This window comes from Spinacia oleracea, chromosome 5 (genome assembly GCF_020520425.1).
Source record: "Spinacia oleracea cultivar Varoflay chromosome 5, BTI_SOV_V1, whole genome shotgun sequence".
Taxonomy (NCBI): domain Eukaryota; kingdom Viridiplantae; phylum Streptophyta; class Magnoliopsida; order Caryophyllales; family Amaranthaceae; genus Spinacia; species Spinacia oleracea.
Window position 1 is genome coordinate 118550254 of NC_079491.1, and position 72089 is coordinate 118622342.

General features: G+C 36.7%; 3 protein-coding genes and 2 long non-coding RNA genes across 6 annotated transcripts; 3 read left to right on the top strand and 2 right to left on the bottom strand.

Annotated features, from left to right (window-relative positions):
• Positions 1 to 21126: 21126 nt before the first annotated feature.
• LOC110802074 (uncharacterized) lies at positions 21127 to 35006 on the top strand. Its single transcript, XM_022007496.2, has 9 exons — positions 21127 to 21381; positions 21567 to 21593; positions 23115 to 23194; positions 24548 to 24620; positions 24832 to 24889; positions 29834 to 29885; positions 29973 to 29997; positions 30085 to 30176; positions 34602 to 35006. Exons 1-9 carry the CDS (start codon positions 21286 to 21288, stop codon positions 34666 to 34668), a joined length of 570 nt encoding a protein of 189 aa, XP_021863188.1. The 5' UTR covers positions 21127 to 21285; the 3' UTR covers positions 34669 to 35006.
• A 225-nt stretch (positions 35007 to 35231) lies between these two features.
• Positions 35232 to 40049, bottom strand: LOC110802071 (probable protein phosphatase 2C 27). The gene is made up of 4 exons (XM_022007492.2): positions 39285 to 40049; positions 37342 to 37536; positions 36352 to 36557; positions 35232 to 36198 (listed from the first exon to the last, which is right to left on the bottom strand). Exons 1-4 carry the CDS (start codon positions 39516 to 39518, stop codon positions 35643 to 35645), a joined length of 1191 nt encoding a protein of 396 aa, XP_021863184.1. The 5' UTR covers positions 39519 to 40049; the 3' UTR covers positions 35232 to 35642.
• Positions 40050 to 44774: 4725 nt separating this feature from the next.
• On the top strand, positions 44775 to 49351 carry LOC110802075 (uncharacterized). Its single transcript, XR_002537066.2, has 4 exons — positions 44775 to 44927; positions 45172 to 45217; positions 48482 to 48583; positions 48673 to 49351. It is a non-coding gene; the product is annotated as an uncharacterized lncRNA (long non-coding RNA).
• Positions 49352 to 52187: 2836 nt separating this feature from the next.
• Positions 52188 to 56688, bottom strand: LOC130460982 (uncharacterized). 2 transcript variants are annotated; one of them, XR_008921246.1, is made up of 4 exons: positions 56517 to 56688; positions 56220 to 56338; positions 55893 to 56088; positions 52188 to 52408 (listed from the first exon to the last, which is right to left on the bottom strand). It is a non-coding gene; the product is annotated as an uncharacterized lncRNA (long non-coding RNA). The 2 variants fall into 2 exon arrangements; XR_008921245.1 differs by having other exon boundaries at positions 56220 to 56688.
• Positions 56689 to 62289: 5601 nt separating this feature from the next.
• Positions 62290 to 63221, top strand: LOC110802070 (uncharacterized). The gene has a single exon (XM_022007491.2). The coding sequence runs from the start codon at positions 62407 to 62409 to the stop codon at positions 62974 to 62976; it is 570 nt and encodes a 189-aa protein (XP_021863183.1). The 5' UTR covers positions 62290 to 62406; the 3' UTR covers positions 62977 to 63221.
• Positions 63222 to 72089: the final 8868 nt, after the last annotated feature.

Here is a 72089-nt window from a genome sequence, read left to right on the forward strand (position 1 = left end):
TCTCAAACACTGCGGATTTCAGGAATCCGAATCTGACTAAGAAAACAGCCCAGACCCTATTTTCAACGCCTGGCTCTGGGCGCCGAAATCTTCGGCGCCCAGGCCTGGGCGCTGGAATTACCTGGGTACGTGTTTTTTCCTAATTCTTTGTGGATTAGAGCTCTGCAATTCTATCTTTCCACAAACTCTTTTCTATAAATATAGACCAAGTTCGACATGAAATTACAACACACAATTCATATTCTGAGTATTGACTCCAACCCCTAGCCTAAGCCTTACGCTGCGAAATTGTTCACGCGTTCTGTCGCAATCGATCCATAAATCGAACAGAACGTATCCTGTCCCATAATTTGAGATTCGTTAAATAAAAAGGAGAAATAGCAAAGTCAAAGTGGTTAGTTTTCTGAGAACCGTGACGCACCTCTCAAGGGTGCGTCGTAATGTGTCCCTTTTCTATGATTTAATTGCTTTCCTCGCCCTTTTATGAACTGTTAAACTAACTAAATCTGATTGTTCGATCACGCTTAATAAATATGATATTTTTGGGAAATTTTATTATCATGCTAGGTCCCTTAAAACAATCTAAATCAGATAATCGCGCTCGATCTAGTACTATATGTTGCATATTGATAAAATCAACTCATATTAGTTTAATAGTTAATTAACGCATGTCCCTTCAATTATTTATGCTGAGCTAGTAAGGATATCCTGCCTCTGGAGTTATCGAAGAGCGAGTACTCCTCTCGGTAGTTACAGTCCCCCGAACCCTCAATCTTTACCCTGCGGGTGTACGTTGAGCGATCCCCACCACCAGGGATCACAAGGGAACCTACGACCGTCGTGGTCAAACATAATTGCACTCCCTTTATGTCACGATAACCGGGTTTTGTCAGTTTTTCTCATTGTCGTTAAAAACTGAATGGCGACTCCTATATTACTAGTCAATTGGGTGTAAACTCACAGGAAATCCAATTACACTTGATTTGACAAAAAGAAGCGTCACACCCACGAGGGACGAGGTCACGCATTAGCCTCGTGCTTTTTCGACCCCCTCACAGTGGCGACTCCACTGGGGATAGTGAAGGAAATACTCGTGCTTGTAGGTAATCAATATAGCCGAAGGGTGAAACGATCCTACCCCGCGTTTACTTCCCCATCAAGTTGGGACGACCTGAAAATCAGCATATTAATGTGAACGGCCAGAACAGCATAACGAATCTCGACTCCCTCGGGAGTTGGGACTAAGGATACATTTTTTCGCCAATAGGGGGGTGCATACGCCGCGCATGTTGCCCACTCGGTACTTGTGCAGGTAGTACACCTATCCCGAACCCAATCGCTCGCTCATTAGGTCCCTCTCGCCTGCATGCCCCCTTGGCTTGCACTTGCGGGTTGGCCTCTTGAGCGAAATTCGTCTGTTGAAGACACTACCTCGACCGGGGCATGTGTTGGATCTACGATAGAAGCGGTACCAAACCAAGCGCAAATAACTACCCATAGATGCCTATCATAAACTACATGACATGTTATTATCGCCTCATGATGAATGTTAGTTATGTGTAGCGAAATATGTGATTGTGTGTGACAAACTATCCCAGAAAACCAACGACCTTAAAAATTGCCCAAACATTCATAGACTAATTTGCCAAAGAGTTATACCGAAATACGTGTTCCGCAAACCCGAATGATCGCCACAAAAATAAGTGACGCTCGGGATGGCCTGTAACGAATCCCACAAACATTGCACAACGCGTAAAGGACGTTATTAGGCAAGCACGCAAATAAAAGTCGCATAAACAGAAGTAGACGCAAACAAAAAAACGAGAACCAGCCAGGGACACATTTTCAACGCCCCTAGCTGGGCGCCAGAATTTCTCACGCCCCTCGCTGGGCGCTGAAGTTGCTGCTTGGCCTTCTGGCCAGGCGCAGCAGCCTCGGTGCTCGCGCAAAAGGAAAATACGTAGCACAAAAAAAATGTTCGTAAAAAGAATTGCTACGAGGGCGTAAGAAAAGCACTCGATTTCAAAAGCGACTCGTAAAAAATTAATAACTCTTTGCGTCGTTGTTAGGCCTCCTACGACGACAATGCTCGGCACTAAAAACCGAACATGCTAACAATTATGAATGTCACACGGGCAAGTGTTTCGAAAATCCAAAAAATGACCAAAAGAAAAAAAACTAAAAAGTGTACCAACAAAAGAAAGAGTGAAAAACCAATAGAGAGAGTCGAAGTCTAGACTAAGTAATGCTTGAAACTTTGGGAACCTAAACTTTATCTTATCTTATGCCTAGGACTGGTCCTGCCACTTGGTGCCGATCAGGGAATCAACGGTTAGTGCGTCGCGAAGATACATCGCCAACATCAGGTTTAGTGACTCCAAGCTCCATCCGTCATCCCTCATTTCAAGGATCTCCGCTTCCCCAACCTCGATTCGCACCTTCAAAGATGTCCATCGAAGATTTGCGAGACCAGATGGTCCAAATGACCCAACTTATGGGCCAATTGAAAATGGAAAATGAAGCTTTAGCGGCTGCACAAGCCAAAAATGACCTCGATAACGAGAAGAGGATTGAGAAAATGGTCCTACAGCAAACCATGGGGAGAAAATACTTCTCCCTCGATCCTGAACCTTTTCCTGGCAAACTACCAGAAAAGTTCAGTTCATCTGACTTACCAAAGTTCAAGGCCACGGACAATCCCCGTGATCATCTACTAAGCTTTGTGAATGCCATGAACTTGAAAGGCGTGGACAAGTCCATGTATTTACCTGCTTTTCCTTTGTCCTTGGAACTTGTGCCGCTCAAATGGTACTATCACTAGGACCCTAAGCTCTTCCCCACTTGGGAAGACTTTGTCAATGTCTTCATCAAGCAATACTCGTCGAACATGGATTTCCAAGTCACCATGCGCGAGCTGGAAGTTCTCTCCCAAAAGAAAAATGAGGGTTTCACAACCTACTTTGCTAGATGGAGGGACCAGGCGGCCCAGCTAATCAATAGGCCTCCCGAAACAGAATTGGTCCAAAAATTCATTGACAACCTGGACCCGGCTTACAGACAACACCTTAGGTACCTGGGACTTGACACCTTCAAAAGAGTTTATGATGTGGGAATAAAGATCGAGGACGACCTCGCCAAAACCATACAAAGCAAACCCACATATAAAAACAACACCTATAATCGGGGTAACACATCCTAAGCCCAAGAAGTCCATGCTGTAGAAGAGACTCCCGCCCGAAGAAGCCCTGGAAGATGGTTCCGAGACCGAAAGTTTGCCCCACTCGGGTCGACTTTGGTACAAGCCTTTGAAAGATTAACCAATCAAGGAAAGTTGAAACCTATAGGCCCCACCCGTGATCCTCCTGTCAAAAGAAAATATTGGGTCGAAGGTACTTACTGCAAATTCCATCAAGGAAATGGGCATGACACTGAAAACTGCTGGAACCTAAAGAATACCATCCAGGACATGATAGAGGATGAAGTGATACCTCTCCCTAACGTTGGCAAACCCAACAACAACAAGAGCCCACTCGGCTCTTGTCACATCTCTCTCGACCAACCAGAAAATGAGAACTTCGATCCTACGGTGTACATTACACCTCAAGGTGCAACACTCGCTATGGTCCCCATGGATCGAATCGAGAGAGAAGTGTGCGGTGTGTGGGATGATGATGCTGAAGATATCTACCTATCTCAAGTGTCAGGCCAGGACCTCTTTACTGAAACTTGGCCCGGGTATGCTCTCATCGACACCGCCACTCAAGAACCCGAAGTCGACAACCTCACCAGATCAGGAAGAATATACCAGCCTGACATTCGCCCACCTCCTATGGACGATATCCCAGTCAGACAAGCTCCTGAGAATGGACGGCACACCACCGTCGCAGAAGTCATTGAAAATCCTCTTTTGAAACAATTGAAAAGAACCAAGGCCGAAATTACCATCTGGGATCTCATGTGTACCTCAAAAGAACATCACGAAAAGCTTATTCGCTCACTTGACCTCATCTTAGTGCCTACAGATATCACACCTGACTCATTGGTTAACCACGTCACGAGAGATGCTGGAGAAAAGGCCATAGTTTTCACTGACAAATATTTACCCAGAGAGGGGGGGTGCCCATAACAAAGCCCTCTATCTAGTAGTTGGATGAAAAGGGAAAAACATCCCCCTAGCGCTCGTAGATAACGGTTCGGCGGTTAACGTTTGCCCGTTGCGAACCGCCCATTGCTTGGGACTAGGAAGCGATGACTTCCAAACCTCCACACAAGGGGTACGAGCCTATAATAACTCCCGAAGGCCTATGTTGGGAAAAATTAACCTTACCATACAAACCGGGCTTGTGGCACGCACCACGGAGTTTCAAATAATCGACATCAAGCCCACTTTCAACCTCCTATTAGGGCGACCTTGGCTCCATGACTTAGGAGGTGTGGCTTCTACCCTGCACCAAATGGTTAAACTTAACCATAACGGGGTAATACTAGAAATCCGCGCCCCTCCTCTCGACATCAGTTGTACTATGGTTGGAACGGCCGAAACTGCAGACGACCTTTATGGGTTTCAAATGGAAGAAGCAATCCAGTTCATTGAAGACTATGATCCAGCATTCCTAGACCCGCATGCATCCCGGGTCATCCCTAGAATGCTGCTAGCTCAAGGTTATTTCCCAGGAACCCCAATGGGCATAAGGAAGAAGGAATGCACATTCCATCCTTTACCCAACAAATCTACTCCCTTTGGCTTAGGCTATGAACCAACGGAGGAAGATATTGATGACCGCCTGTCTGGGCTACGCCTTAACAAAGCCAAACAAACCACCCTCCTTCCCCCGTATCAAAGAACCCTTAACGGGATGTTCGTTTGAGAAGGAGAAGAACACCCATGCTGTGATTTCCCTGAACCCTTCGTTCAGGATGGCTTGCTAAAACCCGGATTTGAAATTTTCCATGACTGCCACACCTTGGGTGAGGCACCCCACCTCACCAAGACTAAAACAGCTGAAATATTGGACAATCAGGCTCTATGGACATTGTTTAACGAATCGAGGCCTATGGAGAACGAGACTGTCATGACTACCCTAGCTTTACAAGATGAAGGTTTCGATCCAACCCGGTTAATCTCTCCTGCATCAACACTAGAAGAGATCGAGAACGGATGGGTGAAGACATATCAGTGGGTCAATGCAAAAGGAATAGAATTCAAGATGAGTACCGGTGAAGGACCGAAGTTTTATGAGACTAAACCCCAGGCTTGAGCCACATAGAGCACCATTAGTAAAAAGCGCCTAGTAGTTCTTTAGATTGGTAGAAAAAATAATAGAGACTTTAGATGGTCCTAAGGCCCCTTAGAATATAGGTCAGTTTTATTTCAGTGTGTTTTCCTTACTTCCCAAATCAATAAAGGCGTAATATTTCTCCTAAAATTTTATTCTAACACTAAATAAGCACCAAATGTACTTGCAAAATACAAAGATACAGAGGCGGCCCACTCTAGGCCCAACAAACAAAGCCCACTCGGTTTTGAAATAGTGCCACGGGAGCCAATTCCCAAAACCCACCAAATAAACCGCACCATCCCATTCATATCCCCAAAACATAAAAGTCAACCAGTGTAACCATAAAAATCAACCCATACAACCCAAAGAAGTCAAAGGAAATCAAAATCCAAAACGAAAGAAAATTTTGCTTAAAAGGGGAATTAATAAAATATAACCCCCACCAATCCTTCAAAAACGACACGCACCTCAACCCACCTCAAAAGCCTACACAAAGATCTTCATAACTTCCGCACCCTAACTCCGTTTTCAAAACTGTTTCGAGTCACGAATAGAAAAAATTAATCCGGACAAAAATGCATTTCACGCTAACAGTCAAAAAAGCCTCCAAAATAGCCTCCAAAATAGCCTCAAAATCGACTTTAAATACGAGCAAAAATCAAGGCACAAAAAAGAAATAAATGCAAGAACATGTGAAGCAAAGCGTCAAAAACGACCGCCAGAAATCATTTTCAGCGCCCAGGGCTGGGCGCCGAAATTTCTGACGCCCCAGCCTGGGCGTTGAAACTCTCTGCCTGCCAAAATTTTCTTTTCAGAAGTGCTCGTCATTTTATCCGCACACAACGAAAAAATAACAAACACTTGGGGGGTACAGTACGTATCCAAATAGGCTTACCAAAAATATAGCCATACAAATTAGTCGAATTTCATTTTTACGCGACTTATGGAAAGAAACGGCAGATGAAAATAATGATAATACTTCACTCATTTGACCGATTAAGTAATATGCTTCCACCTCAGGGCATATCTACCGAAATCCGGCATACTAGAACTTATTCTAAGCTAGAACTACGCGCGACCTGATTCTGACAAGATACGTAGGCAATCCTTACCAAGGATTCGGTCCAATAAAAAAAAACACATATTCTTTGTGCAAAGTGTTAGACACATAAAAACATAAAAAAGGAGGAGAAACAAAAAATGAAAATGAAAAAACAAAAATACGCCTTTATTGAAAAATAATAGGAAGGAAAACAAAGTGCTAAGAATAAAAAACAAACACAACTGAAATAAATAAAGGGCACCTATACCCTAGCAAGAACTACACTACTCTAGTTCTTCCGGATCATCAAATAAATTCTTGTAGAGGGCAATGTTCGCAGGATCCACCCCCACAGCCTTCTGCGCTGCCCCAATATCAATCTCCATAAGAACCGGCTCCTGGACACTAACTTCCAAAGATGTCAAGGCTTCAGAAATATTTTCAGTTAAAGCCCGCTCAGCCTCAAGGGCACAGACAATGGTGGGAGAAGGATTATTATCATCAACTAGACGAGCCACTGTTTCTACAGGCGGTTGAGCCTTCCTAACCCATACATTGTTCCGGCGACGATCTCCGCAAGAGCTTGCATTTCTTTTAACAACAGCAGGCCCCTTCATGTTAGGCATCTTTTTAGGCCTGAAACTGGAACGGGGAGGAACTTCCTTTCGCTTTCGATCAGGACGAGCTTTCACAGTCTTAATACTATAGGTACGAGGTTTGGCAGAATCAGGACCCTCATACTTAACACGAATACGAGGTATCAAAAGCTCAGCCGGCTCCCCATTTCGAGCCTCGGTCCTCACATCTTTATCATCGGAGCTCATCCACAACTTGTAGTTTTCAGAAAGACCCACAAAGCCATTTGTAGCTACGGCCCAACGCGGGAGACCATCATAATACTTAGCCCACGCTAGAACCCGTGCTTGTGAAAAGGCCGCTACCTTAGGTGGTACCGTATCAGAAAAAGGGATAGTCTGCCTTAAACCATATTGACGCATGACTCGGTAAGGGAAAATATAAATGAGACGAGATAGCCCCAACAAAGAAACATAAACCGATACATCAGAACCCCCTGTCATAGTAGTCAAACCCCACCATGGTACCACCCACTTAATAGAACAAATGCCATAAGTAAAAAAGGAGGTCCATTCGGCCTCGTCCTGGCCTTGGTGCAAGTATTTTCGGTTACCCAAGGTTATAGGGCGATAATGTTTAGGATCGGCAGGAGCTTCCAAAATTCTAAGCCGTTCCACGAGCCAAATCTGCAAAAAACGGGCACGATCAAAAAAATAATAAAAGAAAACGGTTCATGGTGCGCAGTTTCAACGCCCAGGACCAGGCGCCGAAAATTCCAGCGCCCAGCCCTGGGCGCTGAAACTCGTTGTGTACGCAAAAAAAACGTGTATACGTGCGCAAGGAAAAATCGATTACCTGCAGTAATAGGGGGCTTCCCTTAAAATGTTCAGATTTGGCATCCCTCTTCAGCTCATCCGCACTCAGCAAAGTCTCGGCAACAACCAACGGCATAATAGAATAGCAACTTTCCATCTGGCTAATCAAGGGGATCAACCTCATGTCACCAAACGCGCCATTGTTATTCGACAGCAAATAGTGATTCAACAAGCAAAATACAAGGGCTCGAATATTCAATTTCTGTTTGGTCATATTCTTACTAGGCCTAAAGTGATGTTTTACAAGTTTTACTAAGTTAACCTTGTCACCTACAACAATTTCAGCAAACATGTTATCATCTAGCCCTAGGAAAGCCCCTATGGTTGTTTTACCCTCTTCAATAGTGCTAGGGGTAGCAGGAGTAGCATTAGTAGGATAACCAAGGATCGCAGCAAATTCATCTGGCAAATGACATATTTCGTTGCCCCGAAAGGCAAAACATGATGATCGGAGTCCCAAAAGCTTAGGGCAGCATGCAGAAAGTTATAATCAATATTAATTTGTTGTAAGCCTAAAAGTGCCTCTAAGTGGTATTCTTTTAACAAAGCGTTTTCTGTGGGAGTAAGGGCCCGTAGTCAACGCTTAACAGTCCGTTGGAGTGAGAAAGTAGGGATCGACATGGCAAAAGAAATGAGTAATTAAAACACAGCAAAAAAGAGAGAAAGAAATTGAGAGTGGTGGAAAATAGGGACGTATCTAGCCCCTATATATAGCTGAACGCACCCAGTGACATCCTGATCCCATTCGGAAACGTGTTAGGAAATCCGAAAGTCAAATATCACTAGGAAAAGACTTCCAGCACCCACGGCTGGGCGCCGAAATGTTTAACGCCTAGCCTTGGGCGCCGGAAATGCAGCCCAAGGCCCAGATTTCACAAAACACGGAACAGAAAAGGACTTAAAACCGTGTTGCTAAACACGAGGCCCTATTGCAAGTAGGGTCAAGCCAAAAAGCACCTTTAGCTCCCAAATCAGCAAAAATAAACATTAAAACTTGGTCAAAACTTAGACTTGTCTCAGAAAAATGCTTATGTACACTTTTCAAATCAAAATAAATGTCATGGTCATTCTTCGAAACACCAAAAAATGTGTGTCGTTAAGTCGTTGGTTTCCCAAATAAAAAATGTTTGTCTGTCAAAGGATTAATCCGGGCCAAGCTAAAACCGGATGTCGCCTGAAAACTGAAGTCGCACTCCACGGCTTCGCTAAAGTAGCACACTACTATAAAAGGTCGCTCGCACATACGAGCATGACCCCAAACATGATTACGAGATGCGAAAAACGACCGACGAGCCCCAGTGCTTGGGGGCTCGCGAAAAAATATACTCCAACAAGGAGCGCACAATCAAAATCATATTCCCGGACTACGCCATACACCATCTCATGTTTGGATGTCTCAAAAAAATAAAACCAGTTTTCGACCTCAAGACAAAGGTCGCCGTTGATACTTGTACGTGGTCCTCTTATCAAAGACCCAAGTGGTGGCAAAATCGATCCATAAGACTAGCTCAAAACCACGAAAGAAGATGACCACAAAACAATGATCCGTCTAAGCACGTTGTCACCCCACATTTAGGTTACAACTAAATCCGAGCATCCCTCGAAAGAATTCGCTCCTGCAAGAATGAATAAGAAAAGAAATTCTCAAAGAAATCACAAGAACAAATGAAATAGGGACTTGCCCACCTCAATCGGGCAAGATCGCGCCACGAACCGCGCGAATTCCAAATCAAGAAAAAAAAACGAATTCAGGGACGTCCACCCTCAGCGGACAGGGCTCGCCCACCTTCAGCGGGCGGGGTCTGCGTCACTAGCCGCGCAGGTCCTCAGTTTTCGAAAAATAGAATCTTCAAAAACAAAATGAAATAGGCTCGCGATCTTTAGCCGGCGGGGTCTACTTCACTAACCGCGTAGGTCCTTATTTTCAAAAACATCAAAAAATAGATTCGTCCACTTCTATCGGACGGGGTGTCCACCCTTAGCGGACAGGCTCGCCATCTTTAGCCGGCGGGGTCTGCGTCACTAACCGCGCAGGTCCTTAGTCGCTGCAGCGATAACTTTATTTGGTTTTCCGTTTTTCCCAAAAACAATGTGAGTAGCCTTTGGTTTTCCGTTTTTCCCAAAAAACGATGTGAGTAGCCTTTGGTTTTCCGTTTTTCCCAAAAACGATGTGAGTAGCCTTTGGTTTTCCGTTTTTCCCAAAAACGATGTGAGTAGCTTTGGTTTTCCGTTTTTCCAAAAAAGAGCGATGTGAGTAGTTTTTCCTTTTTTCCAAAAATTAAAGTATTGGTTTTCTGTTTTTTCCAAAAAAGAACGATGTGCTAGATTTTCCTTCGTTTTACGTCCCATAAAAACAAGGGGGTTTTCTTGTTTAGCTAACCCTAAAAATGAGAATCTTTAAAAACATTTTTACCTCGTGATTGGGCTTGGCCAGGCCCAATTACACTTTACAGCTTTGATTTCGAAAACATCTGTAGCTACTCCCAATGACAAAGTGAGGGAGTTTCTACGCACCTTTAGATCCTTCCAATGACAAAGTGAGGAAGTTTCTATACTATCAGTTGACAAATCCCAATGACACGTGAGGGATATGTCGACACTTCAAAGTGATGACCCTTAAGTCAAATGTTATCACTCGGGGGCTCGTGAGACCCTCGCAAAAAACAGGTCACCCTGGCTTGTGTGACGCACTCCGTCTAAAACTTTGACCATCGTCTTACTCCAAGACTCAGTCAAAGTGGGGGCTAACTGTAGACACCTACTTTTGTCCCCATTCCCGAAAGGGAAGGTTCGATGATGAAAACATAAATCTCCACTTGACAACGCATCTCCTATAAAAATAACGAATCTCAATCACCCCTCTCGTTTCACCCGAAACTTGCTATTTATAGAAACCTGCTATTTATGGAAACCTTCTAAAAATAGTGACTGCCGTAAAGGGTAGCTTCTAAAAGTGGCAAGTCATAAAAGATAGAAACCTGTCAGAATTAGGTATTGCACTCCAACATAAATCCTAAATGAGATAGAAAACTGCGAGAATCCTATTCCTAATATGATTCGGAAATAAGAGTTACGTATTAATTAAAATCCTAACGAGCCTAGAGTTCGTAACGGGCCCAGACGCATTCCGTCATGAAATTGATACGCACTAAAAGACTCGATTAAGTCTCAAACACTACGGATTTCAGGAATCCGAATCTGACTAAGAAAACAGCCCAGACCCTATTTTCAAAGCCTGGCTCTGGGCGCCGAAATCTTCGGCGCCCAGGCCTGGGCGCTGGAATTACCTGGGTACGTGTTTTTTCCTAATTCTTTGTGGATTAGAGCTCTGCAATTCTATCTTTCCACAAACTCTTTTCTATAAATATAGCCCAAGTTCGACGTGAAATTACAACACACAATTCATATTCTGAGTATTGACTCCAACCCCTAGCCTAAGCCTTACGCTGCGAATTTGTTCACGCGTTCTGTCGCAATCGATCCATAAATCGAACAGAACGTATCCTGTCCCATAATTTGAGATTCGTTAAATAAAAAGGAGAAATGGCAAAGTCAAAGTGGTTAGTTTTCTGAGAATCGTGACGCACCTCTCAAGGGTGCGTCGTAATGTGTCACTTTTCTATGATTTAATTGCTTTCCTCGCCCTTTTATGAACTGTTAAACTAACTAAATCTTATTGTTCGATCACGCTTAATAAATATGATATTTTTGGGAAATTGGATTATCATGCTAGGTCCCTTAAAACAATCTAAATCAGATAATCGCGCTCGATCTAGTACTATATGTTGCATATTGATAAAATCAACTCATATTAGTTTAATAGTTAACGCATGTCCCTTCAATTATTTATGATGAGCTAGTAAGGATATCCTGCCTCTGGAGTTATCGAAGAGCGAGTACTCCTCTCGGTAGTTACAGTCCCCCGAACCCTCAATCTCTACCCTGCGGGTGTACGTTGAGCGATCCCCACCACCAGGGATCACAAGGGAACCTACGGCCGTCGTGGTCAAACATTATTGCACTCCCTTTATGTCACGATAACCGGGTTTTGTCAGTTTTTCTCATTGTCGTTAAAAACTGAATGGCGACTCCTATATTACTAGTCAATTGGGTGTAAACTCACAGGAAATCCAATTACACTTGATTTGACAAAAAGAAGCGTCACACCCACGAGGGACGAGGTCACGCATTAGCCTCGTGCTTTTTCGACCCCCTCACAATCATCTAGTTGAAACTTAATATTCAACATAAAATGGTAAGAACCTTGTTGGAGTGACATTGGACATGTCTAACAAAGTATAAAAGTCAACACTAGAAATTCAATTCTTAAGACTATAAGAAAGGGTACAAGAAATAGGAAAACAAAGGAACAAATGAAAGGAATTTACAATTCCGTTTCTACCTATAAGTTAATGTTTAAAGAGCAGTGACCTAGCAATCAAACTTCCTTGGTACCATATACCGCTTGAGGTTCTTACTTCGGTAATAACTCAAACAATGGAAGATAGGATACACTAATGACCTACAAGTGGGAAATGAAGCATGGCAATGCTACATTAGTTGTAGGGTCATCTGGTTTGTTTTAAGTCCTTTCAAGGCTGGAACTTAATGGCTATTTCGTTCCATAATCAGCATACCTAAAATTCTGTTTTCAAACACAGAAAGACTCACATTCAAGAAAAGCGAAAACAATGTTTGTTTGTTTATTTGAATGAAATGGTCATTTACGGGTTGAGTCAATATGCTTGATTAAAACAAACAACAAGGAAGGGAATCGCTTTGATTGATTTCTTGCGACAGCTTTTTTAACAATAAAAACTTTACTAGGTTCAAATCAACCCCTTGATTTGAGTTCCACTAATCTTTGGCATTGTTGCTTAGACCATATCAACAAGTTAACATTCAAAAGCTCTATTTTGATGGACTTTTGAAAGTTGATTGATTTCTAGATCAATTCAAGACAAGCTAGTCTTACTTGTTGAAAGTAACAAAAGATATGAACTATTGTTAGAACGCCTAGACGATAGAGTTCAAAGCTAAAGAAAGGGTTTATGACTTTATTATTTCACACAGATTTGAGTGAATATAGGTTTATTTACTCAATGTGATATAAGTTTGAATCTGTTTGGCTAGTTCAAAGATTCAGAAGTATAAATCCCATTTGGTAAGAAATCATAAAGATCTAGGATAGATCATGTTAATGATTGCTTGAGACCAAAAATGATCATCAATGATTGTGTGTTGTAATTTCACAATCTAGCTCCATGAGATATGGCATATCTAAGTGGAATGATCGAAGTCAATTAGTACTTGATTCGATCAATGATGAATCATAAAGACTTTTCCTATAATTTCTAAAACAAAATGCTCAACTACCACCAAACTAAACCAAATTCGTCAAAGCTATTGAAAAGTAATTTCAGAATATCTTTTCATAATTATATATCTAAAGAGTTGCTAAACTCAGTGGGAGCTTCGTGTTTGTTATTCAACAAACTAAGGCCCAAGTATAGATATATGTTTCATTGTAATTTATTCAAATGAGACACAAGGGTATTATTTCTACCACGAATTTTTGAGAACATAATGTTTGTTTGCTCGAAATGATGTCCTTTTGGAGATTCGTTTCCAAAATGACAAGTGGGAGAAAATGGACCTCGAAAGTCTTCGAGGCGAACAACAAACATAAACGGACATTCCGGAGGATTTTTGAAGTTCTTTAGAAAATCCGAACACGTATTCTTTAAGGACTTTAGAAGTGGCTTTAAAGAATAGACATCTCTTAGAAGACTTTACAAGTGCTTCAAGGAGAACAGAATATTCAAAGGACTTTCAAGTGGCTATTGATATTCTATTGTTTGATGTTCTATACCCGAGTAGGCATAGAGTTCAAGTCACTGAAACTATGAGATTCTTCTATTAGATAGTGAAGAAACATAGAGTTCAGGTCAATGAAACTATGAGATTCTTCTATTAGATAGTGAAGAAACCTACAACTTGTAGTCAAACTATTATCATATAGATTAATGAGTTTGTGACCTGTAAGAAAGCTATGACGAAACCCAGATTCCCTAAAATGGTTAGAGGCCATATATAGACTCAAATTTTTTAAATGGTTAGAGGCCATAAAACATACTCAAGGTTTTGATGACAAAATTGAAATTTTGTTGATTTGCAATAATAGTTTCACACCTATTGGTTGCAAGTTTGTTTTAAGGATAAAAACCATCAAACTTGAAATTGTGTTCACACACAAAGCTAGATTAGTTGCTAAAGGTTACAAGCAAATTCACGATGTGGATTGTGTTGAAACCTCATGCATAATCATAATGCTTAAGTCTATAAATTCAAGCAATGATTGCATATTGGTACATATGGCAATTGGATGACAAAACATCTTCCTCAGTCAAATGTTGGAAGAAATTATGTACATGGCATATCATAGGATTTATGGATCCAAATAAATACTTGAAAAGGAAAGCTAGCTTATGAAATCTAAGTACAGATTTAAGCAAGCAAATTGGGAATTAAAACTATATTTTAGTGAAGCTAATAAGTATTTTAGTTTCATAAAATATACATGATTCTTATAGATATATAAGAAGTTTAGTGGGAGTACATAAAACTTAATTGATCCTATGTGTATCACACACATATCTCTCTATTGTGAAATGACATTCAAATGCTAATGACTTAGATTTGAAATTATTCATCAATGATGGACCATGGCGAAACTTAGTACATATTGGGTATTAAGAACTATTTACAAAGATCTTATAATGTTGTTTTGGATTAAGTAATGGCATTTACTAAATCAAACACGAAAGACTCCATTGGAGACATTCGACCCATATGAATAAATCTAAGTAAAGGATGTTTGAACTATGTATAAGCATTTACTAAGTTAAACATCAAAGAGTCTAAATGAGATTCTTAAACCTATATTATATGTCAAAGAATTTAGCTGGATTCAGTATCTACTGAAATTGAATGAGCTAAAGTTACATCAATAGAATTCAATTGAAAATAACTCTGCAAAAGAATTTATCATGTATGATATAATATAAGGATCGCCAAAATGTATCGAATGGCTTTAGGCATGACGAACACATACCAATCTTTATTGATCTAAGTGAAAATCAACTAGATTGAGATCAAGAAAAACTTATGGTACTTGAAAAGGTACATAGGAATAGTTCTTGATTCAAGGAAGTAAAGATATGCTAAATATTGATGCTACACGCATAAACACTGGCAAAGGATCAAGCAAGATCCCTTTGGAGTTAACCATTGGCAAGAACGAGCTATATGCATTGTGTTTTGAAATGGCAACATGGATTGGAGACCATGAGTTGTTGCGTGAAAATTAAAATAATAATTTCTATGTTCTGAGATACAGATGGAAAGTCTTCCACATATCTATAAACTGCTTGGATAAGCGAATCCAAACAAAGCATCACTAGCAACCTATACAGTGGAAGTAAAAGTAATTATTGCCTAAGAAGCAATGAAACAGGGTTGTTTAAGAGTTCTTCACTGAACTTGGGTGGATCACATGTCTGCTGATGGTTCTTCATTACAAAATGCGTAGAACCACTATCGAAGTAAGAAAGACTAGATCACATAATAAACAAACTCAAAAGATCTTATCATCATATCTCGAAGAACATTCGATGAAAATGATATTAAGATTGGCAAAGCATGATAACTAAACCTATGCAACAAGTGAGAAGCAACACTCACGTTGTTGAAGGAAATAATGCCCTTGGTCCAAGTATGCATTCAATGTTAAGTCTAATAAATGCGGTTCAGTATTAATTAACAAGTTAATAATTCAGTGAGATCAAGTGAGCTGAATGCCTAGCTAGAGGCCGCTTCAGTTCAAGTGGAATTAATGATATTAATCCACAGCTTACTCTTGACTGAACCCGTAGGGTCACATAAATAGTACGTAAACGGATCAAGTGTTTAATGGCATTAAATACTCCATCTATGGATATTCGGAATCGACGGATCTTGGTTTCAGTGGGAGCTGAGATCGTCACAAGCAAGAAATGAATACTCCGGAAACGATGATATTGCCGGAAACGGAAATATGGATCGTATCGGAAATATAAATATTATCCAAGTCGTAGATGTTGCCGGAAACAGAAACATGGTACGTATCGGAAAATATTAACGGAAATGGAAATATTGCCGGAATCGGAAATATTGCCGGAAACGGAAATATTGTCAGAATCGGAAATATTATCGGAATCGGAAAATAATTCCGGAAACGGAAATATTAAATATTTGTTCGAAACGGAAATTAAATTCCGGAATCGGAAATATTAAATATTGTTCGTATCGGAAATGAATTCCGGAACCGGGAATTTAATCGGAAGCGTATCGTACGAATTAGCATCGGACGAGGCCTGCCGGACGAAGGCCCAGCACGAAGCTGGGCCATCGCCCAGCAAGCAAGACGCACGCCAACGCGCACAGCCCATGGCAGCGTCACGCCCACCGCATGGCAGGCCCAGCGCGCCAAGGCGTGGCTGCGTAGCGTGGGCCAAGCGCACGCACGCGTGGGCGCCCTCGTGGCTCCGTGCGTGTGTGTGTTTGTGTCCATGCACAATTCCTAAATCTATTAGGATTTGGTGTATGATTAAATTTCTATTCCTAAAAGGATTATTTAATTAATTAGAGTCCTTGTAGGATTCTAAGTTTAATTAAATCGTATCCTACTAGGATTCCAATTCCCTTTCCAAACCTCTATAAATAAGGGCCTAGGGTCATAATTTATAGATACAATTGAAGTATTCTAAAGGTAAGATTTTGAAGAAAAATCAGCTATACACTTGCACCTAAATAGCCGAAATTCCTAAGCAACCTTAAGGGCGATTCTAGTTGGTCAAGCTTAAGGCGGATCCGGACGTGCTGTGGACTATCTACGGAGGGACGACACTTGGAGTCCTAAAGACTTGTTCTTGTTCGGTTCGGGCGCAGCTAGGGAGGGCACGCAACAAAGTGTATGCATCTAAACTATGCTAAATGATTATGTGTAAATAATATGCTTTCCTGGCTTTATGGTTTTTCCGCATGATTTATGTTTTGTCATATGAATCATAACCTAACAGTTGTAGCACTGGAAATCAGGCATAGCTTTGAATTCCATGAACTGTTTTAAAGATGGGATTGAGGCCCATGGTTGTAAAACATTGGGGTTGAACATTTATCATATATGAAATGTATTTTCATTTTCCATTTAATCTTGGTTTAGTATTAAATGATGAGTCCCTTCAATTTGACGATATATTCAAGATAGACTGTCAGGACCAGTCCTGTGACTAAGAAATGTCTATCAAGTGAACTTGAATGTCAAAAGTTGAAAATGGTCCCTGGTCGGAGTTTTCTATAAAGATGGACGCATAGAAAACGTTAGACGACTAGAATGCAAGATGACTAGTAGTTATGTTTCTTGAACTATGTGGACATGGCAATGTCGTAATCATTTGCATAGATACTTACTTTGGGAAGACTAGTATCGGACAGACCTATGAAACTTTACTGTAAGAGATGAAAATCTGTCATAAGTAAATTTCATTAAAATTATAAGACACTAAATCCTCAATACCTGAGTGATTTGAGATTACTTCTTTGAGAACTGGTTGCTTTGACGTTGACCAACCGTCGCACCGTAAAAGGAGGCTATAAAGGCAACGCTCAAGTAATCACCTATCAAACGAAGTCTAATCTCAAGATCGCAAGATTGGGATTGTCCTCCCATAAATCGGGATGAGATGCTTAAAAGTTGTACAAGGCCACTCGGAGAGCTAGAAACTGTAAAATGCATGGCCGTGCTCGGATGAATCATAGGCTATGATTATCTGTTTATTTGACCAGTTGAACTCTGAAACCGAGAAACACCTCTGGACATAATAAGGATGACAACTCTTACCTTATGTTCAAGAGCAAGCATCAAGCGACAAAGGAATTAGGAAATGCACACTTGTCCCTAAGGACAAGTGGGAGACTGAAGGAAATAATGCCCTTGGTCCAAGTATGCATATAATATTAAGTGTAATAAATGCGGTTCAGTATTAATTGACAAGTTAATAATTCAGTGAGATCAAGTGAGCTGAATGCCTAGCTAGAGGCCGCTTCAGTTCAAGTGGAATTAATTATATTAATCCACAGCTTACTCTTGACTGAACCCGTAGGGTCACACAAATAGTACGTAAACGGATCAAGTATTTAATGGCATTAAATACTCCATCTATGGATATTCGGAATCAACAGATCTTGGTTTCAGTGGGAGCTAAGATCGTCACAAGCAAGAAATGAATACTCCGGAAACGATGATATTGCCGGAAACGGAAATATGGATCGTATCGGAAATATGAATATTATCCAAGACGTAGATGTTGTCGGAAACGGAAACATGGTACGTATCGGAAAATATTAATGGAAATGGAAATATTGCCGGAATCGGAAATATTGTCGGAAACGGAAATATTGTCTGAATCGGAAATATTATCGGAATCGGAAAATAATTCCGGAAACGGAAATATTAAATATTTGTTCGAAATGGAAATTAATTCCAGAATCGGAAACATTAAATATTGGTCGTATTGGAAATGAATTCCGGAACCGGGAATTTAATCGGAAGCGCATCGTACGAATTAGCACCAGCACGAAGCCAGGCCCGCGCCCAGCAAGCCAAGCGCCCAACACGAAGGCCACAGCCTCGCCAGGCCTAGCGCAAGGCCAGGCCCAGCAAGGCCGTAGGCGCGCGCGCTGGAGCGTGTGCTCGTGGGCTGCGAGGCAGCGCCCACTCGTGTGGGCCGCAAGGCCTGCGCGGGTGCGTGCGTCCCTCGTGGTCGTGCGACACTCGTGTTCGTAACGAATCCTAATCCTATCAGAATTCGTGCAATGATTAAATCCTAATCCTAATAGATTAAATTTATTATTTAGAGTTTAAATAGGATTCTAATTAATAAATCCATATCCTAGTAGGATTATAATTCCTTTCCATAAACTCTATAAATATAGGCCTAGGGTCACATATTTAACAGACGATTATTGAAGTATTCAAGGTAAGATTTTTAAGTAAAAATCAGCCAAACACTTGCACCCAAATAGCCGAAAATCTAAGGAACCTTAAGGGCGATTGTAGTTGGTCAAGCTTAAGGCGGATCCGGGCGTGATGTGGACTATCTACGGAGGGACGGCACTTGGAGTCCTAAAGACTTGTTCTTGTTCGGTTCGGGCGCAGCTAGGGAGGGCACGCTACAAAGTGTATGCATCTGAATTATGCTAAATGATTATGTGTTAGTAATATGTTTCCTGACTTTATGGTTTTTCCGCATGATTTATGTTTATTCATATGTATCATAACCTAACAAATTGAACTCGGTGCAATAGCCTATGGTCAACGCGGGTCAATGAATAAATGAGGTATTCATTGACTGATATTGTTGTACTATTTGTGGTATCTCGAGGGTTTCAAATCCAACGATATAATGCGAGATTCACCAAAGAACGTTGGATTTGAAACCCTCGAGATACCACAAATAGTACAACAATATCAGTCAATTACAACCTACAATCCCAAATATAGTTAATCTAATTAGCTAGATCTAATAGGAAAGCCATCAGCAAATTCCATAATTATAATTGAAAAAACCTCTGAAATAATCAACATGCTGAATAAATCAATTAATCAACCAGCCAAACAACGAAACAACAATTAATTGGAAATAAAATATTCCCAAAATTACACACCTTTAGGCATCCCCATCTCCTGGTCGAATTTCCCCTGGATTTAACGAAGCACACCAGCTTCATCTACAAGTTCATCCATCATCTTTCGGGTAATTAACAAGAATTTATTTCAATTTTATTCAAAACAAAAATAATAAATTAGAGGAAAAACGATCTGAAAAGGGATAAGGTGTAGGAGAGAGAAAGAGAAACAAACCTGAGATTTAGGATCCTTGATAGCAGCCGCATCGGAAGCGTCGGCATTTGGAAACTCGACATGGTAGAGAGCGGCGAGTTCTTCTTCTCCGTAGTTTTCGTTCTCCTTCGTCTGAGATTTTTGTGTAAAATCAAAAAAATCGAGTAGAGTAAAATTAAAAAACAAAAGTCATCAAACAAAGTAGACGAAATATATACATCTAGGAATGAAATTTGATTCTGGACGATGGAGGAGAGTATGAGAGTTAGATCTAAGCTCAGAGAGGAGAGAGAAAGAGGGGCAGTGAGGGATGCGGGAGATTGAGGGAATAAGGTTTAGATCTGGAGCATTATTCGTCGCAAATCCCCGTAAACTGCGCTGCGATAATTACTTTTAATTTTAATAACAAAAAATCGCAGCGTTTGATGATAAAAAAAAAAAGTTCCGAATACCTCATTTATTCATTGACCCGCGTTGACCATAGGCTATTGCACCGAGTTCAATTAGTGAAAGCTGCGAATGAGGAGTTGCGAATGAGGATTTTTCTACTAGTGTATATTTATATTACTCCCTCCATTATCTATTACTATATACTAAAAGAGACACCAGGAATGACACGTGTCATTTCCTGGTGCGATTTTTTCCCGCCAATTTTTTTTTTTACTTTAAAATAAATAAATTACATTACGTTTTTTTAGGAAACTAAGATAAAAATTTATTTTAATTACCATAGATGTGTACTGCATAATATTTTATTGGAGGAAAGCTAAATCAATATTATTTTTTCCTTTATGATATAATTTTATTTATGTGTTATTATAACTTTTTAATCAGATAAGAAATATAAAAAATATTGATAGATGAACTTCTAATGTTAGTCTACTATTAATAATATAACATGGCAACTGGTAAGTAAGAATGTTAATTAAAATAATAATGCATGGTAAGTAGACTAACATATAAGTTTATTTATCAAGATTTTACTCAATTCAGAATATGTTGTATTTGACTAACTCGGTTATGCTCGGGTCTTTTCGAAATTAGTCTTCAGTCATTCGGGTTTGGTTAACGTTGTTAGATCGTTCTACATACAAGTAAACGACTATAATTTTTAACTTTGTATAATAATATGCAAATTTAATTCATTTGAATATTTTTTTACACAACTCTGTTATTTTTACTTTCATGTTTTTCTAATATCACAAATACGTCTTTTTGTTACTATTAAAATAATAAATTATTTAAACTAGTTACACTCTAAAATACAGACTATTTCATAGTACGGAGTATAAATTTTCCCAAATTTAATTTAATTATTCACATCGTAATTTATAATGTCAATACGACTCATTTGCACATTTTAAAAAATAAATCACATCCGAGACTGTTCCGATTTTGATAAACTTTAATTTTCCGACATTTAATTGCTCACATCCGAGTGTAGTCCGATTTTTATAAACCTCAAAAATACCTTCGCCCTTTAACCACTTCCTGGCTCCCAACACAGTCTGCAGAACTACTGACTTGATCGAGTCGTCTTCAGGGAGCAGAATAGCTCAAGGAAACACAACAATGGCGGCATCCTGGTTATGGCTTGCGACAATCTTCGCCTTCTTAACCTTGGCTGCTTCTATCGAGGACAAATGCGCTGCTTGCCATGCTGTTGCGGTCTCTCTCTCTTTCATTCATCTCTTATTTGCTTCAATTGATTGTGTAGATCTGCATTTCTTCACTTGATTAGTTTTCGGTTTTTCGCAATCATTGAGTAACCTTACATTTCGATTCAATATGATTAATTTGAGAATTTAAATTGTTGTATTAGTGTCTGAATTGCCATTTTTGCTATCTTGCAGAAAGAGTTGGATCATGGGCTTGCTAATGTAAGAATTTGCTATTCGACCTACCTCACTTACTGTACTTTTGGTTTATTCATGCCAAAGTTCCATCCTTTTTCACTTCTGCATTCTTAATTTGTTGGCGGCTTTAGTTTATATTGCATTTTTTTTTAAATGCTTTATTGGGTTATTTGTGAATGCTACTACATTATCTCAATAGGCTACATTCACATACTATGTACTTATGTTTCATCTTATCGGATTGACCAGTAGCAGTGGGATTTGTAACAGAAAAAGTGATGCTGGCTATAATCAAATTCTGGCCATTTTGATCACAATTGCAATGTGTTGTGTTGGATGTTTCTTTTGAGAGAAAGTTTGAGATATTGCATCGCCGACTAAATAATAACAGTACTCCCTAAGTCGTATTCATGATTTTAGAATATATGTTTATTACAAAGCAATCAAATAAAGCTAGCATAATTACTTGAGGTTTTGGGGCTTCGATGTTAAAGACCTTGTCATAAATGTATGCTGCATATGGACGGGAAAACAGATGTGGGTTCCTGAAAGAGATCCTTCAATAGTTAAAGAAAAACTTGTGTTGCACTCTTCTAGCTTGTAAGCTAGAGGGAACAAGCTATCTGTCCAGAACTTTGATTATTTGATCACAAGTTTTTGCAGTTCCTACAAGAAAGTCGTGAAATGTCCGGTGTCAATAATAGAAACCATCCGTGCCATGGTCTTGGCGAGGTTAGGAAGTTGGGTACATTATTCTTTCTTAGCATCTAAACTCCATGCAAAAATCTCTGCTCAAGTTATAAGGCATTGTCCCTAGCATAAACCTTCCCCTCAACTGGACAAGAGATTTGGATAGTAGTTACCCGGATTGTAAATTATGCATATTGGTTGTGTGCTTTGTTTGACTATATATCTAGCCATGCAAATTACACCTGTAGCATTTTCATGTTGACTCAATGTATGACATAGGATTTATGTCCATGCCCTTCGCCGGAAACCATGTGCTTTATCAGATTCCAAAATCTCTGGAACAGATAGATGAGAAATGGGGAGGAAAGAACCAAGTTAAAGCTGCACCTGGCCTTCACTATCCTCAAATGTGGTAACTCAACTTTTTAGCACAACACCATGATTCTTACATCAAGCTATATTCCTATCGATGCACTTCTTGATCAAAGCTTGACAATAAAATATGCTCCTTCTAACCTTATATTGGGCAATGTTGCATACCCATTGTTTTTCCCCATTCATCTCTACCACTTGGTTGTTGAACTATAACTCTTTAGCTGGAGAAATACGCATATGCATGGCTTGTATGAAATTTTAGTTCTCTCTACCCAATCAATTCTGTAGAGGTGTACGTACTAAATATTCTTAACTGACTGCGGAGGGTTGAGTTCACCATTCAACTTTATGCTAAAATCAGGCTTCATTTGTGTCATGCCACTTTATATTTTGAAATACTGCTTTGCTTAACTATAGGTTTCAATAAATATTCACTTTTATCAAAATCTTGTCTAATATTTCTTAAAAAATGTAATTCAGGAGAAACCAAGGAATCATTTGGATTTAAGAAACCGTTTGGATTCTAAAGGACAGCGCAGAGGAAAAGTTATTGATTACAGGTATAATGATATACAATCCCATAGACTTTGGTCCATTTTCGGCCGGTGAAACTATACTTGATAATAAAAATGATATCACACATACCATCAACCTATTCCTCCTGCAAGAACTTCGCTTGCGGCGGGGTAAAGGGTATGGGATATTGGGATGTGTACAACCTTGCCTGTGTAATTGTGATTCGTGGAGTAATTTTTGGCGTGCTACATTAAGCTAACACAAAGAGTTGAGAATAGTTTAGTCATGAGTGGTATGTTTGATTTGGTCCCTTGTGATTCATAGTGGTGATTCTTTCTGTTTTGCTACTTCTATATTAGTGTTTTCTGTTGAAGATTCTTTTATCCTGTTTACCAATTTTCAAATTAGGAGTTTTCTTTTTGTTATCAAATTGTCGAGATGATTTTTATTAATTATTGTCTTTACACTTTTTTTTAGCAACTCAATTTTGAATGGGGTACAGACATTGGGAGAATAAGACAATGGGGGAAGGGAGGTTCTTTCCGTGTTGGCACCATATGAATGAAAAGAATTTGAGATGAAATTTCCATTGATGTTGACAATTTAGCCAATTCTGGGTGGAGTAGAAGCCATAAACTTTGCATAATTTTGACCCCATTTGTAAATAAGGAAAGGTAAACTAGAGAAGGCATCTTCTTCTATTTACTTCTGTTTATCTCCCTTCCTTCTGTTATTTTACATCTCACCCTGCAATTCAGACCTAATAGAGTGGTTTCCATGTTTGACTTGCATAGTTACATTTCTAACAAAGAGAAACCCTTCACTCAAATCGTTAAGGGTGGTTTGCAGCATATTTGATGATTTGTTGAATCTTTGCTGAAACTTCAGCAAGCAAATCTGACTTATGCTTGACCATGGTCCGGCCAAAGTGCCTTTATCCACTCTGGTATGAATTTTTTTTATCATATGACTTGCCTACAAACTGAGTTTGGGATAGGGATATAGGGTTAAGATTCCCTTAAGGTTACTTGCTAAATGTATGTATTGAGCGGGATGAATTGCAGCCCGGTTGATCAGCAGGGGACCAAAGAACATTTTATTTATCTTTTTCACAAGTCTCATAGGCTGTGAAATAATTTATAAAACATATGATGTCCTTGAATTTGGTGTAAAAATCTGTTAGGAAGTTGATTGCTTGTTCCAAAATCTGACATATACCAAATGATGAATCCTAGTTAGTCAATTATATGAACCTGGGATTGGGCATCTAATTGTCCACCCTCCGCCCTTATTGGCATGGGAATCTGGGATTGGATTTTCTTTCCAGTCACGTTATAATTGTGTGTGACTGTCTCCTGTCCAACTCACAGACTTTTTTTCTTTGCAACTTTTTCTAGAGTAAGCGAGCTAAGAGTAGTTGAACTCCTGGATGGCCTTTGTGAAAAGATGCAGGATTACACCCTTCAAAAGGCAAGTCTCATATTGACTTGATATCTACTCTTATTTCTTTCAACAAATTTATCCACAAATGCTACTCAGTTGCTGTTAAGTAAGCAATTTTGTTTATTATGACTTTTAAATTCCTAATGATACTTATACATTGTATCTTGAGGGTCGATTTTGTTAAGCTTCCTGAGCTTTGAGACATGGGCTAATTTTAACTTTTTTGTTGTTGTTGCAGACTGATTCCAACAGACAAGAATGGATTAAAGTTAACAACTGGGAGAACCTCACAGCAAGTATGTGTCAATACTTGCTAGCTTAGTTTCATTTGACTTTATCTCTCCTTTTTTCTCAACAAGTAATCAGCATAGGGTTATCATTAATCAACTAGAAGTTTTACAACCTAAGGTGAAAGAGAGGGATGTGCATACTGGGTAGGGCTCTCCTCAACTCAAACGTCAAAGACTAAATTTCCAAAGGATCGAAATATAACAACAATTTAAATTTCAAACCACCTTTTTCCACCATAAAAAAAAGAAGAGTCCCAGAAAGCCTTATTTCTAGCTCTACAAACCAAGCTGTAGCATTTGTGGCTCACAAAAGCGCACTTTCTTGGCAAATCTGTAACCTTGACATATTTTTTGAGCCAATTAAGCATGGGCTTCAAAATCTACTCACTTGCAGCCTATCTTTTTACATAAGTTGAACATTGCTGACTACATGATGTGTGTGGTGTGCATTGCCACATAGATGGCATATGTCATCATCACAGACGAAGTGCTTATATAGAATGCCTTTTGTTATCAGTTTCCCTAACCTAGCTGACCAGCATATATTAAACTAGGCTCAGTAATCAGCAAACCATCTTTGTTATGAATAGAATAATTTTCATTATGATTTCTCTTAACCCTTAAGCACTTGCGGAAGGAAGAAATGTTTGGTCCCCATCCTTTAGCCAATTGACCTACATTTTTTCTTAATGAAATCAAATACACCTTGTGAGCTTGAAAGTAACCAATTATTGCCACATTCTCTTTTGTAGCTAGCTTAGCATTGCCAGGATCCCTGCGTAAGAGATCTTTGACAGACCTCTAAAGCCAGAGAACGTTTGAGTTTTTCAATTGAATGTCATCACAGGAAACCCCCTTAAACATCTGCTTCACCCTCTTCATCTGGTAATATCTGCCAATTTTATGGTGTGTGTGGTTATAGCAAACCTCCCGGGTCTTTTCACGTGCTTCGTTATCTGATTTTTTATGGGACAAAGTCACTTTATGGGTGTCATGGGCTTAAGATTACTTGGTTGGGGAGGTTCGAAGGATCTGGGTTAATCTGTAATTACCCTTTTCTTTAGAGGACATCTTAATATCTTATCCTCTTTTGCTTTCACTCCTTTTTCTAAGCTGTTAATATTATCCTTTTTCTTTATTTAAAAAGTCCTGATACATAAGCACCCCAGGGCAATGAACATCTCAAATAGCTTTGACTCTATCAAGAAAACCATCCTTTTGGGACCAATAATTGATGAATCTGAAAGTCTGCCACTGCATTCAAGATTAGTAGCAACAATGGGGAGCATGATAAAAAGATGCCTTCAGGATCATCTTTGGCTAAATCTCGGTCAATTTTGCTATTCTGTGACTCTCCTGCATGTTCCAGTGTAGAACGGCTGAACAGGCCAGAATATTTGAGATCAGGGTGAGAACAATGGCCAATACAAGTCCTAAAAGGATGAATCTCAGCTAAGGAAATAGGATGACCATATCTTCCGTTATATGGGTTAAACACCCATAACAACCATTTATCCACCCTACTCATGAAACTACATAAGTGATCCCATAAAAGAGGAGGCTAAATTCTCAGCATAGACAAAAGAGGTGTAGAAGTCAACCCCTTTCTGAAGTGAGGTAGGATTCCAGAGAAATGAAAGTTGGAGCTGACGACAAAGGTTTTGGTAAATGGTAGGGATCGTGGAAGTTCCCTACATTAACCTTTGTCTCCAAGAGTCCGAATAAGCCAATGAAATGAGAAGCAGTGAAATTCCTTACCTCTGCATGTGATCCTAGCTTTCTAAGTTCCAACTATGTATACTTTTCAATTGGAAAGGAGCATGATCCCCTGATCATTTCTCAGAATCATCATTCTCAATAACAGAAAATTTTACAGTATCAAAATCTCCCTCCAAGAGAAATGCATCTAAAATTTTGCAAGAGGAACAATCCCAAAACTAATAACAGGACTCCTGTTATCCTTTGTAGGTTGCTGAAACCCATCACTATCAACATATATAGGATTAGGAGGTTGGGTGGCTATTGGTGTGGTCTGTGGTCTTTCGGACCCAAATTTTCTTCCCATTAGCTCTACAAGAATCAATATTATTCCCAAATTTGTGACCGGTAGAGCACACAATAGGCATCCTCTCATATTCAAGCTTTTGTTGAGTCCTAACATCCTTTTCCTTCAGCCTTATTGAACAGATACTTCAATCGTGATTCTAGCATAGAATAATTTTTCTCTTTTGTTGCTCTATCCATTTTCGTTTACCTCCCTAAGGAGTAAGATATTTTGCAGAGTTTTTTCATCCCAATACTTAAGGTCTAATCCCACAAGTTGAACTCCATTAGGCACATGATGCACTTCCTCCTTCCTCCTTCCAAATCAGGGCTCCATGGTTTCATTATAAGAGGCTTTCCATTAAAGGGTTGAACGCCATTAGCTAAGACAGCATCACTGTTTCATTTGTTTTGAATCTAGCTTTAAACAACCTGTTCTCATTCCGTACAAATTTCTCTATACCCGATGTTCCCCAAATTCTTTTAACAAACCCTTCCATGACAGCGAGGGAAGGTGGAGCCTAAAACATAACAAACAATGGCAGCATTCCAATTTGAAATTTCGTCACTAGTATCATCACCACAAATTTGCACATCACAATCAGACAAATGAAAAGGCACAGGTTCGTTAGAGTTTCACGCTTCTGGCGCAGCAATAGTGACACCCTTGAAGAAGCACTTAAATCCGAGAAGACTTGCCTCCATTTGCACTTAAATCATCCTCAACTTGTTTCGACCTAGACTGGCTGGACTTCGCTAATTTCTCCTTCATATCAGAATCTGCTCGTAAAACCCTAACAGATTCTTTGTCCGCACTTTTTTTCCAAATCTAAATCTAGAGTTCCAATTATTCCATCCAACGATTTCGTCTTCCTTGCATCATCTGAAGTAGAAATGTAGAACTTCGACCACTTCTGTTTGACTGAGATTTCTGCTGCTTCTTGTGCCTTCCTAAATCCTAGTCATGGCAACTGGGAAAAGAAATCTGAATGTTAGGGAAGAAACCGAGAGAGAACATTTGGTCAAATGGCGAAGAACCCTAGTTCATTGAAAAGAGAGGAGAATTTCTCTTTCTAGTTCTCCTAGAATCTTGTCATCTCCTTAAACTTTCTTTTGATAAACAACAACTTTTCCCCCTTTCTACCCACTTAATAAGCTTTGCTTTAGCGAGTTAACTTCCTTAAGCTTACTATAGGTGGTAAAATGAATGATGTCATCTCTATTAAGTTGATGTGGTTTGGTGGCCTTAGTTTCTCCTTTCATCATCAAGACCTTCTGTTCCTGCCCTCACATTGTTGTTTGCAAATTAGTCCAATCCTAAATCATTCTTTCTTATAATGCCTTGCCTTTTGCCAAAAGATGGTGCGAGGATTCAGGCAGTCTAACATAATTGATGCTATCATAGAAAGGTGGCAGTTTCCCCTTCTTTTTGTTGTGGCAGAGTTATAGAAAAAATATGAACAATGGCAATTGTTTCTTCATGGATTGAGCTTTCTTGACAGTGTAGCAGAAAGTTGCAGTGTGCAAGCAGTATAGGTGCTCAGAGATATATATTTCACATAGGTTGTTGAATGTGTCACGTCTTTCTCTCTCATTGCAGAACAACTGGTGTCTTTAGCAGTAGTTCTCATATTATCTGTTGCATCTAGATTAATTTGTTTCCTCCGCGTGTTTGGGATATTTTCTAAAGCATTTCAACTTGCTTAAAGGATGATGTTAAAAGGAGGAGCTGATTATTTTGACTAGGCCTAAAAGAAAGGGAAAAGAGAAAGGATATAGGCTAAATTCTGACAAAGTTGTGTCTGCAGTAGTTGATCTATCTTCCGCTTTAGGCTGTTTGGGGAGGGGGGGGGGGGGAGACAGAGGTTTCTTATACCAAATACTTCCTCCGTCCTAGAATACTCGTTACACTTTCCTTTTTCATCCGTCCCAGATTACTCGTTACACTTTTTTTCCAACCCATTTTAGGAAAGTTTTTATTATATTTTAATAGATGTCCCTTTCTCACTTTGGCCCACCACACAAATATTTTAATTTCAACTCCTATCCTTCAATATAAAAATATCATACATTTTCTTTCCATTAAAATAAAAAATCCCACTAATTTCCATCACATTTACTTTTTTATAAAATAATAAATTGATAACCACACTACTACCTACCGCATTAAACTGCGTGCCCAGGAGAGTGTAACGACTATTCTGGGACGGAAGGAGTATATGAAATAGCTAAATTACACAGAAAATAGTTTGTGCATATGGTGCTTATGTAATCCCCCTGCTTTGCTTTAAAAGGATTTAACGTACTACTTATACCACCAAGGTACACCTTTCTTTTAGGGAGCCCATATTCTAAGAAACTCCACAGTTAAGCACGCTGGGAGTAGTCTTAGGATGGGTGACCTCCTAAGAAGTTTTTCGAGGTGCGCATGTGTGAGGACAAAATGCACCGAAGAACTTGTGGTAGTCTGTGAGGCCAGTTATTGGTCCAAGATGTCATTTCGTGACAATCGGCTCCACCCTAATTAAGGGTTTGGGTGTTATAAATGGTATCAGGGCGACTCTACGACCGTGTACTGATTCTGTGGATTTAAGATCCCAGGTTAGTCGCATAGCGGGGGAGGATTCTGGGGCTATATCACCGGCTATGGCCAATTATGTGAGCAGTTTCCAACTTGGGGCGGAATTTCAGTTTCCGCAACGAGGACGTTGCGATCCTGAGTGGTATGTGGGGCCAGTTATTGGTCTAAGATGCTCATTTCGTGATAATCGGCTCCACCCTAATTAAGGGTTGGGGTGTTACAGCTTATATTCTCATCCTTCGATGGTCTGTGGATGTCAATTAAACTCGCATATATGGTCTCTAAACTTCTCGTAAAGTAACTGACTGTTTCATGTGTTCTTTTAGGCAAACAAGAAGCCCGAGCACATTCTAAAGATATATCGTCCTACTGCGGAAGGTCAGTGCTGATGATAAAACATTTTTATTTACTTTTTGTTGAAATGAAGAATATAGAATCTAATTTTTGCATGTTACAATTGATTAGGTTGTTGGAGGAAACTGAAGATGAGGCAAGTTTCTGGTTTACTTCTTGCTGATTCTATTCATGCTGAGGTTATCTGTACATTGATCAGTCTGAGTTTTCATGGTTGTGACAGTTGGCAGAATTGATAAAGAAGGGGTCTGTTGAACTTGGAGCTGTGGGCAAGGTATTATGCGAGGATCTCAGCCAACACTGCAGAAAGACTAGGTAATTACAAATTAAATGCCCAAGCAGTACTGCTATAGAAGTGGCTAATTTAGGATAACCCTGTCATGTGCTGGCCAGGGGAACTTGGGAGAGATTCCCTTGAGAGAGAGACCATCACTATACACCATTGAACTAATAGTCAAAGAACTTTAGCCAGGCTGCCTAGCTTCATCCTTTCAAGTAGAAATACTGGAGTTTTCTGGACGTGAAGCTGAATAAATTATACAATTCTAAAAGATATTAGTCTGATACAGTTCTTAGATGAGAATTGAGAATGAGTGTTATCGGATTGAAAAACCATTGAATAATAATGCACTAGAACTGCAACAATATAAAAACAAACAACAGTCTAGTGCCATAAGCAGTGTGTTCGAGGTGTCAAAATTTAGGCAGCATGCTCTTATTCGCTTTCATAATCTTTGAATAGGGAGTAACTAATCAGGTATTACATTTTATCTATTTAAGCACCAGCCAAAGAACTCTAGCCAGGCCAGCCAGCTTCACTCTTCACACACTTCTGACTTATCAGAAGTGAAGCTGGGCTTAGATTAGAATCTTCTGTAAAAGTTCAAAAAAACAATGACAACGTCGATGATAACAACCACAACAACTATAAGAACCAAATAACCTAAGTAGGGTTCTAAGGTGATTTAAATGGAGGCGGTTGTACCAGTGTACTCTCTGTGGTACATTAATTATTTCACTCTAATATCTGAAACTCTTTATTCTCATGCATGTAGAAGTATAGTAGCACTTCCACATTCTAAAAGCAACTGAATGGAAAACATTTGTATAAGCTTGGACGGGTAACTAAAAATGTTTGTTCTGCTTGGAGAGAGGTTCTGTATCTCGTTTGATTGTTGAATAGCACCCTGGTGATGGGCATCCTACTAAGCTGTTTGTAAACTTACATAGATTGAGTTGAACCTACATGACCCCAGGAGATTGACTATTGCCTGTAAGAATTTGGTGACTACCAGAAGCATAATGGAGGCATGGAGGCCCTTTGTAGTCTACAATTTTGTGCAGATGGACATGTGTAATAACTCCGTTAAAGATCCCTACGAATAGCAATGAAAAGGTTGTGGTACTATGCAGGAGCTACTTAAGAACTTAAAGAGCGACCATCTATACTATATATTAAAAGGCGTTTCTAAAAACTTCTACATGCCAAGTGGCGCTCTCCCTCAATTCATTAGTCCATGCTAGCAATCCACTTTCATTTAAAAAATAAATGAGAAATATGGTTTGGATAAGATTTGCACTTGCGACCTTCAGTTTCAACACTAGAGCATTGTCCAGTTAAGCTATAACCTTTTACATGTTATCTTTGCAAAATTAATATTAAGGTATATAATAATTATCTTGTGAAAAGGAAATTAACATAATTTCATTAAAAAATATACTCTCTCCGTCCCGGAATACTCGACCCGGTTTAACCGGCACAGAGTTTAAGGGATTTGAATTGACTTATTTAATTTAATAGGTAGTAGTTGATAGTGGGGTATTATTTTAATGTAGTTAGTGGGAAATTTGTAAAGGGGTGGGGTTGGGGAGAGTAGGGGTTGAATTTTTAATTATTTTTTGTATGGAGTAGGGGGTAAGTGGGTTAATAGTAGACCTGTCAAACGGGTCGGGTCGGGTCAGAGACGGTCAATTTCGGGTTCGGGTTTAATCGGGTCGGTCACTTTCGGGTTCGGGTTGACAAATGCTTGTTCAAGATCCAGAGTGTTCGGGTTCGGGTTGACCCAACGGGTTGAGAGCTTTTATTACGCCTTTTTTCTAATATATTTTTTTAATGTTTTTTTGGTAAGTAGCCGGTATATTAACAAGTTATAACCAAAATATATATACATTCTATCAGAATAAAGTCAGTATATTAACAAGTTATAACCAAACTCATCATTCTAATTCTAATACCATAAATTCCCAGTAAAAATGTATGAATAAAGCCAAAAATCACCACTTTGACTTAAAAATCAACACCAACAGTTATATACACGTACTTTAAAATATAAAATTTTGATAAAGGGATTACATAATCACATACACACGACGGGTACAATCCCCCAAAGTCCCAAACCAATTCCGGAGGAAGTTTATCCAATTACTACTATGAAAAGTATAATTACAACTCAAACACGGTGAAAAACAAACAATTATCAATAATCCAATCATATATACAATGTAACTCAAAGAACAATTAACTGATAGTTTCGAGAACATATGAGAATATACATTAACTAAGGGATGGGGGGTTGAGACGTGCAAAGCTGCAAGCAAGGGTTATGTCGAAGGAACAACATCGAAGGAATGAAGAACTTAATCCAGCATGGTTCTGGTATTGTTGTCAAGAGGTCTTTCTGCCACTCCAATGAGCATTATTTGTGTTATTATAGCCTCATTCTTTGATACCTTCTAAAATAAGGAAATCAGAGAGCTTGAGACAGAGAGAGAGGGAGAAAGAGAGAGAGAGAGAGAGAGAGAGAGAGAGGGAGAGAGAGATGAGTGTTTGAGATTGAGAGGAGGCGGCTAAGTGGCTAATTGATACGGTAGTTTTAGGTTTAGGTTGTTTTTTCCTCTTTTTCAAAAAAAAAAAAGTAATTAATTAATTCTTTCATTTAACACTGAACCCGACGGGTCAGACCCGACCCGACCTGTTCTTGACCCGAAAATTTCGGGTTGTTCGGGTTCGGGTAAAAGCGGGTTACAGGTTGGAAAATCTTGTTCAAGACCCGTTTTTTTCGGGTCAGTTTTCGGGTCGGGTCGATTTTTGACAGGTCTAGTTAATAGGGGTGGAGTGAGAAATAATATAATATTGTTAGAATATTTCCATTTTTAGAAACAGGTCAAGTATTAAGGGACGGCCCGATAAGGAAAACAGGTCAAGTATTCCGGGACGGAGGGAGTAATAGTTAATTGTTATTCACATAATAACCCGGGGCATCCGGGCTCAAATACTAGTGTTTATTCAATTAAAAGAGACTCGTCTGGGGTTTTCCTGGCTTTCTTTTTCACTCATGTCAATTATGATTAGTGAATCGAGAATTTACTGGCATTCCCTTTTTACTGCAACTCCAGACTATCCTAGCCAAATTGCTTCGTTTAGAATAGTCAAACCCTTAAATGATGGAAATTAAAAGTTTCACAGCTAGTAGAGATGTGAGGGTATGGAGAAACCCAGGATCTTGTAGGTAGTATAAAAAAAATGACATGTGGAAAGGGAAGAGAGAAGATGTAATAAGCTGGTTAGAAACTTCTCGTATTGATTATGTACAGGTCTAAAATTGATGGAAATGGGATTTCAGGAAGAAGAATCCTTAGGTTTAGCATGAGTGCATGATAATAACTGATATGGATTTTGGTTCAATTGGAGAGGAACTGAATGGATTATACAGATATGATAAGAATTTCCTTAACCCTTCTCCCCCTACCCTTTTTTGTATTCCTGTGCCTTGATCCTTCCCTCGTCTTGTTCCTCTCTTTTGCAGTTCAACCCTGTCACTGATATGCCTCTCTCTCGCTGTGTCCCCACATCCCTCCACCCAGTTTGGTTCTCGTTATCATTTCTAAAGACTGGAGTGGCCTAGTTATGGGAATTTGGTGTTCCAATTTTTCACTCCCTTATTCAATAGGCAATAACATAACATTTTCCATTTTTGTTGGTCTATGTCGCTAAGCCAGGTATGGGAAGGGGTAGAAGTGCTGGTAGAACTGTTGCAGGGTACGTAGCATAGGGACATAACATTTTCCGTTTGTTGGTGTGTGCCGCATAAGCCAGGTATGGGAAGGAGTAGAAGTGCTGGTAGAACCGCAGAAGCAATGGTGTTTATGGTGAGAGAGGCTGCAGGTACATGGCATAGGGAAGATTAGGGAGAGAAGCGACGAGGGTGACTGGTGTATTGAATCTGAAATCACCACACTACCTCATGTCTTGGGGTTTCAAGGTTGTGCATTCCAATGATTATTCTATTCTTCACTTAACACATTCCTTACTTGAAGGAACAAAATGTCCCCAGACTATAGAAGGATAGAAACGTCATCTTTGATGGAAAGTGGAAACTGATACCCTTTTTTTTTATTTGTTTTTTCTTTTCCTTCTTTAATTCCATTTTTTTACTAGAGCAGAATAATTAACTTACTGCAGAAATAGGATTGAGGCTGATTGACCATTTAGAGTAAGGCTTCGTTTGTTCTTTTCACGATTTTACATTGGTTTTACCTATATGAACCTAGTAGAATTTGTACAAACATATTCTAGCTTATTGGCCCCATTATTTACTTACCTGAACTAATCTTAAGTTGATTTATAATCGTGTAATAAAACTTGGCAACCCTTAACTTTCCTGAACTATTGTAATCGATTTGCACTTATCTTAATTTACTTATTCCTGAAACTTATTTAATCTCTGCAATCTTGTGCAGTAACTTACAAAAGGAAGCTGACAGTGATGATGATGATGATGATGACGATGTAGAGGAGGAACTTTGAAGCCCTTTGAGTTCTAAGTTCTGAAGGAAGATACAAATTGCTGATCTTTTGTCAGATTTTTTTTATTTTTTTTGAGGGAAGATCTTGTGTCTGATTTCTAATGAGATCTCATCCATTGGTTGCATCAAGTGAAAAATTTGAACTCTTGCTGTTATATGCGAGAGTTCCATTACATCCATACAGCTAGATAGTGGTTCAAATAGCATCATCCTTTGCTTTTCCCCAACCCCCAGAATAGGAAAGTTCGATTCATTGTTGTATAACGAAAAGGTTCTACATGAATTCTTTCAGAAACATCATCATATATGAAAAGGGAAACATTCAACATTTCAACAGTATCTTATTCATGCACCATTAATTTAATTCTAATTTCTGTAACCATGTATTTTAAATGCTAGATTCATTAATAATAAACCAACATCTTTTAAGATTTTAATGGTCTTTTGTTCCACAATCCATATATTCTTAATTTTGAATGGTCGAGAGAGAATGTGTGAACTATTTTTGAAAAGAGGGAGTAGTAAACAAGCAGTAAGCCCCCCCCTCCACGGGTCTTGCGTACATCAATGGAGACGAGAAATAATGGTTCTATTAAGCTACAAGCACTAAACAATTATCCTGGGGTTGTACAACATAAATAAACTCTGCTGCTATTTCCTGATGCACAAAAAAATGATCGCCGAATAATTACATTCTACATAACTAATTCTAAGTTGGGATGCAATTCAACCTTAAGAATAGGCGTATCTGCAACTTTCTCAAAGAAAAATTTCAGATTCCTAACTTTGTCCCACCTCAACAGCATTCAAGGGTTACCAATTTGTATCGTTGTATATCCTTTTACTTGTTTGCAGTTTGCTTCTTAATAGACAAGCCCTAATTGAAATCCAATTAGGCCTTTTGAATCGCTTCATACCAAAAGCAACCTCCATTCTTTTGTGTAAAGTTTTCACAGCTTCAGCTCAAACACTCACTTACGAGACACCATCCAATACACCCTTCAATAGATTCAGACCTTCAGCTGATATACTTCTCCTTCTAGTGGGAGGTATCTCAATCCTAGATGGAGGATCTGCTGAAAAGCAAATTACTACAACAGTTAGATTGTCACATGTGTTGCGCTTGAGTGCCTCTCTAACAAGTTCTCTTGAGCATCTTTCTGGATCATTATGAAGCATCAGTTCTCTCCTAGCAATTGTTACAGCACACTGACTGCTCATCACATCCCAAAGACCATCACAGGCTAGTAAAAGGAATTCATCATCTTCGGTCAGAACTAGTTCCTGCAATTCAGGCTCTGCACTTAAAGGGAAAGAGGAACCTTTCGGCCCCTTCATATGCCAATCTCCAAGAGCACGTGCTACTGATAACTGCCCATTTAGGTAGCCATCATACACTACACCACCAAGTTTCTCAATCCTAACTCTTTCTGATGAACAGTTTGGTTTGTGATCTTTAGATAGCTCAACTGCCCTGCCTCGTTTTCCCAATACAGCACGACAATCACCAGCATTAGCAATTAGCATTGTCCTTCACAGAAGAAAAATAAACCCAATAAGTCAACGTCACAAAGTCTTGAACCTTATAAAAAGAAAGAAACCAACTGGCCTGCATTTATACCTTGTCAGAATGATAAAAAGAATTTAATAGCAAATTCCAAATCAGGACAATAATAGAGCTCACCTTCCGAAAATAAGGGCAGTCAGAGCAGTGGTGCCAGAAGAAATGTCAAGAGCACTAGAATCAGCAAAGGCATAATCAGCTTTAATGAAGGCACTCTTAACAGCCTTTTCCAAAGAAACGGGAAACTGTGGATCCTCGATTATATACTGAAGAAGGTTGTCACAAACAAAGGAAGCTGCATCTGTTCCACCATGACCATCAAATACCTATTCACAAAGGGAAATATTCTTAAGACTATTTTAAAAAAAATCTATAAATCCACCAACACGAGCAAGATAGTAGTTGCATAAATGAAAACATGTCATGCCCCAAAAGAGCTTAAGATTAAACAAAGATCTACAGGAAATTCAAATAGGTGATTTTTTTTCCTTAAGTTCTCCCTAGAGAGGGGTCTTAAGAGGAAAATCGTGATTCTCTTGAGTTGGCTCCTCATATGTGCATCCATCTCAGGCACGTATACAACAAGTAAAAGGGTTTGGCCCGTCTGAAACATTTTTTGAATTCATGCAGCAATGGACAATTTACGTAACGGTTTGAAACTTGATTGGCAAGACTTCACCCTCATGTCACAAACAAAGAAATGACTTTCCTCACTGCCAATACAATTAATACAACTTCAGACTGACAGCAAACTCCAGGAGTACAAATTCTTTCCGAAATCTCTAGTGATACTGTAAAGATTACTCTGATGTAATGAAACAGGACTCCTACGTAATTGACTTCAACCCAAACATTGATCTACTTTTGTAATGAGGAGCTACACTTTGCAATCAATAGAAGGTGGCTCCCAAGATACTGAAGTATTTTCTTATATCATTTAAGAGGAGCTGCAGGCAGCATATGGCTTTGCAAATTGGTCAAGAAATCCAATCTCATCCCAAATATAGTATCATAAAGTCCAAGCTTCCCCACCCGCCCTTCACTTTTGCTGAACCTGACAACATATTGTGACGCTAAATTAGCAGATTCACTGTTTTTAAAGAAAATTACCCCATAGAATGCTGCAAGACAAGGGAAATCATCAGATGCGCCTAGATGTTCACGGAGATTGTCGATACAAACATGTTCATCTTCCATGTACTGCTTTGGACCTATTTCAGCGCAGCTTCCAGAGCGATATACAGGTAGAAACCCAGATTTTCCCTCGGATGCTGTTTTACTGCAAAGAGACCCATCATCCGAGTCCTACAGACAAAGATGTAAGAAATTAAATGAAGGTCTCTATTAGATAAATGAATTCATGTTGATCACTTTTAAAACAGAATACTGTAATAAATCTTAACTTCATGCTAAACAAGTTTAATTAGTTTCCTATTAGACAGCCTTTACGATTCCATCTCCGGACAAACCCACAGCATCCCAACCCCCAAAATAAAAAATATATACTTATATACTCTCTCCGTTCTAGAAATATTGCACCATGATGACTTTCACACTATTTACACGTTCTCCATAAACTATGTATTGTTATTTAAACGTAAAGAAAATATAGTTATGTGGAACATTGATGGAAGATTGTTAGATTCATCTCGATTATACTTTCAAGGACATGGCCTTTTAATTTTTTTTTTTACTCAATGGGAGTTAAACATATTAAATGGTCAAAGTTGTGTGTTGGGAAGCGCAAAACTCTATATGGTGCAATATTTCTGGAACGGAGGTAGTATGAAAAGAATCTTGCATTTCAATAAAGTATTCAGGTTTGAGTATTATGGCAACAATGCCATTTGCCACGTAACGAAAGTGAAGCAGAATAAAGAAATATAACTCTCTAATAACAAACAATCGGAATAAAAAAACAAGGATGTAAAATCTTCCACGTTTTGGTCACTGCAGACTGTAGACCCCTAATTGATAAGAAATCAGCACTTAAACAAACAACTAGAAGATTGAAGTAAATTTTTTCCACTTTTGGTTACTGCAGCATTCATAGACTAACTTGCATGCAGAAAAGTTAGAAATAGGTTATCAATATTCTATACTTACCATAAATTGTTTGGGAAAATTTACCATAAAATAGAAGATTTTACTTTAAACATATACACAAAATTTCCCTTCCATAGGATATCTATTTGTTCCTAAGGTTTGCAAAGTTTTTTAGCTTTCTTTTATAGGACTCCATATCCTTGGGGGGATACGTTCTCATATTTTCTGACTTCTATACTTGGCACCTAATGCTGATGTCATTCTTCCACTGAACAAATCTCTATGAACCTATCTGATAACACATCAAGTACCGATATGGGGTGAGAAGCCACTACTCAATTTTGCACGTATTGATTATGTATATTAAGAGCTGAGGGCTGCCTCAGTTTTAAATCCTTCCCGTCGAGTGAGGGGGGGGGGGGGGGGGGGGGTGCCACTGTTCTAAATCCAGGTCCTTTTCCTCCCACATCTACCCAATTATAGTAACTAAAAAGGGAAGGGAAGCTCACTTCTATTTCCTACCCTTCTTTTCTCTAGTCATCCTCTCCCCATTCCCTCCGAATTTTATCGTCCAAACAAACTGTAAGTCTGTAACAGTTCAATGTTGTGAAAACTTCTGTGAGTTATGTCATCATGTGTAAGATATTCAGAAAATCTATGTTACATAAATGGCTAAATGCCTCAGAGAAGGATATCTCGAATATGGGATAGCGGTTAGGAACTTAGGATACCAGTTACTCCTACATACATTAATAAAATGTTGTTCCCTTGAAATCCTTAATCTAAAAACAAACAATCGTCTCCAACACCATAACATCAGTACTTTAGGTTCCAAAATCTTGTATAATTAGGAGAACATCATCATAAAAAGCATAATATTTGGTTATCCGGTTCTAAAGCACCAACACACAAACACACACAAAACAAAATCAGCTACGTAATAAAATGCATGAGATCATCCTGCAAATACTTAAGCATGAATCAGAGTAAAATAGGATGAATTATACCATCTCAACGGCCGGGGTAAGTGTGATAGAGCCCATGGAATGCCGCACGACGGAGATATGCCTAGGCGGCTTAGCATTGCTTGTTTGCTTCAGGTCATCCAAACACTCATCATCCTTGATTTTGGATGCATTTTCCTTGTTATAACTACCTTCTATAATTGTAAATGTTGTTGAAAATTCAGCACCTGCTGCCATGATCTCTCTCAAACATATATTCACCTTTTCCTCCTTCATACAAAATCTTCCCCCAAACTTATCAATATCCACGATATTTTTAAATTAAAATATCACCCAATAATTCGATCACTCAAATACAAACTACGTATTACAACAATCAAATCTCAAACCCAGAATCAACAATAGATCACAAAACCTAATTAATTCTACAAAATTTACAACAAAATAGGAATTTGATTTACCAAATCCAGCCTGTGATTCCGGAATTGATGATCAAACTCGGTAGAAACCATCAAATAAAGAACTGGTTATCCCCTAAATAGAAATTAATTAATAAATAAATAAATAAATAAATAGAAAAGGGGGAAATAATTGAATCGAAATGAAACCCTAGAAAGTGATAAGATAGATAAAAATGATTCCAAATCCCGTAATAAAAAAGAGGGAAAATAGAGAAAATCCACAAAATTTGACGATTGAGAAAAACACGAAGAACACCAAAAATTGAGACGCGGGGAGGAGAGAGAAAGCTGTGAGGTCGGCCACAAAAGTAGGGGAAGAGGAGAGAGAAAGTAGAGAGAAAATGAAAACCAGAGACAAAAAGGAAGAAGTAGGAGACGTGGTTGGAGGCTGACACGCGTTCCGAGGGGATTGGTTGAAGGGCCGTTGACAGTGCGGAGTGTGGGGTCCACAGAGGAGGCCTGCGTCCCTGGCCGTTGGATCTGTTTTTGTTTTTGAAGAAAAAGAAAAAGAAAAAGGAAAATAAAAAGTGTTTGGTTAGGTCGGTTATTGGCCGTTAATGTGAAAGGGAAGATCGACGGCTTTAGAGGGAGACACGTGTCGCCGCAATGATGACAGCTGTTTCATGAGGTAGTCAGACTAGTTTGACAGTTAATTTCTTCCAGCGGGAAAACGACTTTACCCGGTCTCACTGGTTTCCCGCTACCACCTACCTTTTTTTTATGCTTCATTTTTATTAGGCAAATTTGTCTAATAAAATCTTTTAAAACTTAAATTTTACGAGAAAAGATTTTATATAATTTTTCTTTTTGAAATCACACCTTCATGTTACTTTTTTTTTGTGAAAGATAACCTAATTAAGGAAAATTTCTGGCATTGATTGAACAGTTTTCGTCCATAGACTTGCACGTGAGCAACATGTGTGGGTTAAGTTACTGATTTTCCCGAGTCTTGAATTTCAAACTTCATTTTTTTCGATTTTTTTTTCAACTTTAGGTTTTAAAACTTAGAATTTTGGGAAAAAAAATTAGGTGTGGTTAGCAAAATAAAGCCACATGTGCTTGTCACGTGAAAGTCAATGGCCGGAAAAGCTCAGACAATGCCGAAAACTTCATTTTGGTTGTCTTTCGCAAAAAAAATTAGATTAAGGTGTGATTTCACCAAAAAATAAAAATTATATAAGGTCCTTTCTCGCAAAAAAAAAATTACATTAAGGTATGATTTCACAAAAAAATTATATAAGGTCATTTCTGGCAAATTTTGGGTTATAAAAGATTATTTCTAGCAAATTTGCCTTTTTATTAAAGAAAAATAACTTACAAATATTTTTCACGTTGAGATTAAAATTTAAGAATTCTATAAATACTTCCCTAAATGAATTATTTTTTTACATAAAATCTCGAATTCTCTAAATACTTCCATAAATGAATTTTTTTTTTTTCCCATAAAATCTACTTTTTTTTAATTAAAGTTTTAAACATTGAAGAGGAAATTTTCATATTTGAAAAACATTGAGCATTGCTCAAATATTATCTACTTGTCGAAATTCACAATTTCAAAATAATTGTACTTGGTAAGATTATAAATTGGATAAATTAATTTTTTACTACCTAAAAAATTTGACAAACAGTTTAACCATCTAAAAAAATAAAAATTGTGTTTTACCAACTAAAAATAAAATTCTCTCAAAAAAAAAAAAAAAAACTAAAAATTAAATAAAATAAAAATTGTTTTTTAAACCTAACCGGAAAGATGGACGGAAACGTTATACGGCTATATTTTTTATTTCCTTCTATTCTCCCACAATTTTAATGTTTATAAGCCACCATTTTTCCTTAATTCACATAACGTTTTTGTTTGTCTTATAGTTAAGAGGTGGTAAAAGACAATTTATATTTTACTTTAAGGTGGTAAAAAATAATTTTTATTTTTTTAGGTGGTAAAAAATAATTTGTCAATTTTTTTAGGTGATAAAATACTATTTGACCTTATAATTTTGTAGTATATATAAATATCCTAGATTAAGTTTCAGATGATGTAAGGTGACGGAATTTCCCTAGATTAAGTGAACTTATATTTCTTAGTTGTAAACATTGTCTCAGGTTATCTGCGAAAAAAAACCCTAGCCGTCCTCCTCCCCTTTTCTCTCTAGGGTTCACAAATTTCAAAGGGTTTTTAGGCCGGAAATAGTCAAATTTCTTCGGAAATTTGGCTATTTCCGGCCCTTTTGGTTTAATTATTCACGTGTTTGTCTTCAAATTCAATAAAACTACATCGTTTGAGTGTAGTAAGTTCCCCTATGGTGGGATTAGTGAGTGTAGTAAGTTCCCCTATGATGGGATTAGTTGAGTATTTGGGTGTTAGTATTAGTATAGTTTTGGTGGAGTATCGTCGTGAATTCGGTTCGTTGATGAAGAATTATACGAGATTGAATCAGTTATCAAAATTTCAAATTGACTTAGATGAATCGGATGGAAACCGTCCCCGCGGCTACAACAAATCGTTAGATCGTCTCTTCGAAAAGGCTGTATCACTACAAAAATGAGAGCCTTTTAGAAACAAAGTTTGGCAACTAAGTTTTGTACTGTTGCTAAATAGAAACCCAATTTTTTTTTTGGTTGCCAAGTTCAAATATTAGCAACGATATTTTTACTTGTTGCCATTGGAAACCAATTTTCTTACTATTTATTGCTAGATGACATCATATATTTGATTTGTTGCGAATGGAAACAAATTATTTTTAATATTTGTTGCTAGATAGCATCATAGTTTTGATTTGTTTCCATTTAGTAACAAAATATGGCAACGAGTACTTGATTTGTTGCCATTAGAAACAAGTCATTTTGATATTTGTTGCTAAAATATGAAATTATATCTTTAAAAAAATAGATTAAAAAAAATTAGTTTCAACACAATGTGGAAACAAATGTTTGATTTGTTGCCATTGAAAATAAGTTGTTTATCTATATGTTGCTAACATGACATCAGATTTTTATTTTGTTTCCATTAGAAACAAGTTATGTTAAAATTTGTTGCTACGTTATGTGTATATATTTCCACGTCGTTTAATCAATTTTAGCAACAAACTATGGAAACATGTATTTGTTTTGTTGCAAATGGAAACACAATATTTTTATTATTTGTTGCGAGATGGCATCATAATTTTGATTTGTTTCCATTTAGTAACAAAACATGGCAACAAATACTTGATTTGTTGTCATTAGAAACCAACCACTTAACTATTGTTGCTAAAACATGGAATCAGATTTATTTATTTAAAAAGATAAAAAATAAATAGTTTTAGCAACACAATGTGAAAACAAATGTTTGATTTGATTTATTTCCATTGAAAATAAGTTGTATTATTATCCGGTTCAACATGACATAAGATTTACATATTTGTTTACATTAGAAGCACGTTATGTAAAAATTCGTTGCTAAATCATATGGACATGCATTTCATTATGGTCAAAAAGTTCGTTGAATCCATTTTCAACAACCTATGGCAAGTGATTCCTGTTTTGTTGTCATTAGAAACAAGTTTATGCTTTATTGTTTGCTGCTATATATAATGGCCTTAAATCTTAATTTTATTGGTTGTAAATTCGTTGATAAAATTATAAAGTTATTCAATTCGAACACTTTTAGCAACATGCAAAAACAACTTACATATATAGACAATATGATTTATTGTCACGGCAAACATGGTCTTACAATTTGTTAGAATGACATCAAACTTGTTTTTTTACTAATGCAAATTGGTGATTAAATTTTTTTATGATAATTACCTAAAAGTAGGAGTTGTTTATTTCATTAAGTTTGACTAGTCTTATATGCAAGAATTCAAAGGTCAACGTATGTAAATGATCTTGGTGACTGTAATATTCTTTTGTGATCATAAAAGTAGATAAAATAAAGGTTAAATAATACTTGTAAGAAATTAAAGAAAGTCTATAATCGTATGGAAACATCAATTATACATAGTTATATTCCATACTATGCAGCATTACAGAAAAATATAAGGATAGCGAATATAAATAGTTGTGGGGGGAAAACGATAACAAAGTAGAAAATCTAGATTTAGTGTATTAAATTTTTAACGGTAGAGAATTGAATCTAAGAGTGTAAGGAGTATATGTCATTATAACTTATTATAATTATCGTGCAATAGTACCAGTTTCTACTTTGAGTAGTTAAATTGTTCTCGAGCTTGATTAATATTAGACCAAGTACAATCACAACTTAATAAGTTGTGATCAATAGGTTATGCATGTTAAGTCCATTTAAATTCAGATACGTTAAAAGGTGAATATAACACACACCTTATTAATTATCTTACTCAGACTTATCTGGAATTACTAGAGCTTATCGATCTCAACTTACTTTTCATGAAATAAGTAAAAATCCATTACTATAACTAAAACAAGCCATGTCTACATCAAATTTATACACATGTACGTACGTTAACCGAGTAATAACTAGATATAATTTTAGCAAATTATTTATGATGTACATTACTCCGTATGACTTACCTAGTAAGGTGAACAAAACACTATCTTTATAAAATTGTAGTAATTATATGTAAAATATTATGATTCTTAGTATTGATTTTTTGATTTTTTTTTTTCATAGTGACCAATATTTACAAATGAAATTCAAATATCTCAAACATGGAAATTCAAATATATTGGTGAAACTTAGTCTTACATATCTTTTCAAACGATTACTGACTTGAATTTATGCGAACTTGTTTTTAATAATACTTTGAACTTGGGTAGCCACTTTATAAAATTATTCATTTTTACTATATTCTTTTTTATTATTAAAATTGATTTTTAATGGTTGAAAACTAATTTTTAGTGATTGAAAACTAAATTTTACTTGTATAACTTATAATTATTACCATCCTTTTATTATTGTAATTGAAAAAAAAATTATTTACCATCTATTTTTAAATAATTTTTAAAGATATAACTTTTTAGCTAGTTTTAATTTTGGCGGAATTATCAAAACATTGGCGCCTAAACACCAAATTTATTAAAAAAATTAAACTCCAAAAAAAATAGGAAAGGAAATAACTAACTGGCACAAAGCCCTAGAAGAGCTTTCCCACTATCTCACCTCCTTTCTAACGCTCCCCGCTCCTCCCCTGCACCTCCCCGCCTTCTCCTTCCTCATCCCGTTCTCTCACGTCGGCGCTCATCTTCCGGCACCGGGCTCAATAAGGTACGCTTTAAATTACAATAATAATTAAATTATCTTCCGGTAGCTCATCCCGTTTTTAAATTTTAAATTTTAGGTTTTAATTGATTGAACGATTGATTCTTGATTGAAATTGATTAGGAAGAGGGATATTCGAATTGATTAAACTCAAATGATTTTGGAAAGAAACCTGTAAAAGAGTTTAATTTATCTCAATTTTTAAATAACTAATTTCTTTTTTTTTCATTGTCATCGCCGGGCGGCATAGATAACGGATTCCGGCCACTCTTGCTTTCCTAGTTGTGTGTTTCCAGGTACTTATTCTTATCCTTAATTGTTAAAATTTGATTCAGTTATCTTTATTTATTTAAGTTCATTTATTTAGTGTTAATTTCTGTGATGTTTGGCCTAGGCAGGCTGCCTGTGATGTCATGTTGTATAGGTTCATCTGTTGTTTGCTGGTTGTACTTGTTAGCTGTGATTCTTTTCTTCTGAAAGTAGGAAGGTCACTGGATGAGCTGAGTCTGATTGGATAGGGTAGAACTCAACAAACCCAACGTCCACGTGCCAAGGGCCACTAGCTGAAATCTGATTGGCTAGCCAATCATAGTTGCTGGCTTTTTAATTTGAAAACTTTCCCTAAGCGTAGTCTATGAGTTCAGTACAATCAGTTCAGCGAAGTACGCTGTGTACAAGGTCGGAGTATAAAGCAGCAGGCACAACTAAAAAAATGCAGTAGTAACATCACCATCAGAGTATCCATTTGTTTCAACAATCTGCTTTGCCATGTCAGAGCACTCTACCTGAAATAGAGAGCAAGAAATCATAATATTTGTAAACAAACTGATATTCACCCAACAAAGAAACAAAAACCCATATTGGTTGAGCTAAAGAGAAAATTATACAAACGGACATGTCAAGCCGTCCGGTTTTAGTATGCTTTAATGAGGAGACTTACTTCAAGAGAAAGAGAGGGGTGGGGGACAAAGAATTATTTAAATGTTATGCTTCAGAAGGGAAACGAATACGAGGGATCCCTCCCCTTCTATCTTGCTGTCTAAACAAAGGGTAAAAGTCACTCCTCACAGTTCATATCAGCTGAAGAAACAAAGGAAATTTTACATTCTATTGCCAATTTACTATTACATGTCTAATGTTAGCTAAAAATCCTTACTTTTCTTAATAGTTTAACGACTCACTAAGATCTGGACTTCAATTTTTTATGCATAATATGAACTATCAAGTGCTAGAGAAGGATCCTCCTCGGAGACATTATTGATTTGCTGTCATTGCTGCTATACTTCAAGCTGGAATGCTATTCCACTAAAAAAAATACCTAGCTAAGTGTAATTCCTAATCCACGCCTTGATCTGCCAGGATGTTGGACCTGGGACTTAAAATAATATAAAATAAATAAATAATATGGGAAATATGTCCAACATACCGCATAGACATGCTTAGCCCCTGCTTTGGCACAAAAAAGTGACAAGATACCAGTCCCTGCTCCAACGTCAAGAACCACCTTGTCTTTAATAAGAAAGTCATTTTTATAAATTACGTTTTGATATGTCTTGGTTCTCACCACATCCTTTAACATTTCCTGTAAGCCATAATAGTTAGTCAAGAATATGCAAGACACAATTGACAGCATAAGAGGCACATCTAATGCTGTTCAAGCCATATAAAGAAGAATTAATGGTGCATCTTGGAAATTTTAACACATTGACACAGTTCTATTTAGGAGCAAGTGGTACACGATTACACACTGTAAAGAAATTGGTACAATATGATAATGTTATGAGCATTACAGGAAACCTTTTACTAAGAAAGTTGTCGACTACCAGAATACTGTTCCACAAAAAGGTTGTGGAACTGAGGTCTGAAATAAAGAATATTGGAAACTTTGCATAGGGAGACCGACCTTGGTCTTGGTCTCACAGCGTACATCTAACTGTTGTACACGAAGACTGAGCTTGCCTGCTATCTGATCGCCGATAAACCAAGGGACACAATGGCACCCTGGCCCTAGCACATCATCAAATTTTCCAAATTTCCCCTTAATAGCAACAGTGGATTGGTCAACTTGAACACAGCAGAAAAGGTTTCCCATCACCCTGGTCTATGTAATTCGCCTTACTGTTAGTTACAGCCACTGGAAACGAGCCAAGTCAGTTTTGTTCGTTCATTACACAGTCCTTCCAGCCTAGAAGTATTAGTATTGTAGGACGTTTTTGGAACTTGATTCATCCATTTGCAGCAGCTGTAGACATAATAGCCTATGAGTACAATATTGAAGCACTTGTTCTGTAATTGCATTTGATTATTGGCGGTATGAATGGTTGTCGTCGGTAACATACAATATATCTAGTTATACAATTTTTAGGATTTAGCAACTCTTAGGATTACATTTGATAGCACTTGAATCATATTTGTGGAATTAAGGTCTGACTTAGGTAGAAGATATACTTGACAGCTACTGCAGTGTTAGAACTTAATTCAGAACTTAGAGCTATCAAATTCAGAAGTATCAAATCCAGAACTTAATTCTAACAAAAACTCTAGTTCAAATACTACAGAGGTTGACATACATCATTTATATACCAAAATCAAATTTCATTGTTCTACTTTAATTAGAGAATTAAACACGTGAATAAAATAAGCCAAGATAACCAGTAAAAGTTAACTTGAAACAAAACTAGACATTCGTCTTTTTCTTTCTCTTGCTGAAGAAGTTGAAGCAGGTTGTGATGCAGACTCCATAATAGGTTAGTAATTACATGATTTGATCACATAAATCATCATTAAGGTAACTGGTCTGCTAACTTCTGATATTCTGCTAAGTTCTGGTCTGCTAACTTCTAGTCTGCTAACTTCTGATATTCTGCTAAGTTCTGATATTCTACTAACTTCTAGTCTGCTGAGTTCTGATATTTCTGGTATGTTGATCTAGTTCTGTTTGTTGCTGTGTTAACCTGAAATGTAGCTAATATGGAAAATGTATCTAGTTCAAGCTTAAGGTTAAGCTCGGTTGTCAATTTGAACCTCCAGCTTTTTGATTCCTAGGTTCTTAGCCATTTCTAGTCCCCCAGTCAGAGCTAAGACCTCAGCTTTGAAGGCAATACAGTGGCTTAAGTTTAGAGAGCAAGCAGACACAAACGTACCCACATGTTCAGTAATGTTCTACTGTTTATAACCTGAAAAGTTGACTTGTGTGTTATGTTCCAAAGTTGACCATGCTGGATGTGCTGCTGCTTTCTGATCTGTTATTTTTCTAAGTTGTTTGCCTCTGTATTGTTGATCATGTCTGTACCAAGTCTGTTGATCAGCTCTGTGATCTGTACTATTGTCTTTTTTATCTGTATTGTTGTCTTTCTGATCTGTCCCTCTGATCTGTACTGTTGTCCTTTTATCTGTCTTTGTGATCTGTCTTTCTAATCTGTATTTATGTACCGTTGTCTTTCTGATCTGTACTGCATATATGATATATGGCTACATTTTGAGATGAATTATCAAATTCACAGTTGTATTCTATCAGTGCCAAAACTTGTATATTTATATGATTTTCTTGAAATGACTAGGAGAAAAAGTTGATGCGTCCGCCTACTCCATCTGAGGTGTAATACAAAGGCCATGCTAAAGAGAATGGTGAATTCGTGGACGAGACGTCACAAAAAGTTTGGGTGAGTTCCTACTTATATAATTTATTATACATATGCCCTTGTAAAAGAAAATCATTAGTCTTAATCGCATATTTTCACCTTTTTGTCAGGCTGATTTTCAAAGCAAAAAATCTACCAACTTGGAGGATGCGAATCCTAAAACAGAGAACGAGTTATTTTTGGAAGCCTTAGGTGGATGGAAGAATGGGAGAGTGTATGGTCTTGTAAATGCTATTGACAACTTTTATGTGAAACCAAACAACGACCCAAGTTTCAAGAAAGTGCGGAATGAGCTAGTGACTAATTTGACAAGTAATGTTGAACTACTCTTTTCGAAAAATTTGGAACAAGCGAAGGAGATTGAAGAAACAAAGGTGGTCCTAGATGAAACAACAACAAAGCTCAATGAAACAGAAAAAAAGCTTGATGAAACAACAAGACAGCTTAAAGAAACAACAGATGCTATGAAGGCTATGCAAGCTCAGATTCTTTTCCTAACTGAAAATGTCATTTTGCGCCAATCTTGAATGATGATTATCAGAAGAAATTGCATGGTTTTGTGTTATTTTTGGCTTGTTGACTGGAACACATTTGAACGATTAGTTTAGCGTAGAGTTTTTGTTTTTATTTTTCTATTGAAAGCAGGTAAACAAATATATATTGCAAATTATGCAATTTTGTTATGTAGGGGATTACCGGTTATATATTGCATATATATGCAATTTTGTTGGGATAAAACTTCTTTTGTAGGCTTTGAATTGATTTTTTAATGAAAGTTTTTATTATTTATTCGTTGTTGTAAATATTGCATCAATAAATTTGATTTAAATTTATTTCAGAATTTGAAAATAGAGCAGTAAATAAAGCAATGGAAAAAATATTTTGTTGCTAGGTTTGGCAACCAAAAAAATATCCAGTGCAAATTTTGTTGCTAGTTTAATAACAATTATTAGCAACTTAAAGAAATGATGCGTTGCCATTATTTACAACATAATTAAAAAATCTGTAGCTAATATTAGCAACCAAATAAATAATTTGTTTCCATTATTTGCAACATAAATAAATAATTTGTAGCTAATGTTAGCAACCAAATAAATAATTTGTTGCCATTGTTGGCAACCAAAAATAAATTATCTGTTGCTACTATTAGCAACCAAATAAATAATTTTGTTTCCCTACTAGAAACTAAAATAAATATTCGTTGCCCTTTTTTTAGAAACCAATGTTATTAATTTGTTGTTATTTTTAGCAAACAATGTTAATAAGTTGTTGCTAGTTGTGGCAACCGTTTTTTAATAGTTCGTTGCTATTTATAACAACCAAAGTAAACGTATTCCTGCACATGGTAACCAATATGGAAACCATATTCCATGGATGAAAAATAGCAACAAAATAGTTTGGGATTTAGTTGCTAATATCATATGGCAACCAGCGTTTTAGTAACCATTATTTTCCGTTTCCAATCCGTTGCTAACTAGACTTAGAAACGGATTTCTTCAAAATAGCAACAAATTTGAAGTGTTGCTAAAATGACTTTATTTTGTAGTGTATGTCCCAACGATATGTGCGAGAGATGTCCCACAGTGCAAGATCTTCCCAACGATGGTAGTTTTGATGAAGGAATGCCTCTTTTTTATTCAATTTGTTTCGCTAGTTTTGATGAAGTTATACCTCTTTTTTATTCAATTTGTTATGTATTTGTTAAATTCGATTTCTGTTGTAGATGTCGTATGACTTTTTATTAATGAATTGATTTTACATTCAAAAAATATATATATATTCTTAGTTGTATTGTGAAACTGACTAGCGAAAAGAACGGAGTCATTGTCAACAAAGGAAGGAAATCCAGAGCAAGAATATTCAATTGCAAGAATAATTATTATTTACTTTTGTTTCTTTTTCTAGTAACAGGTACTTGTCAAATGCCTTTTCCCCATACTTTTTAGGGGTGTAAATGAAACGAGACTCTCAATAAGCTGCTCGTGCTCGAATAAATCTCATTCATGTTCATGTATTTAATAAACTAGATTTTGGGCCCGTTCTTCGCACGAACTTTTACTCACTTGATACTTAAAACTATTTTTTTGAGGGAGAAACTACAATTTTTCAAACAAATGATAAGTTAAATTAAGCGCAATTGCACAAGCTGCTATTATTATAATGTTTATAATAACGACATTCTACCTACGAATGCATATATTTACAAAGAGAATGCCAATTTAAGCCCGCAAAAGAATGATTTCATCTAAGATGGATCAATAATTTTGCTATCCAAAATTGTAGAAAATAGTCTCTCATAATTGAAACCATTTTCCACAACTTTAAATAGTCTTTCATCACCCCCTTGTTTAACATGGTTGTCAGTTATGCTAATAAATCTATACGCTTAGTCCAAAAGTTAAATGGAAGCAGAGGAATATAAAACGAGATCTCTTCTTTGGTGAGACATGGTCTTGATACTTGTCACTCTTTTGGAGGATGCGAACTCTTGAGTTGGCCAAACAGTTGCCCGATACTTCAATACTTCATGGTGATCCCTTTTTCACCTTATAATCTAATCCTTTGATAGAATATCTTATTGTTGAATTCTGCATATTGATTTCAATAATAATCACGAGCCAGCAGTAAAATATCAACTATCAATTGCTCATATATACATATAAATGAAATTCAACTTAAAATAGAGTGAAAGAGATAGAAAGTCACCAGAGATCTTGAGGCAGTCGACAAAGTTCAATTGCGCCTTGATAGTTTGGGATGAGAAATGCAATCCAAGTCAGCATCTGAAAGTGAGGTACTTATAAGGGATGTTGAATTTGTAAGAGATGTTATGAGTTAAATGACAAACTCATTTCAGTTACATTGGAAGGGAAGGTGGAGGGAGAAGAGGAGAAAATTAGGAATTGAAGAAATTAAGTCATTAACTCATTGAATTAAATTGAATTAAATTTGGAGGTTATAGAAGTTGAAAGGGAGGATTGAAGGTCACGTGTCTTCAAAATGGTGTGGCTTACGGGTCTGCCACGTGTCTTCAAAATATTGTTGCTTACATGTCCTTGAAATGGAGCTCGTTATGTTTTTTAAACTAGTGTGTGGCCCGGGCGATGCCCCGGTTGCTACATTGAATTGTTAAAATTTTAGTTTTTTCTTGAGCTCAATATTTGAAAAAAAATCCATGTATACCATAAAGTGAAAAACATCCATTAAGTTCATCAACTACACAGATACACACTACGACAGAAAATGCTTTTAATAGCGCTTATTAATGCTTTTAACAACGCTTCTTGAAGCGTTGTTGATGGCTCCACTATTAAAAGTAAAAGGTAATTTTAATAGCGCTTTTCAAAAGCGCTGTCATATGTAATATTAGGATAATTCAAATGTTTATTTCATAGTACTTTATAAGCGCTATTAAAGAAACGCTGTTAAAGGTTTACCGCCAATTTTTAAATTATTTTCTAATAGCAGATGTATATGAAGCGCTATCAAAGTTATTATTTTCTACTTTTTTATATATATATATATATATTTATAATATACCGGAAAAATATTTAATTTTTTGCCACAAAATAACACCATATATTGAAGAATAGTAAATAGTTGAGAATTAATTTCCAAACCTCAATTAAAAGAAATTTTGCAATTGTCACCCTAATAAAACCGATTACATAGATCTAAAATAAAATTCTAAATATTAAACTACGTAAAATACATTAATTAATAGTCTTATGTTTATTGGTTCATTCAACATAACCTAGCTATTATACAATTGTTGAACAACACGGTGCACCCATTCGGTTCTTACTTCGTCAATTTGCACTTTGTCATAACTTGGAAACTGACAATCTGAAAAGTAAAACAATGGGGTATAAGAATTATTCATACATATATATAAGGGAAAAAACCAAAAGAATTAGTATTACCAAAAACAATAAGTGCCATACATGAAGAAAAAACAAATTGAACTTCACATTATAGGAATAGTTTATGATGATGTTGGAAAAGAATTGCAGATAATGCCTTGCTGATACACAGGACCGTCTTGAACATTAGAAGCCCGTGCTATTCACAAAAATTGGGCCCCTAAATTTCAAATATGTCTAATTTTTTCATTTTAATTATGTTATATATGCTGTACAGTGTAAAAAAATTAGTACTTTACATTTTTTTTGATATTAAAATGTAATAATAAATATAAAAAAATTAGTACTTTAAAGTTCAAAGTAGTATTTTCGTGCCCAGAAAAAAAATGAAGCAATATACTCCATCAAAATTGGCTAAATTGATTTCCATCAAAAAAGAGGGTAAGTATGTAAAGTGCCTAACACTAATCAATTGCGATCTACACTATTCTGGATTGTGATCAGTACTCCAGTAGACTGCAGCCCCCTCAGTCCTATGTGTTGGAATCTTCCAAGCTTCAAAGTAATTAGAAAACTAGGAATTCATTAATCATCATGAAAGATAGCAAACTCATGAAATACAGAAACAAGAAGTGTAAATAATCAAAATATTCCCCAAAAATAAGAAAAACCATACCAAGAGGCAAGAGAAGCTACAAAAGTTCTAACTTTCGAGTTAATAGATACTACATATCAAGTTTCCATTCACAAATATTCCCCGGTTTTTTTTATTTGTAAATAAATTAGGTGGTTTGATTGAGGGAAGTATGGAATTGATTGTTAGTTGATTCATCCACAGTGTTTTATGGGAGTTGGCTAGATGAAGGAGTAGAATTAATGGGCGTGTTTAGGTAATTACAAGAATTAAAGGTGAAACTGGTTCAAATAAGGAACATAGTCACACAGTGTAGTGGTGAGAAATTTAAGAATACAAGTAGCAGATCTCCTATCATAACTAAAGAGCAAGGATAATTGGATTTTCATCTTCTATAGTTTAGTTTCCTACTTGAACCAGGTGACTTTCTTGACAATGCTAGCCTAGTGTACCACCCTGACCGTAGATTTGCACATAACTACTAACTCTATAAGCACAATTTAAACTTCGCTTCAAGCACAATTTAACTCTGTATGCATTCCTGTAGTTTAGTTTCCTACTTGAACGAGGTGATGTTCTTGACAATGCTAGCCTAGTGTACCACCCTGACCCTAGATTTGCACCCAACTGCTAACTGAATAAATACGAAATGCAGATACGCAAAACTGGGCAGAATGCAAAATATGGGGCATCAATCTACAGATATGCAGAACTGAATACAGAATGCAGAAAATGAATGCAAAATACAACTGAGTTCAGCTATTAAGGCTAGTTCTCCTAATCTTTGCAAGTGTCTGAAAAATACACAGCAAAACTAAGTTCGGATTTGCAAAAACAAAAAAGTTCAGCAGAAATAAGACTTACAACTTCAGGAATTTGAAGTCACTTTGTGTGAGATTATCTCCTTCATGAATCTTATCACATAATATCCACAATCTATGTAATCTTTTTGGAAAGGACAACACAAAAAAAAAAAAAAAACCAACAGTAATATATTCCATACATTTTAAGATCGAACTAACAAAATAATATATAAAATACTTAATTGTATTTTTAGCCATTTTGTGTTCATCTTCAACTTTGTGGCAAGCTCCCTTTCACTTCGAAATTGGAAAAGTGCTCGAAAGAGAAACAAAAAATAAGACAATACCATTAATTAATTAATTATCATATAAAATTAGAGAGCACTTTAAACTGAATTATGTTAGTGCAGACTTTATTTAGAGCTGGTAACTTGATATATAGATCATTATCCCTCAATAACACCATGTGGGGATAATTCCACATGATCATGTACAATTTTTCATTGTTACGAGTATGTTCAATACAAGATCCCTTATACTAGAGTCGTACAATTCCTGTACAACTCCCATGACACGATGTGTACTGCGACATACAAACACCTGATAGAACTTTGATGATTTTGAATTCAGATTTATGTTACATGTCTTTAAAGAAGAGAAAGAGAAGCTCACAGTTGTATAATCTGTCACTGTAATTGAGGTTGGACTTAATATCAGGCACTTTAAATTTGATTATTATTCTAGTAACATTGGAATGCATTTCCATGTTATGTGGGATTTCAAGATCCAAAGCTGGTTAACATTTTTTAAAATTTCCCTTAAACACACTAATTAGGTGTTAATTCTTTCGTATTTAAGAATTGTTCCTGGAACTCTTATTAGACCTCACTCTAAAAACTTGCAAGTTTTGATTGTTGAGGTTAGGGATCGTTTCGTGGGATGGGTGTTGATGGAACACAATGCTGAGTGTGATAATTCATTGAGTGAATGATACTATGAGGGAAAAGCTAGAGTGTGATGACCAGGAACTTATCGAGGTTACAATGGCATGAGCACATAGCGCTACAGGCAGTCGATGCTTGACAGAAGGAAATCGTGTTAGACAAGAACCTGCATTTTCTCACCAAGTTCAATAGCAAAGTACCCAAGAAATTTGAGGGATCTATAGAAATAAATGGCCAGATTGTTGACGATATTTGAGGAACCAGATTAGAACCCCCTAATGAAGAAAGACTACTAAAATTCAGATGAAGCAAAAGAAGATGCTGAGTAGAGAGTGAGGAAGAAAAAATCTAGGGCGAGGTACTTTTCATTCAATGAGAGTTGTAATGAGGTTCTTGGAGTTGTGTGTAGGCTTAAATTTCACTTCACAGAAGGTTTCAAACAAGCAATATTGACGTATTCAATTCAGAAGCCTAAGGACCTAATGCATTTAAAGATTGATAAGAAGAAATCCATTTAGGCTGGGCCCGTTGCAGATGGGATATTATTACAACTCTAAGGTTCCTACTCTTCCTAGGGCCTGGCTAATTAAATAATTGCAGCCAGTTCATGATTTCATTCATGTGTGAGGACCTTTTACACATATTGATAACAGAAAATTAAGTACATGTACTTGGAGACTGATGGCACTGTTCTTCTAGATTTTAAAGTCACAATTCCACCTCTGCAATTATTAAAGCAATGTGCATGTGATTAACAAGATTTCCTGATATAATCATAATTACTACAAGAACTCCTATAAAATCTGTTACTGCTACATTTGTTCTTTTTGTAACTAAGACAAGTATTTTGAAACAGAGCGAGTACAATACAAAACTGGAAATGTCCTGGCTTTCGATCCAAAACAGCACTGCTTGTTTCATTATTGATAAACCACTGCATATGATGATATGAACATCCAGATTATTGGCAGTTAACCAGATTTTGGTGTAATTAAAAGCATGATCAAAACTCGGTACACGGAAGAAAATCATCACAATTTGGCTTCTACACCATGTTTATTCAACAAGAGTTATACTCGAGATTACCTGATCACTAGGCTTAGCCTGCAAGAGACTAAAAGCATCATAGACTCTCCCCCATCCAGGAGACTGTGTCAAATTCCACTCGTATGGATGCATTGATGGCTCGATCCAATCTTTGTTTTCTCATTCATGTCAATATCTACATCACAGCATATCTCTTCGGTGGTGGACTGTGAGCATGAGTTTGGATGGATTCCATCTAAACACGCATAATGACAAGAATATCGCGAATTGAAAAAAATCGATCAATACAGAAAAACAGTCCAAGATCTACAAAAAAAAAAAAAAACTGTATTTTCAATCAAACAATAAAAAAACAAATACACTAACACTGTCGCCGATTAAAAGGAGCTTGATAAGATAATCATAATCAGTGCAAGCTCTCGAAGGTGGAGCATCAATTAATCAAACACCTACAAAAACCCTAGAAAAACATCAAGCAAATTCTCCTGCAATTGCAATCCACAAAACAACAAATTCATAATCAAATCGAAAAATAATCAACAAAATCAAGGAAAGGGAGATGTAATTAACTAAATAAAACAAAAAATGCGAGATATAAACTTAGGTTAAGCATGGATCGGCCATGAAAATGTGGTTAATACAAGAGAGATATTGTGGTTATACCAATAAAAAAAACCACTTGAGATGTGAAGCGTGTTGTCGGCATTGTAGGGCGTTAAATTAGTTACTCCAATTGGAAATCTTGAGAGGTTGAGGCTTGAGAGTACATCAAAGGGTTTGGGTGGGGGGCGTAGAAGAAAACGGGAAAAAGAGAACTTGGTTTTTTTGTTTTCAATTTTTCTTATGTTTTAATTTAATTTAATTTTTAATAGATTTTAATAGCGGTTTATTGCGAAGCACTATAATAGTTATAGTATATGACAACGCTTATCTTATAAGCGCCATAATACGTTGTATTTAATGTTTTTAATAGGGAAAGAGGCAAAAACGCTATTAAAAGAACGCTATTAAATGTCATTTCTGTACTGTGACAATACGTCATTTATCATGCCAAATAATTTTTCAATTAGATCATCTTACAATTTGTACAATTTATTTTCTAGTGGAACTACGTGCTTCAAATTAATAAACACCAAATTAGATATATGCAACCATGCAACGCATTTCTATAGTTGATGCTTATGAGACTTATGAAATCATGTTTCCTCATGGTTGTCCTAATTTTTTTAATTTTTTTTTTCAAAATAGGCCATAGAAAATAAAAAAATCACATAAAAATTTAGTTGTTTTAGACTCATGTTAACATTTATTTGAAAATTAATGTGAAAAGATAAATCACAATTGGTGGTTGGTTAAGATGGTAGTGAGAGTTATCATCCACACTTGAGGACTGAAGTTCGAATCTCATTGTATTGATTTTTGGTTGTCCATGACATGATATACCACTTGGTGAGTGCATGATGTGGCACAAAGGAAAGAGTACTACGTGGAACATAAACGTTTTTCACAACGCCTTTTAATATATTAGTATAGATACTAGGTATTGATGATCCGATCTTGAACAACTTTTGAAGCTTGTTTAGTAAACGAGTTTGAACATGAACATATGTATGCTCGTTCATTTAAGTTCATAAACAACTCGTTTATTTATGTTCAAGAACAAGGTCGTCTATTTATATTCATTATCAAATTTATCATATTTTTTCATGAAATATACTACTTCTTTGTTGGCTGATACTTTGTTTTAAGAAAATAAAGTTTTAGACGTTGATGAGGGAATTTTTCATTTTTGAAATAAACGAGCATTTCTCAAATATTACCTACTTATTCGAAATTCACATTTTAAAAATAATTGTATGATAAGATTACCAGTTTGTAGTAAATGTCCTACTGGAATTTCGTTTGAGGTAAGAGAGAATTTAATTCCCCTAGGTTAAGTGAGCTTATTTATCTTAGTTCTATCGTGAAACTGATTAGAGAAGTGAACTACGCATTGTCAACAAAGGAAGGGAATCCAAAACGAGAATATTCAATCGCAAGAATAATTGTTACAATATTTAGTTTTGATTCTTTTTGTAACACCCCGACCTCTGACTGAAGGAAATAATGCCCTTGGTCCAAGTATGCATTTAATGGTAAGTCTAATAAATGCGGTTCAGTATTAATTATACAAGTTAATAATTATGTGAGATCAAGTGAACTGTATGCCTAGCTAGAGGCCGCTTCAGTCCAAGTGGATTAATGATATTAATCCAGCTTACTCTTGACTGAACCCGTAGGGTCACACAAATAGTACGTAAACGGACCAAGTATTTAATGGCATTAATTACTCCATCTATGGATATTCGGAATCGACGGATCTTGGTTTCAGTGGTAGCTGAGATCGTCAAAGGCAAATAAATGAATACTCCGGAAACGATGATATTGCCGGAAACAGAAATATGGATCGTATCGGAAATATAAATATTATCCAAGTCGTAGATGTTGCCGGAAACGGAAACATGGTACGTATCGGAAAATATTATCGGAAATGGAAATATTGTCGGAATCTGAAATATTGCCGGAAACGGAAATATTGTCGGAATCGGAAATATTATCGGAATCGAAAAATAATTCCGGAAACGGAAATATTAAATATTCGTTCGAAACTGAAATTAATTCCGGAATCGAAAATGTTAAATATTGTTCGTATCGGAAATGAATTCCGGAATCGGGAAATTAATCGGAAGTGCGTCGTACGAATTAGCATCGGACGAGCTTGCTAGACGAAGGCCCAGCGCGAAGCCAGGCCCACGTCCAGCAAGCATGGCGCGCCACACAAACAGCCCAAGGCTACGCCAGGCCCAGCGCAAGGCAGGCCCAGCGCGCGCCTAGGCTGCGGCAGCTTCGTGGGCTTCGTAGCTCGCGTGGGCTTCGCAACTCCGTGGGCTTTGCGCGGGCATGGCCTGCGCGCATGCGGGTCATGCTCGTGTGAGTGTTTGTGCTTCCGTACGAAACCTAAAATCGTGTAGGATTCGTTTAATGATTAAATTCCTATTCCTAATGGATAAATTAATTAATAGAGTTTTAATTAAATTCTAGTTAATTAATTCGTTTCCTAGTAGGATTTCAATACCTTTTCCATACCCTATAAATATGTGATTAATGCTCACAATTTATAACGAGTTTCAAGTATTCAAAAGAGAGAATTTTTTAAGCAAAAATTCAGTCACTTATTTGCCTCACATTAGCCGAAAATTATAGTACCTTAAGGGAGATTCTAGTTAGTCAAACCTAAGGCGGATCCGGACGTGCTGTGGACTTTCTACGGAGGGACGACACTTGGAGTCCTTAAGACTTGTTCTTGTTCGATTCGGGCGCAGCAAGGGAGGGCACGCTACAAAGAGTATGCATCCTAATTATGCTAATTGTTATGTGACAATTAATTTGGATTCCTGGCTTTAATGGTTTTTCCGCATGATTTATATTCAGTTATATGTATCATAACCTAACAGTGGTATCAGAGCCTCTAATTAATTCCATAATAATTGCTTAACATGGTTAAATTTTATAAATTTGCAAGGAATTAAAAGGGGTGATTAATTTTCGTAATTGTAATTAATTGCAAATTTGCGTTTATTTAATTATATGTATGCAGTTTTTCGGCAGTTTCTTCGTTACTCAACGAAATCGAGTGATTTTTGTGTCAATTCCGCATGTAAAAGGCATTCTAAAATTTTGACAAAAAGACTTTTTTTCGGCCGAACCCAGAATTCCCAAATTCGAAGCCTAACTATGACTTTTCAGAGGTTTTAGTTTTTCGAATGCAAAGTTTGTAATTTTAAGATGTTAAATTTAAATATTTGCGATTCTTGTTGTTAAATCTTGAATTTTTGATTGACCTACTGTATATGTTTAACAATTTTGAATGCCTAAGCTTGTTAAATATACAACCTAATTTGTAATTGTAATTAATTTGTTGAAATTCGAATAATTTAGAATTGATTTGATTTTCATAATTAATTAACGATTTAATTAGGTAATTAATTTCGATTCAAAAAAAAAGTTTTAAAAATGTGAATGCGAAGGGTGAAGGGAGATGGGGGTCATTATTTTAAAAGGGTAAAATTATTATTTTACCATAAATACGAGGTTGTTTTTAGCGATTGAGGACGTCGAATAAAAATCACTATAAAATATCATACCGTGTAGTATAATTCAATGACAAATCAGATATTTCATGAAATACCCCCGAGTTTTGAAGTAATTCACCAAATGCCCATCAAGTTCCAATAATTCACCAAATACCCCTGACAATTGACTTAATGCCCCAAATACCCTTACTGATAACGGTCCGTTAGTCCGTCGTTACCCTAGTTTCATAATTCACCAAATGCCCCTTTTTTAAAATTTATTTCACCAAATACCCCTATTATTAAACTTATTTCACCAAATGCCCAAACTTAAAAATAGTTATTCTGATGTTCCAACGGCTAGTTTTTTCGTTTGAAAAGTAGTTGTTGCTTATTGTTTGCTTATGCCTTCTTGATCCACTAAAGTCGTGATAATATCTAAAGGCTAATTATGAACAAATGTAGTAAGAAGAGAAAATAATAATGTTGATTGTGTGTTCCACTCAATACAAAGCTACTCAATTTATAGGTATCAAAATAACAAACTAAGCCTAACAATAAGGGATAAAGATACTTATTAAAAGGATCCAAGCATCAAAGAAAATCAATGTTCTGATTAACGAGTGAGATATCTTGAAATGACAATTTGTACATTAAACCCAAGGCATAATCCAAAGAGAAGCTAGTAGGAAAACTTATTCCTAATTTACAGCTACGATGCCAATTATGAGCTTTGGATCTATTGATGTCACAAGGAAATTTGGCAAGCATCGACTCATCGTACACAAATTCAACTCAACTGCTTCAACCCAGTGACGGAAAACACTTGAGGAGAATCTCAGAACCTGTTTCGAGCTCTTGTTCTAATATGGTCAGTGGAGGAACCAATCTCACTAATTTTCCTTTTCCAGCAGTTAATATTAATAGTTTAACATTCATGAATTTTGACAAGCATCAACTAGCGGGTCAGTTTGTACATCCAACTCTATACCAATAATAAGACCCTGGCCTCGGACTTCTTTCACATGTTGGTTGCCTCCCAATTTCTTTGCTAACAGTTCTCTAAAGTCCTGACCTTTTTTTGCTAAAAGTACTTGCGTGCTCTCCTGAGTCCTAAGTTATGCCTGTCCATCCCAAACCATGACATAAATAGGATTAGTCATTCTTCATTTCAAAATCAAAGTAAGATGCCTTGTATTGACATTACAGTATCAGCTTTTCTTCATTTGCTTCAAGTCCCATTGCATATTATTGTTTCCCATGTTTTCAGTACTTTCTCCTTCGTCTAAGCTTCCCCTGTATTGTCCTTCATGTTGTTGTCCCCTGTTTTCTTGCTCAACTACTCCCTTGCACCATCTCAGATTGTTGCAAGGATCACACTTATAGTACAACCTTTGTGGATTGAGTGTTGTATCAGAGATTCGGATGACTTTCCTACCACAATAGCAAAATTGGTTAGGTACTCTAATATATGTGGACTCATTGTGTGTGGATGATGATTTTGAAACAAAACTCTTAATACAAATCTAATGAAATTAGGAAAGCAAAGCAAAACAACATCTAAATTACAAGAAACATTCAGAAAATGGGTTTTTATAGCCAAGCAAGACCAACGACTACTTTAAACGAAAAAACTAGCCGTTGGAACGTCAGAATAACTATTTTTAAGTTTGGGGTTTTTGGTGAAATAAATTTTAAAAAAGGGGCATTTGGTGAATTATGAAACTAGGCTAACGGCGGTCTAACGGGCCGTTATCAGTAAGGGTATTTGGGGCATTAAGTCAATTGTCAGGGGTATTTGGTGAATTATTGGAACTTGATGGACATTTGGTGAATTATTTCAAAACTCGGGTTATTTCATAAAATATCCGATGACAAATGGGGTATCACAAATTCTTATTTACAATGGGTGTACAATAAATATTGTACACCGAAGTAAAAGTTGACTTAAAATGCTTTAAAGTTACATTTATATATGTATAAGTTATCTATTTTTTAATGATAAATTTTTTATTTGAATAAAAAATTATTTCTTCAAAATCACTAATAATGTATAAATTAATCATTTAACCCTTTAAAATGTTTATCTATTAACTTTTTAATTTTATAATATAAAAGTTACAGAAAAATAGGTTAAAGTTACGAAAAACTGCATAAAAATTGTGTTGGTGTACAATAAATTTATTGTATACCTTGTGCGCGCAAGACCTTTTGATGGGGTATACGTGTATAACTGTATAAGTCAAACCAAAATCATATTATACCCGATCATCCAACAATAGTAAGTAACAACAATTTCTCTATTTATTGTAATTTCTAATTCCCTTTAAATACTTAAACCCTCTCCCTTTTGACCAAAGTGAACCTCTTCTTTACGTATTCCCTAAAACCCTAATCGCCGCCATTAACGCCACCTTCAGCTACCACTAATAAACTAGAAGATGAGAACCCTAGACGAACAAGAAACCACCATCGTCTTCGAGAAGCTCTTCAAGTTCGTCGGCAACAACCTCAAGAACATCGTCGACAACCCATCGTACGAAGGCCCCGCCCAGGACCCGCTCCCAGGCCGCTACTGCTTCCGCCTCCAGAAGAATCGTGTATACTACGCTAGTGAATCACTCGTGAAACGCGCAACAAACGTTTCGAAGGAGCTGTTGGTTTCGCTAGGAGTACAAGTTGGGAAGTTCACCCACAATGGCAACTTCCATCTCACAATTCACGCTCTATCTATCCTGGCCCCGAACGCGAAGCACAAGGTATGGCTTAAACCTACCTCGGAGATGTCATTTTTGTATGGGAATGCTGTGTTGAAGGCTCATTTAGGGAGGATTACGGAAGATATTAATGCTGGTGATGGGATTGTTGTTTATTCTATGTCTGATGTTCCTTTGGGTTTCGGAATCGCCACCAAATCGACCAAGGATGTTCGTAAATCGGACCCACAAACTATGGTGGTTATTCATCAGGGTGATATTGGTGAGTATTTGAGGTTGGAGGACGAGCTTTGATTTTGTTGGGTTTTTGGATCGAAGTGAGACATTTTTGTTAGTAGGTATGTATGACTTGTGATATTAGTCCGAAACGTTTGTTTCTATATTTGTTCATTCGAGCTGCAATGGCTGTGCTTAATCCATCCTATTTTGTATGTTTGTCGATTGATAAACTGTTGGATTATAAAATCACTATTTATAGCAAACACGACAAACTGTTGGATTATAAAAGCTCTCTTTATATATATGTTTGTGATTGACAATTTGGAAGTGAGTTGGTTCTTGTCAAGCCTAGTTGAGATAGTAGAAAGAGATAGTGTGCAAAAGCTCATGCCTTTCTTAATCTAGGTTTTTTTTAGCTTCTGTGGATGTATTTTGTGTTTTTAGCTGGTCTCTTACCTATGTGGTTGCCTCTTAGGTAACAAATATCCTGTTTTTTCCCCTAGATCTGGTAGCTGGACATATCTAACTCGTTGGTACAAGAAATACTTGCCCCTCTTCAACTCTTTTTTTTCCATGCTCTAGTTCATGATGGAGTTGAACTGCTTGAACAGAAGGATTTTCAAGGACCAGTTTGTGCCGGGGGATTTGTCTGGAACCAAGTTGTCCTCTTCTTTTTGGTCCAGATATCTTCTGGAGTTCATTGATATGTGTTATTGCTCAATATTAAGGGTTTTAAGGATGTATGTAGACGAGGACAATGAAGTTGAAGTTTTTTACTTTTCATTAGCTTAATATAGTGATTTGCCTTCCCCCTCGGGTCCAGTTTGAGTAGAATCTTACTAAGAATTTGATTCTGGATTAGTTTGCTTCTGTTTTCTGTTTAGAGGGAGATGGTGGGCATGACTTGTCTCTGATGGTAGATGCTCTTGGCTTCTGGATAATTTTGTTTCTTTCATAAATGCTCCTGTTTCCTGGATTAGATTTTGTTTTCTGTTTTCTCATTGTCTTGTGGGGATAGGTGTGTTGTTGAAGTTAGATTTTGGGTTTCGGATCTATTAGTAAGAGTGTTTTCTGGAAAAGGTTGGTCAAGAAGGTATTCAACTTAATAGACCACCTAGTCCTCAGTTTTGATATCACTTTTCTTCAGTTCTGCCTTGGTTCCTAACCTGAGTTCATGTTTTTTCTCTTCCTAAGTTAAGGATCTCACTTTCTTTTTGCAAATACATTAATCACTTTGCTCACACCAGAAATCAAATGGTTCAGATATGTGAGATAATGGGCAATTATCGTCTTTTTCAAGTATAGACCAAAATGAACCCCGCCCCCTACCTCTTCATTTGATGGGAAGGTGAATCACTTCTTTTCTATGATTTGAGGATTGACAAATATTTATTTTTAAATTTTGTTTTTTATTTGGCAGGAATTACATACATGTAGCAAAATTAAAGGAAACATAAAAAAGCCCATTACTATCAGCCTACGGCCAATTCATGGGCGACACAACTAACACTATCAGAACAACTCAAACAACCAGAATCAACACTACTAACACAAGACTCGACAATACTAGAACCAGACTCGGCACAACTAATTTGAAAGAAAGAGAAATCAACACTATTGTAAAGAGACGAGCTTAAACACTTCTTCCTTGGACGCTAGATACTTTCTGGCAAAGGGGCAACAACCTTCCTCTTTCTTCCATCTGTGTACCTGCAAACAACGGGGTGAGTATGAATTACAGGGGTGGTAGTCCTCCTGGTCGCCTTCTTCCCCATGGTCTTCTTCTTTATACAACGATCAGTCATATTCCTTGATCTTACTCCTCCGATATGATGATGGTTGTCTGTAACATACTAACAGTGCTCATGGCTTCACTTTTTGAATCTCCTATTTTTGAATCAACTTTATTGTAACTATCATCCATAACCGAGCTCTCCAATTGCTTTTCTGGCACTTCATTTTTACCATCAACACTTAGACTCTTTTTGGACATGTCACCCATAAAAGAGTCCTTCACATTTTCTTCTTGACTTCCACATTTTCTCATCACGATACTCTCTGGATTACCACCAAGTATTCTAACGGTCATAAGAGATCCTAACCTCGAGTTGAAATATTGAAAAGATTTCCCTCTCAATAACAATTGGTAGTCTTTCTTTGAAATGGACAATGAAGAACCCGGCCTTCTTCGGTTAACAAACCGATAATTGGGCTCCACCGACTTAGAATTCTCAATTTTCGAAACACTTGCCACTTCCCTTGCCTCTTCATCCATTATCTCATCCTTTCCCCCTTCCATACTATCTTCTTCATTAGCACTACAACAATCTGACAATTCCTTGTTTTCCATAATAGGTAAGCCTTGCTCAACCACCATATTATCCAAGCCCGTTCCACCATCACATTCTACTCCTCTTTCAACGGAAATGCGATCCTTCTCATAAATTAGAGCTTGCTCATTGGAATGACCCTTCACCAAATCCCCTTTAGATTTCTTCTTTGGAGGAGGTAGGCCTAATCTTAATCCAAGTGGAACATCACCTCGAAATTGTTTTTCGGACTCCCTTTTTACTCGGTACTGCTTTACCTCCTCAAGTTTCCTACATACTTCTGAGTTTCAGGGTTCCACTTGGGAAGCCATTAACAAGTCCCAGTAAGCCAAGTCATTTCTTCCAAGTTCTATAGCAGCCATGGCTCTTCTAAACATAGCTTTAACATTAGTTGGATTGAATTCCAAGATAATCGAGAAAATTTGACCTACCTGTTCAAACTCCATTTTTTTTCCAAAACAAGCTGCTGAATTAAGTAGAATGCAAATAGCCAGATCAAAAAATTCAACTCTATCATCATCATCCTCAAACCAAAAGCAACCAAGAATAACCCTAGCGTAACCATACTTCTCTAAAGCATCCTCTATACTACCTTGTTTGAAAAAAAGATTTCCTGCCTCTTTCATATCTTTTGCAAGATCCAAGACACCCCTCGGGTTTTTCGAGCTTGATATTAATTCAATTAAAAACTCATCTTCCTCCATAAGACTATCCCCTTCTGCAAGAACTCGATTGAGCTCCCCTCTGAATTCATTGTAAACCTCCAAGGAACACATTGCACACCCCAAAAAAACAACCACTAATAGATAATAACACTTCACACAAAACGTAAGACTCCCTAACCCAAGAAACCAAAGTAAAACAAGAACTAATTTCTAGAATCAAATACTAGAAAGAGAGATTTACAATTAAACGGAAGAAGATCGATGAACCTTTTGTTATTTCAATTGATGATGACTCTTTGATCAGAAAATTGCAAATCTCAAATAGACCTATCCAAGAGATTAGCAAACTATCAAGGATTCAAGGCTGAAGAAACGAAACTCGCCGGAGACTAGAACAGGAAATTCAAGTCCTTCCTCGTCTCCGGCGAGCTCATGCGGACTGTGAAAAGATTGCTAATACCAAGAATTTTTTAGGAGAGAGAAGGTCCACTTTATGTTTTCTTTATTTTTAAATTTTGAGTGATATCTTTGTTTGGTGAATATTTTTTATCAACATTTTTTAGAAATTAGTCAAAACTCAAAAGATTTCCATATTATAGAGTATTTTTTATTTATGAATTTGCTGTAATTTACTATAGCATAAATTTGTTTTTGTCTTTTGTTCCCTTTTCTCTGTAGCTTTCCCCTTCCTAAGCTATGATAGCCAACTCTTTATTGTTTTGTCAGCTAGATGGTGCACAAAACTTGTGCTGAAGAAATGTGTATTTGGGTTGTATGAAGTATAAGAAATATATGCTCTTGGCAGTTTACGTGAAAATGAAAGTGGGAGGGTAGCACAGCTTAATGTAAGATTATTTTTGTTCTCTTAGGAGCCTAAGCAGATTCCGGCTTATGGTTTGTTGATTTGATGAGATGAAAGGAGAATAAGGAATCAAAGTGCCAAAATGGTGATACTGTGACCCCTTTTCTGTTTTGATGCTTAGCCGAGTTGTTTTCTGACTTTTGCTTTGTTAGGTGACCTTAATGTCATAACTGTAGTTCGTATCATTGTATGCATGAATCAACGTTATAAATGGTCATTCTTGTCCTTTCAGTAGATTTTTGCTTCTTGTGTTATGAGTTATGACCTGTGATATGTGAACCTTGTGAATATGTTCTATACACATAAGATTCTTGAGTCTGTTCAGAGGCAGGAACAAAATTAGCTTGTTTTGGAACCTGTCTTCATTTGATTATCCTGTTTACATGATACTACTGTTGATGATTTTAGTCATCAATTTCATATGTTTTGGGGCTTTCACCATGGCTATTTAGGTAATGGAGAGTCATATTACCTTCCCTAGAGATAGCTAGGAGTGTTTCAATCATGTAATCTCTCTCGGTGTAAAAAGTTACAGTTATCTTGTTGATCTTTCTGTTTGGACTTTGCTTAAAGTTGTCATCAGAGTTGTCTTTTTGATTTAATTTAGTGAAGTGGCCCATATGATTGTTAGAATGACTGCTAAGAATATTTATTCAAAGAGTTAGATGTACAGATGCCAGTACAACAATTATAATTGAAAGGAGTGAGGGAAATTTAAACCCTTTCTATTACTCTGCTGTGGGTGGTACGTTGGACACTGAATAGATATGAGAAAAGGAACAAAGCATAAGGCATGTAAATTGAAAATAGAAAACAGAAAGAGGTTCACATGCTTGTGAATGCCTGATAGCTGATGCAGAAGGTGAAGATAATGGGATGTGCTTAATCCATGACCATTTTGGGTGAGGCTAATTCGTCTAGCTTTTGCTATTTCTAGGCTTTTAAGTTGTTGGTATGTTCATGTTCGTTATAAACGAGGCCAACTTGCATCTGCTTAGTGACTTTCGAGTAGGATGACAGTGAACTCGATTGCAACTGAAATTTATTCGTAACTGTATGTTTGGAAAATAATGTATAGAGTAATTCGTTGTGGTGGTTTGAGATTGAGGTTGTCTTTCGATGGAAACCTTGCCTTTTTCTGCTGGTGGCTGTAAGTCTTTGGTCAAACTGAGCAGTATAGGTTAATGAACACACGGCATCCATCCCGTGCTGGGTTAAATGCTGTCTGTTGCACTTGTGTTATTATTCTCATCTCTCTTTCTTCAGCTGTCTTCCACCTCATCCTTGGTTAACTGATTGTACATTTGTATCTGCTCTCTATGAATTATTACACAGTCCTCTTGGTGAGAGCATTATTTTAATCTTTTGTGTGCTATCTTGTTTGAACCATGTGTTAAACTTTTCTTCTGTTCTTCAAGAAAGTAGAGCGTATTTTCTTGCATCGAATAGTATGTATGCTTCCATATAATTATAACAGGGCAGAATTTTATAATCACATTTATTCATGTATTGATCTGTGAAGTTGAAGATAGTATGCTAGCTTCCTGATTGAAGTGAGACATTGTTATACTGTAATCAATAACCTTGTTTTTCTCACTTGGTATTAAGATTATTGTTGATTTATCTGTGTAGTGTTATCTCTCTCTCTCAAATTACTACTGAAGTAGCTCTAATTTTTCCAGAGCAATATATACAGATGTAGCTTAGCAACCAAGTGTAACAATGTGTGTCTTCTAGGTTGAATGTTGAATGTTGAATGTTGGAATGACTACTGATTTTGGAAAATAGAACTGTTAATGGTGGAAAAACTGCAGTGTTGTTGTGGAGAAATAGCAATGAGAATGCATACTGAAATATGTTTCATAACTCGGCTTCTCATTCTCTTCCTTGATAATATGTTACATAATATGTTTCACGACTTGATGCTACAAGCCTACAACTCATGCCCACCGGTTCTCTGAACCTGCCATATTTGGTTATGCCAGGGTGCAAATGAGCCGATACAAGCTCGGTTAAAGATCAGTTAATTCGTTTGATAAGTTAATAAACAAGCTTGAACAAAAAATTTAAGCTCATTAAGTAAACAAGCAAGCTTGAACAACTTAATTGTTTAGCTTGCTATTGTTCGTGAATAACTCGCTTAAGTTCTTTTGTAGGTGGGATTATATTCAACTGTAACTCGTGTAATCTCGAAAATATTTGACATTTTATAAGTATATTAGTTCCTTTTGTTGTATTTTAACTGAAATTAAAAGTTTTTGTTACGTTTAAAAATTTGTCCATATATTAGTTATTATATCATATAACATTTTTTATATAGAAAGATTTGAAAAACTTTATAAATTGGATGTATATAAATTTTTTGTTTTAAAGGTAATTTAAGGCTTGTTTAAAAATTCTAAGATAGTCATTATAAAGATGACCATGGTAGGGAATTAATATAGACCACACAAATTGATTTTCTTTTATCTTTTCTTTTTTTCTTTTATCTTTTTTTTTATCCAAAAATCTTTTAACTGATTTTTTAGAAATATGAAAAATCAATATAAATAATTTTGTGAAAATCAATAAATAATTTCCAAAAATAATTAGGGAAATAATTAACTTGTGAGTGTTGCAAAATTCATGGTTTAAGTTCAATTCTCTCTCCTCTCCCTCTCCTCTGCCGGCGCCGGAAAACTCACCGGCGAAACCGAATCGAGGCTTCTTCTCAACTCTCTTGCCCCCGACATCCACTCAACTCCTACTTCTCAACTCTCTCAGTACACCATAAGATGCTTTCCATCATCTTCAACCTCTGCTCATACTACACGAAAAAAATGGTTGTCGAGAGATACAACGTTTCCGAACGCAGATTAATTTGATGATATGGAGAAATGGTTGTCGAAGTTTGGTTAAGAATTGTAAAAAAAATGGTTTCTCAATTTTTCAGATCAGTGTTGCAAAATTATGTTTTAGATCTAGAAAATTTTCAGATCAGTGTTGCAAAATTATGTTTTAGATCTAGAAATTACTTTGTAATGTTGTTTGGTTGAATTTAAAGTTACACATTGACACTTTGGGTGCATGTAAGCTATTGGGGGTCCGAGGAAAAAGACGCTGAAAATTGCATTTTGGGTTTGAAGGAAGAAGACGATGAACAGTAGTTTGTGGCCACTACCAAGGCACAATGATGATTAAAATAACCACGCACACTAGGGCATTACCAAGTATCTTTACGGACATGACCAACCATACAACACCATATTTGTATACCAATTGGAATGGTTCTATATTTAAGTTATTATCTTTAAGTAATTACCAAGATCACTCATGGTACTCTTGGTATGAGATTTAGTTAAAGTATTTTCATTTGGTTGTTACCGAGTAATGGATTAGTAGTCACCGTGGAGAAAAACATGGTTCTAAATTTAAGTTATTATCTGTCAGTAAGGACCACGATATCTCCCGGTAACTACCCACATAATAAATCTCAAAGTGGAAAGGTAAATTTTGTGGTAGTTGGGTATGAGATTTAGTTAAAGGATTTTAATCTATAAAATAGATCTCCATATGTATTTTCCCCACCAAAATAATGGGTATTGGTTAGGGTGAGGGCTTTCTCATGGGTAAACATTTTTAAGATCCATTTCTATTGCAATGAATATGTGTGTTGTACTTATTGGGTCCGTAAAGAATGCTATTAGTGAGTAAGGTGTACGTAGTAAGTTATGATGTTACTTTAACTCTAACTAATAACTCTTAGAGACACAAGGGTATTTACATTTGGTTTAACATTAATAAGGGGTCGGCGGGTTCATCTATGAAACTAATAGTGAAACTTATATCAATATACTACTTAGTGGTGTTACACATTCAATTTCTCTAGATATGTAGTTGTTTTTTGTTTTTACTAATAATGACAACAATTGAAATTGTAATGGATATTGTTTTTTTAATCGCCACGTGTTAGTATGTTGTTACTATAGGTAACACACATATAATAAACACCAATGCCCGATGAATGCGAGAGTGAATGTTGATGAGGAAATGGACTATAGGTAACACACATGTAATAAAATCCAATGCCCGATAAATGCGCGAGTGAATGTTGATGAGGAAGATCCATTTCTATTGCAATGAAACTAATAAGTTATGATGTGTGTTGCAATGAATATGTGTGTTGTACTTATTGGGTCCGTAAAGAATGCTACTAGTGAGTAAGGTGTACGTAGTAAGTTATGATGTTACTTTAACTCTAACTAATAACTCTTAGAGACATAGGGGTATTTACATTTGGTTTAACATTAATAAGGGGTCGACGGGTTCATCTATGAAACTAATAGTGAAACTTATATCAATATATTACTTAGTGGTGTTACACATTTAATTTCTCTAGATATGTAGTTTTTTTTTGTTTTTACTAATAATGACAACAATTGAAATTGTAAAGGATATTGTTGTTTTAATCGCCACGTGTTAGAATGTTGTTACTATAGGTAACACACATATAATAAACACCAATGCCCGATGAATGTGAGAGTGAATGTTGATGAGGAAATAGACTATAGGTAACACACATGTAATAAAATCCAATGCCCGATAAATGCGCGAGTGAATGTTGATGAGGAAGTAGACTATAGGTAAAACACATATAATAATGCCCAATAAATGTGAGACTAAATTTTGATGAGGAAATAGACGAGTTATTTAAAACCTCTTTCGATATTGAACAAATACAAGTGACACGTGTTATTTAAAACCTCTTTCTATATCAACTACAATTGACAGAGAAAACACATTAATCTAATATTTACACGTTATTGAGAGGGCGGCTGGGATCAAGCTCCAAGTGAAAACTCAGCTGTATTATAATCTTACTTAAATAAGAACAAGATATCTTTAATGGTTATTTTAAATGTACAAGTAGTATGATATGGATATAAGAAAAATAGAATGACTAAGACAACTTAAAATTAGTGTAAGAAATTGAGTAATGAGTTGATTAAGTCTATATTTAATGTCTATAGAAGTTAACTTGGTATGTACCTAGATATATACTGGTAATTACCTTTACTGACTACCTAGATACATACTGGTAACTACCTTTGGAAAAATAACCCACTAACCAACCAGGTAACATTTCAAATTATTTGGGTTGTGTACAAATTTACTAATAGGAGAAAATGACAATTTTTACCACAATTGTTGAAATTTATTTGCCTCTTCATTTACTCCGTGTTCATTTATCAAGCTTTGATTGTTTGTGATTTATGAGTGACTTTACCGGGATGGGGAAGTTATCATTTGAAATGACATAGGGGAGGTAAGACAATACTTATACATTCATAT

Bases quoted from the DNA above. Each gene is read 5' to 3' on its own strand.
- LOC110802074 (XM_022007496.2), top strand. From the start codon at position 21,286: ATGGCGGCATCCTGGTTATGGCTTGCGACAATCTTCGCCTTCTTAACC. The intron at 23,195-24,547 runs GTATAATGATAT...AACTTTTTCTAG, and splicing joins GGAAAAGTTATTGATTACAG to AGTAAGCGAGCTAAGAGTAG. The intron at 24,621-24,831 runs GCAAGTCTCATA...TTGTTGTTGCAG, and splicing joins AGGATTACACCCTTCAAAAG to ACTGATTCCAACAGACAAGA.
- LOC110802071 (XM_022007492.2), bottom strand. From the start codon at position 39,518: ATGAAGGAGGAAAAGGTGAATATATGTTTGAGAGAGATCATGGCAGCA. The intron at 37,537-39,284 runs GTATAATTCATC...CTTTGTCTGTAG, and splicing joins TTACCCCGGCCGTTGAGATG to GACTCGGATGATGGGTCTCT. The intron at 36,558-37,341 runs GTAATTTTCTTT...CTTTGTGAATAG, and splicing joins GTCTTGCAGCATTCTATGGG to GTATTTGATGGTCATGGTGG.
- LOC110802070 (XM_022007491.2), top strand. From the start codon at position 62,407: ATGAGAACCCTAGACGAACAAGAAACCACCATCGTCTTCGAGAAGCTC.